The sequence below is a fragment of the Crocodylus porosus genome, unplaced genomic scaffold, assembly GCF_001723895.1.
Source record: "Crocodylus porosus isolate Cpor-Errol unplaced genomic scaffold, CroPor_comp1, whole genome shotgun sequence".
In the NCBI taxonomy this organism is placed as follows: domain Eukaryota; kingdom Metazoa; phylum Chordata; order Crocodylia; family Crocodylidae; genus Crocodylus; species Crocodylus porosus.
This window is the reverse complement of record NW_017728909.1, coordinates 37,781,851-37,853,939: the sequence shown is the minus strand read 5'-3', so window position 1 is coordinate 37,853,939 and position 72,089 is coordinate 37,781,851.

Here is a 72,089-nt window from a genome sequence, read left to right as displayed (position 1 = left end):
TAAGATAAGCATCCAAATGTGTTTTGAAGGCTTTCAAAGTGGGCGCTTGAACCACCTCCAGTGGCAGTCTGTTCCAAACCTTGGGGGCTCGGACAGTAAAAAAGTTCTTTCTTATGTCTAGCCTGAACCGGTCACAGTCGAGTTTGGACCGTTCAATCTTGTCATCCCTTGGGGGCCTCTGGTGAACAGTCATTCCCCCAGATCCTGATGAGCACTCCTGATAAGCTTATAGGTGGCCACCAGACCACCCCTGAGCTTGCACTTTTCCAGGCTGAATAGCCCCATTGCTCTCAGCCTCTCATCATAAGGTCTGTTTTCCTGACCTCTGATCATGCACGGGGCTCTCTTCTGCACCCGCTCAAGCTCCTCCACATCCTTTTTGAATTGCGGAGCCCAAAACTAGACGCAGTACTCCAGCTGCAGCCTCACCAAGGCCAAGTACAGTAGAAGAATGACGTCCCGGGATCTGCTTGAGAAGTATCTATGGATGCACGCCAGTGTTTTGCTCACTTTACTAGCTGCAGCATCACACTGAAGGCTCATGTTCATACTAGCCGCAGCATCACACTGAAGGCTGCATAACACTGAAGTTATAAACATGCAAATGAAATAAAGAATTTGGACTAGAACTTGGGCTTGGAGCTCTTGTTTAATAAGATGTTTGGTGGAAGGCCCTCTGTGCTACTAATTAGACCTGTGGCAAGCAGTCTACACACGCCCTTAGAACTATGAAGGAGGTGTCTGGACTTTGAAAGACTGGTTCCAACAGGACAGGGGTAGAGGGGCTGTAACTTTTACTTTAGTACATAATCTACATAAATGTCTACAGTTAGTCTCAAGGATTCAGGGTGGTTCACCCAATCTTCATCTTCCTTTCTTTTCTGAAGAACTCATCTAATCTTTGATCAGACTACAGAGATGAAGGGTGGAAAATTTTCCAAAATGGAGATTTTTCTGGAAAATTTTCTGGTGCTTTATTTTTCCATGGAAAACGTTCCATTTCTAAACATTCATTGTTTCATAAAATTCATTGATAACAATGAATGGATGCCAGTACAATATTAGGTTAGCTTGGCAGGCAGCAGGGAATATGTGGTGGAAGGGATACTGTAACATCCAACTGCTGTCCAGGACTGCTCTAAGGATCCTAACCATTCCACCAATAGCAGCTTCTTGTGAAGTGAACCGGAAGGCTTTCAGTTCAATCAAGACCAGGAAGAAGAATAGACTAACAAATGAACACACCACTAAGCTTGTTTCTGTTTCTCAGAATCTCTGTGCTTGACTGATTCTCCAGAAGCACAACTAGTGAAGGAGATGCAGTGTGATGGTAAGTTGCCTTTGCCCATAGACTCATTGGTAAAACCCACCTTTAGCAAAAGAGAATGTGGTTCAAGTAGCTGTGAATCAGATTTGCCTCAATTTGATTCTGAAATGGGATGAATAAGTAGTGCAAGTGATTCTACAGACAGTGACAGTGAAACTGGAGGTGCTGCAGTGACCTCAGTGGAAGAGAGGAGTGGACAACCGTGGCATATCATGCAGTCAGTTCTTTGGGTGTGCTAAGAGTAGTGTCCAGAGTTTTCAGTGCCTTCACTTCTTAAATTTAAACAAACAATGTAAGGAAAGTACATGCTATTGTGTAGTGTCTTTACTTTTTCACAAGTATTCCAAAAAAAAAATTTTCTTTCCACATAAAGCTTTGAATTTGTTTGAATACAACATTTAAACCACATTAAGCATGCTGTATTTAACTTTGTTCCTAATCAAATATTCCAGTTCAAATACTTGTAGCTATTGGGACATAAAATTAACATGGGGTACTTTTTCCATTTTTATTTACTAAATATAAGTGAAATAAACATGCTAAACTCAGAACACACTCTATTTAGGGCATTGGAAACATTTTTGGAAAATTTTCCAATTCAAAATTTTCTGGAAAACCCACATCGCTGATTGATGAAATAAATGAACTGAAGTAGTCTTTCTTTGAGCAATCTTCTTCAGATAAACCAATTAGACATCTGTTCCCCAGGGAAGCAGTAGTATAATTTGCAGGGCAGTAGGGGAAGAGCAGCAAAGCAAATGGGGCACTAGCCTCAGGTGCTGATTCAGAGGGCGTGTGAGAAAGACAGCCAGCAAGGAGCCCCCAGCTGCACCTGCCACGGCTGAGGCAGTAGCAGCCCACCTTGCTATCACAGATGTGGCAGTCCCTTCACAGGGAGGTAAGTGGCTGGTTCTTTCCCTCTGCTCCCCTCCCCATACTGCCCAAGTGTCAAGTTATACCGCTGTAGGGAAGGACTTGCTTGGGCTCCCCAGCCTTACACAATGGAGTAAGGGTCTTGGAGTACCCTCTCCTTCCCTCATAAGCCAGTCCGGGTGTAGCTTCTAGAGAGGGTAAGCCTTTGGTTCCTTGGTCTCCAAAAACATGGCCATTTGGTCCCTGATCCCCCCTGGTTTTACCTGAAGTCATATGTAGTAGAGCAGACAGTGCCTCTTAAACAGAATTAACATTTATCAGACAACAGCAGTAAAGCAGGGATAGCCTTCAGGCCCTGATACCCAAGCAGTCTCTAGAGGAAGGAACAGGCTTCGCTGTTCTCTGTCCATCTCTCAGCCTTCTCATTTTGTGCCTTCCCTGTTTCTGGGTGTCTCTATTGTTCAAGACACTCTCTTTCAAGTTCTTCTTTGGCACTAGAAGAGCAGGGGCTAAGGCTGGAGTCTACTTGTTGCTATGCAGGGTCTTCATATACAAATTGACTCACTGATTTCTTTACGGTCCATTTTTCACTAACACTTAGGAGAATCTCCACAGCTCTGGTGCCTAACACAATTAACTCCTTCTTTCCCTATGTACAAACTACTCAGAGAAATGGAGGCATGCAATATTATCACAACATGGACACAAATCGGGAAATATTACAACAAGCCCATGGTCTACCACAGCACCATACATTTGTAGGTCATTTATCCGATCATGCTCCAATCCAAAAGTTGAAGTGAATCTATAGAAATGGGGACATGTTCCAATATTATCAGGTGACCACCCTATGGCAGGCTGCAAGGTCAGAGGCTTCAGCCCAGCTGTGAGCTGTACAGCTAATTACAGGCTGCTCAGGAGAGCTGTGCCAGCTGAGGGAGATAATTAGCAGCCACAAGAAATCAAAAGGCTCCTAGGGAAGGGAAGCCAGTGGGAGTCAGAAGATGAGAATGGCTTGACCAGTGGCTACAATACTGGACCAGGAACTCTCAGGGTCTGAGCAGAGACCCAGCAGCTGCCAAACTGGGAGCAGTAACATCATTGCTGAGAGTTGAGTCAGCTAGCCTGAGAGGAGCAGCAGTAAGCCAGAGGCCTATGACTTACCGCTGCTCATACTTGTGAGTTAACTTTTTACAGGTATGAAGAGGACTCAGACCTATGCATTAACCTTTTCTGGACTGTGTTTATGTTAGTGTTTGAGGACCAACTGATGTGGGAGGATGCCTGGGGGACAGGCATGCCCTGGGAATAAAGGACTGTATTGTCTTGGAAGACTTTGTGAGCTAATTGATAACCCTGAACCAGCTATGTACCCTTGTATTAGCTATAAATTCCCATAGCTTCATGTAGCTATGATTTTTTTTTTCAGTTGAAAAGCCATAGCAGATCTCAAATACTTTGTTGATACTTAATGAAAAAGGTACATAATAAACTGAAGACAGAATGCAGAAATCTGGATGTACATAAACCTCATTGATTCTATTTAACAGTGTAGTCCTATACACAGTTCAGCACAGTATGAAAATTTAAACCCATCAGTCTAAGGATGTAAACACATACTTTAGAACAACCAGCATGTTGTGATGAATCATATAATCTCAGAATGTTCTTTATCACTCTATCATTAAAAACCTCCCACTCTTAGATTGAAAACCAACAGCTCATCTCTGCTTAAATCATAAAAGAAAATCCCAAATCCCTATAAATTTAGAAAATTGCAGTTTTGTTCTTATCCCTTCTCTTGATGTTGTCACTATTAAGCTTCCAGACATGGTTTCAAATTTCTTCAGCTTTTGCTCTGGCAGGAAGATGCTGATACATCCTCTTTTAATCATGTTCTTTTAATGGAAAGGCCTGTCTCTCTAGGCATTCCTTAAGGGATAAAGTGTTACATTTTTGCAACCAGGTCCTGAATTGTGCCTCCCTAGGAAGCTCATGGAAAGTGCCATCTTTCCCAGTGCTGCTGGATGCCTTGGTATTCAGTTCTGCAACATTTATGGATACTATTCATTTAGGGGTAAGTTCTGATACCCATACACAAGAGAATGTTTAGAGGTGAGGGGCCCAGACACTTCAGAACCAATTATAAATTTGGGACAAAAGTTCCAGTTCAAGTATTCTCTCAGGACAGTGACCTCCAAAATTTGGAACTGTCCTAGAAAGTGCAAAAAGGTACTTGATTTGACTCTGCAATAGATTCAGTCAACTGTAAAAAGGCACTCTTAATGAGAAATAAGTATCTTCATGGGAAGCTAAAGTGTAATGGCTATTGCAGACTAACTATTGTGATATAGGTCTTCTGGGCTATAGCCGTTGAAAACAAACCCTTAAAGGTGTACATCCAAGGAGCAGGAGCTACAGACATTTCTTCCCATCAGCAATCCTACAGAAAAAAAGGAGGGAAAAGGCCTCATCTTCTAAGGTATTTTTTTATCCCAAGAGTAGCTGATGGCATAATACATGGCTCTCAACCATTTCAAGGTACTCCTTGAAAAATACCAGCTCTTCGTTTTTACTTTTTTTTTTTTTTATTACAGAAAAATAATAGAACAATTCTTCTGTTGCAAAGAACTCAGAAAAAAACACAACAGGTCAGAAACGCTTTTGACATTATGGATTCCTATTTGAAATCTCTGGGTTTGTCTTGTGAATTATGTGTAGTTATTTGTACGTTTAACACTGCTAATATTGTGCATGACCTCACAGTACCCTTAAAGGAATCCCACGGCACCTTGGCTTCGAATCATTGGTGTAATGTATTAGTAAAGGATACAGGAGACTGTACTCCTGAAGTAGGATATTTCAGCTGAGAGAAACTACTTTCTGTGGGAGTATCCCTGATTGACTGTTCCAGCCTACTACAATTAGTCTCCTATTTTTCATTCTGGCTGGTTGGCTTTCATTTTATTTTTTGTTGACCATCAACATCTGACAGAGTGACTCACTCTTTTTACTCTAAAAGAAGGATGTTTTCTTTCTTTCTTTCTTTCTTTTTTTTTTTTTAAAGCTTGAATATTCTCCAAATTATTTTGAATTCCACACAGATGGTGACTGACTTAAAATCTGCTTGATGCAGAATGTCGGGGGACTATGTGAAACATCTTCAAAAGTACATTTTTAAAGATTTTCCTTCTGGTTTGGAAGAGATTGTTCTTGTTTCATTAGCGGCAACTAATACAAAGGACATAATGGAGATATACAAAGTAATAGCTGGTAGAATAAACCAAGGACACTTAATGTAAACTTTTAGAAAGGCTTGCTCTATAGTTCACTCTGGTCAGGTAGAACAGGGTATAGCAGTTGACTCTCCATATTGATATAACTGTGTACATAGAGGGATATATTAGCCAGAAGTCATGGACTCATCTCTTAATCAATGTTGGAGTTCCCTTTTGCATAAAACAGGCTGCCTAGTACCAGACATAGTGTATATCTATTAGGGCTGTGCAAAGCTTCAGGTGCTGATTCAATTTGGAGGAGATTTGGCCTGATTCGCTGGCCAAATCTCTGAATCTGAATCAAATCGGGAGACCAATAAAAAAATCTGTATCCATTCTCAAAAGACTCAGAGACAGGTTCAGATCTGGTGATTCAGGGAGTCCCTGCTCACCGCTGCAGGGAGCTGGACCTGGGCTCCAGGCCTGTAAGTAGGAGGCTAGGGGAGGGGACCATGCGGGGGGGCCCATACCTGCTCTCCCAGCCCAGTCAACGGTTACCCCACCCAGCCCCAGCATCCCAGCTCTTAAAAACCCTCCACACTCACCAGCTACTGCAGTGGCCATCGGGCCTTCTGGGGGCTCGTGGAAGAACCCCCCATGCAGCACGGGGCAGTGGGGATTGCTCCCCTGCCTGGTGGGATCTGGTGAGTGCAGGGCTTTATGTTTTTTTTTTTTAAAGAACTGGGATGCTGGGGCCAGGCAAGGCAAGCATTGTTGGGGGTGGGAGAGCAGGCGGGGGATGGGGCCTGTTTTGATTTGGAAATTCGGCCAATTCGGTGTTGGCCAAATCTTGAATCAGATTTGGCCACATTGATTCAGGACAGTGGTTCGAATCACCAAATCAAGCTACAGTCCCCTGAATTGGCCGAATCAGAATGAATCCAAAGTGAATACTAGTCACTTCGCAGAGGCATAATGTGTATACCACAGCCATAGTAATCATTGCTGTGTACTGTAAATGTACCCAAGCCAGTGACTTTAAATCTGGTATGGGTGCTAGCAGCAATCTAAACATATTAGTTACAGCTCAGAGGTGGCTACAAAACCATATGTAGAAGCAGGATAAATTTACCTGCAAGAACCTCTGGGCTGCCACAGAAGCTATGTTGGTAGTAAGCATGGATTTAAATGAAGCATGGGTTTATCTGCACTACTGCAGAAACTACTATGATGCTAGTAAGGACATCCCCATGGTCTAATAAACTCCTGTTTTGAACCACAACTCACTGTGAATAAATAGTTTTAAAACAATGGGATAACTACCTTGGGAATCTGTTATTGGGAAAATGCTTCTTTTTCTTTTGAGGGGGAAGGGGGAGTTCTAGCAAAACAAAAATGAATTCATAAAGTACTTCCATGCTGCCAAATCTTCATGCAGTAGGGTGAAAGCCCTCATTTATGATAGTCTATCAGGCTACAGCTTAAAAAGAACCTGGATACCAAGTGTCTGGCCATAAAGAAAATTATAAATGTGTTAATATGTTGTAGGGCTTTTTTAAAAAAGAACAACCATCCCCCCCAAAACAAAAACTCTTATCACATTTTCTTGCATATAGCATGCCCCAGAATATATGATGCATTTTGTTCTTTGAAAGGCAGAATTAAGTTAAAAAAAAAAGAGAGATCTAGAGTTATGGCTGTATAAAGCAGGGACAAAGTTAACCTTCAGCTGACTCACCCTCACATTCCTGCTTAAGTTGAAACCCTAGCTGCTCCTGAAAACTAGTCTCCATGAGTGAATCTATGATTTTGAAAATTGCTAAGGAGTCTCCAAGGTGTGAAATAAGAGGAGGGAGGCCAGAAGCAGTTAACAGTCAGCAAAATTGCCTTTAAAAAAGTTAGCTTGGTTAGTGGAACATCAAGGCTACTAGAAAGGGAAATGATCATTCAACACTTCTGGAGTGAAGAATAATAAGCCTTTAAGTTAATGACTTCATCAGCTGACTGAATGATTATACAACAGTTGCTATGCTGTGGAGCAGGAATCAAAGTAGGGTGCTTCTATTACAGAGAGAAGATCAGCTTCTCCACTTAATACATGCACCCCAGTATTAGAAGGCAGATTTTTGGGGAAAAGGTGCATGTTGTATGTAAAAAAACAAAACAAACAAAACAATCCTTCAGTACAAAATTATGACCATAATATTGTAATTGCCCAATTCCCAAATGTTTATATTTTAGAAGAGGACAATCCCTCATTGCTTTACCTGTATTGTTGTGAATTCAATTATTGGAGTGGATCGGTCATTTCTCAGTAAGTTTTGATTTCTGGCCTCTGACGAATTGCTCAGGGAATTGAAAACTGAAGTTAAGGCATTGGTAATACATTATGATGACAGAACTTCCTCAGGCACCTGCAGTTCACTGAAGAAAGAAAACCTGTAAGAAATACAATTAGTCTTTTTCATATGCAGCTAAAATTATAAGACAAAAATATGTATTATGTTGTCCAATTACTATTACTCATTTTTCTAAAAGCTGTATTCTTTGCTCTTTTTAAATTACAACAAATGGAACTTTACAGTGTCTTACCTTAGAGTAGGCTAGAAGGAAACTTCCAAGAAATGGTTCTATTTTTCATTTACGTTTCCAAGTTTTCTTCTCAGCTTTCCTGATTTTTGTCTGGTCATGGTGCTTTACAATATGATTAAAATGAAAAATTAATCTGTCCTGCACTGTTATAAGGTGGTAAAAGCAATTTTTAACTTTAACTTCAGACAAAGGGGTTGATAGAAATAAGATATGGATGATGGTAGTAAGCAGTGGACTGCAACTACAACCTTGGTTAAACAGCAGTAACTTTGCCACACAGAATGAGAGAACACAGAGCATTAGGAAAAGAGCACTTTTAAATGCATCTGCAGACTTGAAATAGAAACAGTGAACCAAGTTCTGCCATCCTACACACCAAGCAAAACCAGCAGGCAGGTATAATTCACAAGCCAACTGCTAATAGCCTGGGGTTAGGAAGGAAGTTCCTCCAGGGAATGTTTTACATAATTACAGGGATTCTTGCGCTTTCCTTTGAAACATCTGATACAGGCATCTCACAGGAACAAGATACCATATTACATGGATTATTGATCTCATCAGATGTGACAATCCCTAAATTCCTGAGCAGAAACAGAATCTGGCCAGATGAATGGATTAGCAATGCCCGCTATTGTTGGAATCATTTATAATGCATTCATCACACATTGCTACTTAGATCCCAGTCCCCTGATATTGTCACAACAAATTAAAGCCCCTACTCTGCAAGCACTTCATGCATATGAGTCGTCAAAATTAATCACATGCCTGAGTGTTTGCAGAGTGGGGGCCTAAAGGGATTAAAATCTAGAGAAGCAACCTTAGAAAGTGACCTATTTTAAAGAGGAGAGGAGAAGGGACACGAGTAGCAGTTCACTTGAGCTGGCTCAGATGTATCATTCATATGTATTATGTTGTCTCATGTTTTTTCCAACACATCTCTCTCTCTCACCCCATGTAACTAAAGCACACAGCCTCAAATGCTGATATGTGAAACTGGCACACACCCAATGCTGTAAACCTACTGGTGTGACCATGGCATTGAACTCCCGACTGCAGGAACAGCTGGCTGGCCCCAGTGTCTCATGGATTTGTTTTCTGCTTGTTATATTCTAGGACTACAGCAATATTTTAAGATATTTGTCATTTTCAAAGATGGTGAGGTGTGATTATGGGCTAGAAACAATTTTTTAAAAAAAACAACAAAGGTAGGAAGTGATATATTGTAATTTGGTGTTTGTTACCTATTCAGAAGCTTCACAAATTCAGTTAGCACCTGCACTATTTAAAGTATTTTTCCAGCAGTGTTGAAGTTGGACTCTTCCAATTGGCAGCTGTTAGTTTAGCAGTTCAAAATATCCTGGGTGGAAGGACTGTTATTTATAGTGACTTCATCTAAGGGAGAAAGGCTGAACAAATTTCTTTCTCTACAAATGATTTATTTGAACTGGATCATTAATTTTTTTTTCAAACGAGGTTTGTCTGGATGTTGCTAAACATCATCCAGTCAAAAGACCATGTGTTAGGATTACAAGGAGAGAGAATTTGGATTTTTTTCCTGGCAAATACCAAACCATATTTTATTTTGTATTTTATATCCCTTGTTCTTGGGCCTAAAAAATACATTTTAAATCTGACTTTTTGGACTAATTTTATTTAGTCCCATCCTTTTACCTAGGGGTTAGCTGTGTAAATGGAAGTAGAGCACCTGTTATACAGGATTATTTATTAGGGATGTTGTTTACTCTCTTCTCCTTTCTCCTTCTCGCCCCATGCCAGAGTTGCTAGTTTTCTGGGGATAAGCTGGAGGGAGATGGCATTTGCTTTCTGGTCAGAGGCTAAATGCCAGAATAGTGACCACAAGCTGTGTATGGGTTTGGAGCCACTGTGGATTGACAGTGCCCCAGTCAATGCTCCTTTCGTGTAGGATTGTTCAGGGCTGGCACAATTATTTTCTATGTGTGCAGGGGACAAAGACAACCTCTCAGGATGAACCTGTCACCCCAGAGTCTCACTCTGGTATGTAAAAATAAGTTTTGAATACAGTCATGTGCATTTTAGTGAAATTTACTCTACTGGATACAAACACTGGTGATGGAGGAACTTTGGTTAATGGATAAACCACTCAGATGTTCAAATGCTCCTGTAAACCTTCTTCAAATTTTCTGAACTGTATTACTGGGCTCAGTGTCTTGGAAACAGGGTCATGTGAGAGATCTAGTTATATCCTTGCAATCTAGTGGAGCTGAAATTTTGCCCAAACAATTTTTTTTGCATCCTTTTGCAACCTTATCCTCTAGTCTCAGCTGGAAACAGAGGAGAATGAAATATTAAAATACATTAACCAGTATCTTAATATCAGCACAGTTTTTGCTCAGTATCAGTTGCCTATCTCTGTTAAGTATTTTAATGCAGTGCCACTGAGGTGAATTTCACTGCAGTCTGTCTGCCTAATGGATGGTGCTCTGTTCTTTAGATATATTCATGGACTATCTGATGTAATTTACCTTTAAAACAAAATTCTTTGGAGTAGACTGGGCTTCCATCCCCAGGCCTCTCTGGTAGCATGCAGCGTCAGTGAAAAAGCTTCAGTACCCTCCAAGGAACTTTTTTCCAAGTGAAGGAGCAATCAAGAGTCAGCATATATGTTAATACTGCCTCTTCACATTGTGCCCACTGCTGGAGCGATGAGCAGTGGGCAAGCCTTGACTGATGAGCAGTCCAGTGGTATCTGTGAGGAGGAACTCATAAACTAAAAGGAGGAACTACTCTGTCCCTAAAGAAGCCCAAAATCTAGAAAGACATGCCATGACTTAAACTGCCTCGCCTGACTTTCGATTTACAACCTGGGACCTCTTGGAATTAGATGCCTATTTCAAAGGTGCATGCATTATGTAAGTAAATATGGTAATCATAATAAATGAGATCAATAAGAGATGTTTCACTTATCCAAACCATCAGACCTGATCACATATGTTAAGAAACAAATCTACCCTCTATAGTCTTTTGAATAACATTTGGGCTATATCTACATGCCCATGGACATTTGCTTCCCCAGGGACAAGAAGCAGTGGCACACCTAGGGTCATGGAGGCTAGGGTCCCAGGGGCAGTGGCACACAAATGGGTTGGTGGCACCACATACTGCACAGCCACACTCATTTGGATGCAACCTTGGGATGTATTCTCTGTGGGCCCTATTTCCTCCGTCTGATGACGGTACATGAGAAGTCAAGGGGCTATAGTTTTAATGGGGTGAATCTTCCTGGTGTTCATAGCCTGCAGGAGGGCTGATGGACATGGTCTGATAGGCTGTATAGGTCAGGGGTCTATGGGGAAAAAAAATTCACCCAGAGCCTGATTCAGCAGAAGCACCTTGTGTTTGTGCACTTTTCTGAACTGAGGCCCTGACACTACTGATTCAGATGTTATGCAACATGGAGTCCGCTGTGCAATATGAAGTCCCATTTCTGCCCCTCCTATCTCCCTGCAGCAGTGCTCTACTTCTGTTGCCTCTGGGATCTTGGCTGCAACCCTTCCCCATCCACACCCTCCAAGATCGGTAAGGAACAAAAAAAGTGTGAGGGTATGAGGAGGAGGAGTAGGTTAGAGATGAAGAGGGGAAGCTGAAATATAACTTGCTACCTAGTCACATATTCCTTTAGATTTCCACAGGGTTTTTGCCTGCTATGCTTCACAGCATAGATAGCACTGGACTCTGTATGTTTAGAGAGAACTTCAATTAAACAAATAAAAAGATGGAGATGTTGGACCAGTCCACATGTACAACCCAAGCAGCAGAAGGGAAGTGGAGACTGCCTATAACTTCCCAGCGAGGGATACCCTTGTATCTTGGACTTCCCAGTGGCAGGGTGCTACCACAGCCAGATTCTTTGCTTCTGTACCTATAGCTTCCACAACAGGGAATGAGGGAGGCAAGTGTCTGGGGTGTAGTAGAACATGACTGTGTACCTGTAGCTGGTGAATTTTTCTCTTGGGGACTGTTATGGATCAATAGCCATCCCCACCTACTCTATAATGTGCCAGGGACAAATTTGGAAAGCCTTGATTGTCTTCTTCCCATTCTCCAGTGCTGGGATCTTTCCTGGAAGTAAGTAGCTGAAAATCTGCCTTGCTGTTGCTCTCTCTTTAGTTGAGAAGAAAATTGGCTGGTAAAGAGCTCTCAGACTCACAAAATTGGGATGTAGAGCCAAAGCTGTGTTGCTCTCTCATTCTCTGCACATTCCAAATCCATAGCATCTCCGCTGTAAGGAAGCTCCTTTAGTACCCAAGTGCTCGGTGTGAAGCAAAGATGGAATTTAAGACTGTGGACTCATTTGTGCAAACTGCGCTCCTACTGACCCTGAATTTGCCTTTGTGAATGCAGAGGCCATTAATATATTCATCGTCTTGGCTGAGTTCCTTTTTTTGTAGTAGCATTTTAAGAGGAGTATAAGTCAGAGCCATGCATAGGGTGAGAATTTGTGCCAGACTGCAGTGAATTTTTATTGCTGGCTTGTAGGGCGGTGAAAATAGAGATTTATAATAGAAGCCTGACAGACTGATAATGAAAGTGCAGAGAGAGTGGTTACAGATTAGAAATATGTCCTCATTGATATGAATTTCTGTGAATACCAGTGCAGCTTTGTAGTGCATATTTCCTTCAATCTCCAGGAAGAGTCAGGATTTTTTTGTCATGAAAGGAATTCTTACTGCTTAAAAATGGGATGTTTGGACATGTCCTGCACATTTTGTATTATGAAATCAAATTCTGGGTGGTGACTAAACCTTCAGCATTTAACAATGTAAACTGCGTCAAAGCTCTTGTAATGCAAACATGACCCAACATTGTCCAGAATTTCTGCCACAATCCTTTTGTCTTTATCACTGACTTTTTTTTAATGGTTTCCAACTGTATTTAAATGAAGCGATTTCCTTTCTGTTATGAGTGTTCTTTTATAATGTTCTGCTACTTAGCATGCACTGACTGAACTCTGTAGTATGGTTTTTCTACTGACTAGATAATATGCAAATAAAAGAATCCTGCAAGTTCCAGTAAAAATGTTGTGTTATGGGGCCATGCTTCTCTTTTAGAAAATACAGTCTTATTCCAAGCAATGTTTCTCAAGTCAGGAAACTGAAGTGGCTAATATTTTGCTAGATGTTCAGTGAAGCATTGCACCTGCCAAGTTTGCAGTCTCACTTCTTCCTACTGGTTACAGTTATTAACTTGTCTTCTTGGTTGCAACCAGGACCACTTGTAGCCTTCATAATATAGAATTAGAAGTGCTTTTTGCTGAAACACAGATAGCTATTATTTCCGTGTGAAACCATACCAGAAGTGTGTAAATCTCAGCCCTGGGTTAGCTTCCTACAGGATGAACAGGCACCTTAGAAAGGGATCCACAAGAAACAGCATGGTGAGTGGAGAGATGCCTATAACTATAACATAATGAAATATTGAGAACAGGGCTGTATCTTAAATCCCACTCCCTCAAAAACTAACATGAATCCCTCAACTTGAGATTTGCAGCCAGAACCAGTTCCTGGAGTTAAATGCCCATTTAAAAAAAAGAGCCAAGAGTGGAGTATTCTTTTTTTTTCTAGTTAGATTGTGTGTTAAAAGATAAAGTGAGCATAGCTTTCTGGCCTAGTATTTGGGACATTCACATGAGAGGATATGTCCTAGATTCCAGTTCCTGTTCTGAGAACTGATCATGTGTTTATAAATCAAATGGCCGTAGGTTAATATGCACAAATATTCCTGTCAACAAGGCCTGGAACTTAGGACCCACTTTCCATGGTGAGAATCCTAACAACTACTCCAGTCATGCTCAGACTTACCCTTTAGCCCAGGGGTGCGCAAAATCTGGCCTGTGGGATGGATCCAGTCTGCCAGGCCATTCTATCCAGCCCTCCAAAAAACAATTATTACTGGCCTGTGGCTGCTGCTCTAAATGCCAGTGGGGCTTTCGGAGGTCTCACACCACTGGCTTGGACAGGCCCTGTGCTTCCACCTCCATGGGGCTTCTGCTGCTCTATCTTGGAGCCCCATATGGAGGCACCAAGTGCAGCAGTATGTGTTACAGTGCGTAAATTCTGGCAATAATCATTGTCGTTCACTCTTTGCCATGCCTTTAATGGGAAAATAAATAAGTGAAAGATGATTGCAGGTCTTATGCTTGATCTTTACAAGGTGAATTAATACTTCTCACTCAATGCAAGCACAAAATATTCAAATTAGAGAACCAGGTCAGCAAAATCCTTCTTTATAGTCTTTAAGGCTAGGGACAGACATTACGCATAAATTGGTTTAAATGATCAGAAACTGGTTTAAACCTGTGACGGAACAGACATTCAGTGCACATAAACCAGTTTGAAAATTGACTGAAACTGATTTGATATAAACCTGGTTGAATGTAGTGTCAGATTTAACTGATTTGGCTCAAACTGGTTTATGCAATGTTTGTCCCAGACTCCTTGCTGGTTTAAGTCAAATCAAAATCCCGCCTCTTCCCAGCATGCTCTCTGGGCTGGGTGGGGCTCTGCTCTCTGTTTCGGTCTTGCTCCTCCTCTTTGCTCTCTATTTGGAGCAGGGGGCAGAGCTTTCTGCTGTCTGGTGGGAGCTGCGCTGCCATGGCCCCTGAGGCAAATTGCACCTCTGTTTTCTCCCCGCTCCCAGCAAACCCTGAGGACCAGCTTGCTTCTATGGCTTGCCTGCAGCCAGGCAGGGACAGATTTAATTCCACCCCCTTCCTGCCAGCAACTTTGGGGGGAGGGGTTGGCTGTCATCATCATAGTGTGCTGGAGATGTAGTTAGGTGAAGTTGCAAACAGCTTCACCAAAGAATGCAGAGCGTTACATTTATATTGTAAAGCAGAACCTGCAAAAGGTGTGAATGCCTAAACAAAGCCTTTCTGAATGCCTGGCTATAAAGAGACATAGGATTATGTAAGACTTATGCAAGGCTTTCTCTTGCTTCCTCATTTACATTTTTAGAGTAAGTTGTGTATGCTGTGTTTTACTGGGATGTATCTTAGCTTAGGCAAAGATTTTTGGTAGTTTCTTGCTGTATGCTTTGCAAATTGCTGTGTTCAATACATGCCTGCTTCAGAGAAAGGACTTTTTCCCCATCCCCACTGCTCTGTCTGGTAGCAGCACACTCTAGTGCCCCCCCAGCCTCTGTCCTGAGCCACTGAAGGCATGTGCTTGCATTTCCTGGTTTAACAGAACATATCTGTCCAGCCAGTAATCAGTTTAAACTGCATAGCTTCAACTAACCTGCAAAAACTGAATCAATTCAGGCTAGGGCTTTTTGAATGTCTGGCCCTAGACTAAGTCTGGGGTGCAGCTCCCAGCTGAGCTTCCCTTTCTAATTGATTCCTTTTTCTTTATCTCTTTAGATTCCACTAGTAGTGGTTCAGTGATCCATGCTCCCCTCCCATGCTTCAGAAGACTCACTTTTTCCATGCAGTTTTCAGGTAAGTACCTTCATGATGCATAGGAAATCTCTCGCTTGAACCCTGTTGCAAAGTTTCTGTGCCTCTGTACAAGTTGCCCCAACCCACTGGGTTGATCTCTGCTTCCCAGTCCCCTTCTGGGGGTTCATTGTTTGAGGAAACATTCTTTTAAAGGTGTTTCCCTGCTTCTTTTCTGGTCAGTAATTGTAAGTGCTTCTCAGCCATTGAGATCTCTGTCTGGGAGACTGTTTGATGTCATCACCCATAGCCAGCATCCCCGCTCCTCAGTAAGTTCTTCTTCTGTTTTCTTTATAATAGGGTCAATAGGCTCCCTGTTACAGTATGCAACTGGTCAGCTGGTAAATGAGGAGGTAGAGATGGGGGTGTAGTTTGTGGATGGAGGTGTGGGTTCCCCTCTGCAGCAGGTGGGCACTCCTGGCTTGCTTCAGGCAGAGCCCCACAGTGGTACATGGCTCTGGCTGAATCCTGGGAGCTGAATGTGGCAGCACAGAGCCCCCACAGACTGGGCTGCTGGTGTGTGCATTCAACCTAGACCAGCCTGGCTCTATACCAGCATGTGGGGCTCCTGGCATTGCAGGCAGTAGCTGTGCACCCTTGGGCTGGGCTGGGCCAGCTCTATGCTTCCATGTGGGGCTTCCAGCTCTACAGTGGGAAAGCTGCACATGGGAGCCTGGAGCCTGCCTAGCCTGATGGTATGTGACTCCCCGTGGCTCCCAGTCTGCATGCCATCAGGCCAGGCAGGCTCCATGCCAAGCATGTGCAGCTCCCTGATGGAGTGCTGAAAGCCCCACATTGAAGTACAGAGCTAGTCTGGCTTGGCCTGGTCTGATGGCATGCAGCTTTCACCTGCAGTACCAGTAGCCCCACGTGCTGGCATGGAGCGGGCACTGGAGGTGGAGCCAGCATGGTCTGGTTCAGATGTACACAAGCAGGCCAAGCCAAGTGGGCTCCATGAGGCCACATGCAGGTCTCGGGAGCCATATACTACTGTGGTGCTTTGCCTTCCATGGGCCAAGAGCATCCTGAGGGCCTGCTGCTGCTGCTTCTGGCAGCAAAGGATAAGTGCCATGGGAGTGATTGTGGTGGGGGGAGACCCACACCCATGCACAAATCCCCACACACACCCATACCCTCTACACCCCTTCACAACCCCTCCAAAGCCCCCACACATCTACACTCCCCCAAACTTCTTCAACAACCCCCCCAATATACAAGCATAATACTTTATTTTGAGGTCACCTCCAGTCACCTCTATATACACTATACAAACACAGGTAAATCAGGACAAAAGTATTTTTTAAACAAAATTAAAATACATTATGTAGATGTTTGATTTTTAGTATATGATCTGTATTTTTTCTGGTTCCAAGATGGCAGCCCCCACTCCCAAAAAGAGTATTTCTGGGAGCAAGGAGGTGGGAGGAATGACTTCTGGTGGCAAGGGTCAGGGGTGGAACTTTTGGCCCCAAGATGGTGATCTTCCAGCCCCTGTCAAGGGGTGGGGCTACCCTTGTGCCCCGTGACAACTCACCAAAAGTCGTTAAGTGGACCTACAGCTGAAATAATTGCCCACTCCTGCTTCAGCCCAGCGAATCCTGAATTTGTGTCTGTGGTATGGACCAACTTCAACATGAGGAGGTGGAGACTGTTTCTCTTCTGCCATGGCCTGTATCCTTGCTTTCCTGAACCCTTCCAGGCAGATAGAGTTGAACCCAATTCTTCCATAACCTGGCTAAGCAACTATTTTTCCATTCGTTTTTACTACTAATCTGTACCTAGTATGATGAGACCCTTATCAATGAATCTCCAGGAGTTACTGCCATAAAAAAACAACCAGCAATAACATAGGAATCTGATGTTTACTTTCCATTGCTTAGAGCATGTGAATATTGTCTAATTCCTATGTCTTAGTACATACTGAAGTATGCTGAAATGTCAATATGTGTATCAATGAAACATTTATACATGAATACATAGTGCTGGTTATAAGTAAAAAAAATCTGTGTTTTTAAATTTAAACTAGGTGTAAAGAGTCAGAAGCTCATTATAGAGTTAGGTAGATCTGACTCTACAAATTGGACATTTCAAAAAGATGAAGTGATAGAAGCATAATTTGACATTAGGCATCTTTGAGATGAGCCCATTAAGTGATGGAAAATAAAGTTTACATATTGAATAAGAATTTTCTTAATTTCATTTGGAATTGATCCTACTTTGAGGTTATGTATAGTATAGTATGTATGGTACATGAGTCTAAGTGGTATTAAAAGAATGCAGGAAAAAAAGTTTGTATTTTTTAATGTAAGTAAGAAACATATATGCTTTTAGTATGGAATATGGACTAGTGGTTTATAAATCATTTATTTGTTGGAAAAGTTGTATGTGTCCTTTCTTTTTTTTTTAGAAGATACTCTGAGAGCTACTGACTTGCTGTTTGACCCTAAAAATCACATAATCTTCCTAAACAACAGATCAAATAGAGGCAATTTACAAACTCACTGTGATGTTTTAATACTCAATTGACTTCAAGAAAAATTACACAAATAAGATTATTGGATGAAAAGTAATAATTAAATAATATTATCACTCCCAAGTTTTCATTAAGATAAATTTAACTGTATTTTCCTATTAAATAATATCTCCTTTTAAATATTTTTATGTGCTATGAATAAGATTTTATGTATGCCAACAGATGAGTTAGTGCGTGAAATGGGGGAAGGGGGGTTTACTTACAGGCCCTTTCTCTGGCCCCTTGTTTAAAACCTGCCACCTTCTGTTTAAAAATGTAGATTTCTCTTACTGATTCCCTGTTTAGTTCCCTATTTAATTTATGTGTTAATTCCTGTCTCCCATAACATTTATACTAGTTTATAGGAACCATCCTTTTTAAAAACACTTTTTTCTTAACTATAACTTACCTACCAGCTGGCTTTTCATTTGGACTGGGGATTTTTCATGCTGTGCCCAGCATTAATGGAGATATATGAAGTTTAGCAGGAGAATCCCAAGCCATATGGAGTTGATGCTGTTTTGAGATGTATAAAAATGTGCAAAATACACTGAGGACAGCATGTCCTCCTTGTATGTCTGACATAATACCATTTCACAAATGTATTTAAAATGTTTCTAAAAAAAACCCTTTGCATGATACACTTTAAATAGCTATGTTTAAAATCATAATACTCAAAGAGTTTGCAAGAAAAATAAATTGACTTCAGGTGCATGTATCTGGCATTGCTTCATACCTTGACACAGTAAATATCATATGTCAGAGCACATTACTTCCTGTAACTAACAAAGAAACTGGAAATCCTAAATGTGTGGAATACAGCTTCTCAGGTCAAAGAACCTAGGGTAAAAATGGATTTGATTCTTTGACTCTGGCACACATGAGTAAATGCCATTGGATCACTGTGGCTGTAGGAGTAAGTTATTTGCTGCTGGTAGAATTGTACTGTTTTAGGGGCTGATGTTGAAATAGCTTCTTATCTCCTAGGCTACTGATATGAATCCTTCCTGATCCAATAATAACAGCCTTTAGATGTGAAAGCTGTTCTTCATGGTTCAGGGATCTGTTTTCTGATGGTCCACACATACATTTGGAGCTGTTTCAAAAGGTCAGAATCTGGTATGTTCTAATTGTTACATGATGTGACCAAGTTGGGGAGCAATACAAATTTGGCAAAACTGCTTCAGTTTTAACCCTGGATGAAGCACTAAGGTTGGAGAGGTTTTGCTAGATGTATATTGTTCTCAGCTTGTCCATGCATAATAATTGAAACATAACAGCTGCTGCCCTTTTGAAATATTCCCCTTTTGAAACAGCTCTAAATGTACTTGCCCATACCCTTTAAGAGGCTCTGGCATGAGCCAGCAGAAACCTGTTGTTATGTTATGAAGTAGCTAATGTTACACAACGCTGATCAGTTAGAGCTCAGACACTGAATGAATGAAACTTCAGTCAGATTGTTTGGCCCTGAGTGTTACTAAACTGTACACAAGAGCAGCCCCCCATGCCAGTAAGAAGCCCCAGTGCTTCTCTCTGCTCATGGAGTTCCTGGCAGGATCCAGGTCTAACATTTGCTGTCCTCTGATGGATCTTTAGCAGTCTGTACAAAAATGCATCTATTCCATTTTTCTAGTGAACAGAAATCTATATCAAAAGACCACATGCACATCTGATACCTTTGCTTGAAGTCTCAGCAGCGTATGGGGTAGGCAAACCATCTGCTCATGTGTAGAGACCAAGACCCAGCCAGATATTTGCATAGTGCTAAATTTTTTTTTCTCCTAATTTGTGTCCCATGTCTGCTTTTGTTTGTTTTCTGCCGGGCTGCCTGACCCTACTGGCAGTGTGGAAATACATTCCTTCAAATGGCCAACCCATTCCTCTTCTGGCCATCCATTCATCAGTACAGTCCATCTGCTTCAGACATGTGCGAAGTAGTGGGTAGAGCCAGAAATGTTTTGCCAGCTGGTGTTTTGACTCCCTATTGTTTCATAAATGGTGAAGGAGAATAATTAGTATTCCAATACACCCATGCACTCCTAGCAAGTTCACTGCATGGGTGAAAGAGCTAAAAAGACTTGATGGAATAATGCCTGAAGAATCAAACATCTAGTGTCATCAGACAATTGATGGCAGGGTTCAAACAGTGACCAACACAGAATACATCGGGACAGAATCCATGGTGGACGGCCATTGCCACTTGCAACCCAATCTGAGATACCCAACTAAAGTGTGGGAGCAATTCTATTACCCTCCCTGGGGTCATAACAGAGAAGTTTATCACTGTCTTCAGTCCTTGTTTTGACAAGCCTTTCACACATGCTTTTCACATTCTGTAGCACAGGAAAGTAAAGAGAAATTATCAGCAATGACTACCAAGGACAGGGCTGCCATCTCATACTATAGGCTTATCAACAACATTTCAGAATACTTTTCTAGCTTGCTCTCACTGTTTCTAGATATAGTTACTTAGGATCTAGTTTTACTGTAGGATTTCTGTCATGCGTTTGTTCTCAGCCTCAGAAATCATGAGTCCTGCAAAACAGAAGTAGGACAACATTTTCAAAAGTACCAACTGATTTGCCCACCTGAGATGTATCATCTAAAAAGACTTATGGCCAGTTGGACACATTTGAGAGAGAGGATTTAATTAATAGGTTGTAGAGACAGAAGGACCCCTAGTTCATGTAGTCTGACCTCCTGCAAAACCCAAGCAATTTGAGTTTTCTCCAGTTACTCTGTACCAAGCCCCATCACTTGTGTTTGGTTAAAACATATACTCTTTAAAGTCATTTAATCTTACTTTGAAGATACTGGGAGAAGTGGATTCACTATCTTTTGGTGGTTTATTCTAGTAGTTAAGAAGTCCTCACTGCTAAACACTGTGCCTTGTTTCTGATGTGAGTTTTTTAACTTCTGACCATTGGTTCTTGTTATGCCTTTCTCCACTAGATTAAAGACTGTTTTAGTATCAGGTATTTTCTCCCCAGGAAGGCACTTATACAATGCAATCAGATCATTTTGATCTTTTTTGATTGAGCTCTTCTTGTCAATGTGGAAGCTCAGTGCGGGGGTTGCTCTAATTCATGGCACTTCCTGTGAAGCCCCATGAGTTAGAGCAGGAAACTGCATGTCTGTCAGTGCCCAGAGCATCATTTTTATTGCAGTTGCCCATTTGAGACTCAAAACAAGAATTAGGACAGAGGTGGACAAAATACAGCCCATGGGTCAGAACTGGTTTGCCAATTGGTTCTAATCCAGCCTGTAGGCGGTGGCTCCAGCTCTGGCCTCTGATACCTTGGGGGATGCTGGGTAGAAGCACTCTACCCACCCACCTGGCTCTGCACAGTGACAGCAGAGGCTGGACTTGCCACCTGTGTTGCCTGCCAGCAGAGGTGGGGGCCTGAGTGCAGCTCACCAGGGCCTGCTGGGTGGGTAGGCACCCACCCAGATGCCTTCTGCCCAGTGCCCCCCCATGACACTTGGGAGATGCAAGCTGGCCCTGCAGGCCTTTGGCGAGCACTTTCAGTCTCCAGGCTTTGCTGGCAGGCGGTTCCCAGGGCCTGCAGGGCCAGCCTGCATCTCCCAGGCATTGTGTGGGATGCTGAGTGGAAACAGCCCTATCTGCCTAGCACTGTGGAGCAGGCCCTGGGTGAGCTGTGCTCAGGCCCCAATGGCTCTGGCTCCAACCCTCACGTGGTGCTGGGTGGGCAGATCTGGTTCTACCCAGAAGCCACTGGGCCTGACTGCAGTTTGTCCACCCCTGCGCATGTGGGATGGATCCTGGTCATGGGCCATTGCATTGTCCCCTCCTGCCCTGGGAGCCATAGGGTGGGGGTGTGTGCATGCATGCACCAGGAGCCCTGATGGTGGGATGGGGCTGTGCAAAGGCCTACAGCCAGGCTCCATCCTCTATCACTATAGCCACAGATGTGGCTGGCAGGTGCTGGCTCCAGGCTGTGGGTAGGCTGAGGCCTTGGAGCATGTGCACATATATGTATGTGTGTGCAGCCCTGAACAGCTCACCGAAATTTGTTATTTGGCCTTCTCTGCCAAATAATTACCCACTCCTGGATTAGGATTTAACTGTTTGAGGAGCTGTACATACAAGTAATAGCAGGTAATGTCCTGAGGAGGACAGTCCTCCTTGCACTGTTAGAAGCAAAGGAAGAAGTTCAGATGCTTTCTGTGGCTTGGCTGAGCAGTGCCCAGCTCTAGCGCCTCACAGGTCCATGCAGTCATAGCTCTCCTGCTGCTTCAATCAACTTTAATCACTGCATGCCCCAGGGAGGTACATGATCTTTGACTTTGATCAGAGACAAGAGGTGTAGTAAACAAGGCAGGCAGACAAAGTAAACAATGATGTACTATTTACATGAAACCTGGAAACACTGATTGCCTCCAAATATACTGTGTTTGGCTTTTTTCATGTCATAGTGATGCATCAATATTGGGTACAGGGCTGTTACTGCCGCAGTGAGGGGGGGCGTGGGAATCTCAATCCCTGATATATTCATTAAACAATAAGTAAAATTAAACAGTATGTTTTAATTAGCTATACACATAAAACTCAAAACACACCAATAATTTACTAAGCAACTTGTTTGGTGTTAATGTGCAGTTTTTCCATAAATTCTTGTATCAGCTGAAGGCTGATTGCTTGTCTATGTCCTTAGACTAACACAGCAATAACCAGAAACCCTGTATCAGCTGAAATAATTTCAGAGAATTTGGTTAAACCTCTTATACAATGCTCCAGGGAATTTTTATTATAATTTATTTCTGGTTTATGGCTTGTACTGAAACTGTCTTTTGGATTAGAAAAAGGGGAAAACTCTTACTCCAACCATCAAACTGATGAAGGCAGAGGCAGGTAAAAGGTAACTTTGTTATTTCATATCCTATATCCCAAAAGAGCCCCAAAATCCTGTATCTAATTTATTCTGCATGCAGCTGCAATGAACTCTAATGCTGCTTTGGAACGGGCATATCTGAGACTGTAAGTCCTATTTGTTAAAGTAAAAAAGATTCGGGCAGTTCTGCTGCTTAAGCAGAGCAATAAACCAGGCCAGGGTGTATAAGCCAAAAGGCATCTTATACCTTGGGTGTGGTGGGAGGCAGAATGATCTGGCCCAGATTCTGCTTGTAACTCAGATTTCATGGCTGTGGCGTGAGGCATCACAGGCCACGTCCAGACATGCAGGCATGTGCAGTTTGTGGTGCCACAAACCAAATACTTGGAACATTAAACTACCCCGCACTGCAAAATTTGCAGCACAAGGGCAAAATTTGCTACCAGGATTTCCCAGCAGCAAAAAAAAAAATGCCAAGGGGGAAAAACAGTGGCACGGTACACATTACCGGGAACCAATGGAGGCTAGGTCCTCCAGGGAGATGTTCTGGCTGCTGGCGAGAGTGTCTCTACTATTTCATTTGTGCCCCAGCTGCTGCAGTATGCTGGGATGAGTGGGGAAAAGGCAGTTTCCCTGAAGCAGGACAATTTATCCCTCACCAAAGTGCATGAACAGGGCTGTGTGCTGTGGCTCAAAGTAGTGGCACAAATTTTGCCACTACTATCTGTGCCACTGCAAGTGTACAGCCTTGCACATCTGAATGCGGCCACAAAGGACAAGCTTTTGGTCCCTTTTGAACAACTGTTTTCCTGAGAGAGCTGGGACTATGCTCTTACGTTCATCCATAAATTTTATTAGAAATGCTGAAATCCAAAGGCAGTCCCCAAGGCTGCATTTTTGCATGAATTGTCTGCATTGTGTATTTCCGGTGACCCCAAATGAGAACCAGAGTTAATTCATTTTACTAGCTGTATTCAAAGCAATGAGAGAACAAGGTTTTTCAAGCAAACTGGTAACACTAGTCTTGTATAAATCCCCACATTGGGTATATGAGGACAGCTTGCTCCACAATGCAGAATGCAGGCAAAGGAGCTGTGGTTAAGTAACTTGAACAAGAGTACCTCTTGCACCACAGGGTTTAAAGTCAAAGTCTCTTTGCTCTGCTTTAACAATGATTTTGCAAGATGGCTCATCTGTGTGGTGCTACTGACTGCACCTAATCAGCGCTGCAGACTAAAAGGCTGATACCGAGGAGAGGGGCCTTTACAGTATCCATGTTAGACAGCACTCACAGTTGACTACGAGGCTGCACAGCAGGCAGAAAGCCAAGATGCCCACAGTCTAAAGACAGACAGCGACTTTTCAAAGCTCTCGCTTGTTCTTTAAGTCCATCACTAAGCTGGGGAATAAATCGAATTTGAAGGAATTCTAAAGCTATCCTGTTTTCTAACTTGGAGATTATTAATATGACATTGAGCAGGATGGACAATGAGGAACTAAGTTTCAAGCTTCTGTTAGTATTAATGTATTAAAACATAGACAACAGTCACTAAGGACCAAATTTTATTCCACCTGCTAGGCACCAAACTGAACTTGGGGCCTAAGAGGCATTCTACTCCATATTGTTCAAGTCCCTGAAAAAGATAATGCATCTTTGATAACATGCCTTCAACTGAGCTTGGGGAGACTGTCATAAAAAAAACGGTGAAGGACGCAGCCACCTTTTGCATTAACTGTTTTTTCAGGAGTTCAAGCAGGGTGGAATAGAATCACACTTAGGTGGCACAGGATCTGGTCTTTAATGTTTAATAACTCATACTATGATTGGCATCTGAAGTTATTCCTTAACCACAATGTCTTGTACTTTTTCCCATGAAGCCAAGCATCTGAATTAGAAGAGGAAGGAAATCCTGAGGAACTCTGAGCAAGATTGACTAATACACACTGTTAGGGGCAAAATGATGTTTTAACTAACATGCCTTTTAGGGTGTCTTTACATGTGTTCTGCAGTCGGGGGCAGGGGGGGGCTTTATTTAAAGGAACTGCTGTAATAAAAGCGACCACAATGTCTCATGTATTCAGTGTCCTGCACTTCAAAATGGTGCTGGAGGCACTTTAACTAAAGCTCATTTGATAAGCTTTGCTTAAAGCATCCCCACTGCAATGTTGAAGCACAGGGATGCTGAATACTATGCTTGTGCAAAGCAGCTACTATTTGCTTCGGATTCACATTTGGCTGATTCAGTGTATTTTGATCCGGTGACTTGATCACTGTCCCAAATTGATTTGGTCAAATCTGATTTGGAGATTTGGCTGCAGCCAAACTTGGCTGAATCTCTGAATTGACCCTATCCCTCGCCCCCTCTCAATGGCTGCCCCACCCGCTTTCCCAGCTCCCAGTTCTTTAAAGAAAAGCCCATGCTCACGGGCTGCCGGGCAGGGGGGTGATCCCCACTGCCTCACACTGCCCCACGCTGTGTGGGGGGCTCTGCTCTAGGATGGGCGGGGCAGTCATGGGGGGCTGGGAGAGCAGGTGGGGTTAAGAGGACACTCAGGGGGCTGGGGAAGCAGGGAGGAGATAGGGCCTGGCACGGGTCCCCCCATGGTCCCCTCCCCTGCCCCTACTTACCATCATGGGTCCAGCTCCCTGCTGCAGCCAGTGGGGACTACCCAAATTGCCGGCGCTCTCCGAATCTTTTCTGAATCAATTTGGACCTTTTAATTAGTCCCCTGATTCAATTCAGATTTGGAGATTCAGCCACTGAATCAGGCTGAATCTCCTCCAAATCAAATTAGCACCCAAAGCTTTGCAAAGCGCTACTGAATACACACAATGCTGAGGCAGTTGGAATGTGCTAATTAACATACTCCAGCATACTTGATGAATTGTGTCTGGTCTAAGGTGTGCTATTTAGCATGTGTCAGAGCAGGCATTGGACATGTGTGTAGGTGCCGTTAATGCCTAAAAGGAAGGAGGAAAGACGATGAAAAAGTAGATGGGTTGATTTGTGCCTACGAGGCGCCTCGCTGGATTTAGGTGTCTAAGAACATTCTATTCCACCCTGCTCTAGTCCCTGCAAATGTCTGTGTCTTTGGTAGCATGCCATCATTTTAGGCTTACGACTAAGTCATAAAAGCACAAGTGTTTATTATTATTAGCAATTACATCTATCATTACTGAGAATATGAAGATGTTAATAACAATAATAATAGTAATAATCCAGAGGAGTAGTTTGGTAACTAAATCTATTTACAGCTCTGTAGACAGTCCAGTCATTTTGTTGTGTTGTTACATTTTTGTAGGGGAAGGTCTTCCATTTTTGTATTAAATTTTGAGTCTTCTAGTTGCTTGTTGAATCTATTTCCATGAGATAACATGGTAATACCCTTCTAAAATCTTATGCAGTTGTTGACAAACAGAGAAGGCCCAAGCCTACCCCCCTGTGAATTGATGATAACAGTCCTACAGTGATGACTTCACTGTACAGAAAAGCAGGCCTAAAAGGGAAATAACTTTTTGGGGGCATAACTTTATGATATATAACATTTGTGTGGGTTGGTCTAAGAAATATTTAATAGCACAGTGAGACAGATGTCCTGTGTTTAACAGTCTGAGCTAACATATGGTAGGTTTTATATGAACCCTTGCGTAACCTGGTCTCCTGCTTGCTGAGCTAGCAAAGGCAAATTTAAGCTCCTAAGGAGAAAGCTTGCCTAGTGTTGCTCTAGAGCTCTGAAGAAGGCATGAATAGAGTGATTGAACAAAAATAAATTAGAATCCCATATAAACAAGTCATTAGACACATGTTTATACTATATTTTTTCCAATAAGTGTGTGTTTCTCAGATTTGAAGTCTTCATTGCCAGAAACATACTGCATTATTACTATCAAGTGATTGTTTTCTTATCCTCACTGTTAACTGGCAGCAGCATCAAGTTTTTAAAGGCTTCTGGAGTTGGTTATTAGTCTGCATACAGTTTGTTGAAACAAGATTAAAAATAATTAATATACTAAGATAATGAGATAATACAAACTGTGTTAGATAATGTTTAAGGTCTTTTGTCTTTCATTTCTTTTGTCTACTCACCAGTTGTACCACTTCATTTGGACAGATATAGTTAATAAGATGCTACCCCCTTAGTGTGTACACATCATATGAGGATAAACCATCTCTAAACTGTATCAGTCTAAGGCACCTTTATACTAGTATAACTGCAGCCACAGTAGGAGATTTTATTGCTAACGCCATATTGTTTAGAAAAAAAAATCTTTCCCCAAAAGTTAGTGATACACAAATCTGCATATGCGCCAGGGCTTTATTACACTTGTGCCCAATCCACATCTCCCTGTTTGATCTAAGAACAACACTGTTGCTTAGGTTTTTTTACATTGATTCATATTTTCTTTTTTCTTGGTCCCAGTCTCTTCAAGTACCTGTACAACACTCACTGGACTAGAATCTAGGCCCAAGTTTGAAAGCTGACTCTATGCAATCTCAGTACTTGATCCCCAATGAAGATTAAAGTGATTGAATCCCACTGTGTCTATTATGCTGGAGAGGTTTTAGACTGTGGAGACCTGTGGTGTTCTAGCTAACGGCCTGCATAGGAAGAATAAAGAAAATGATTATCAGAGTTAAAGAGTATATACCTTAAAATGTTGAAAGGGTCACAGAAAGTAAAGGTCTATGAATATGTCTACACTTGCTCTATATGAGGTAGGGTAAGTTAACATAAGAGGAGTCCCATGATAATATGGATATACCACTTCCAGTATTCAATCTATCTTTAAACAACACATCATGGGATGTAGATTTACCTTGGGGTGACTTAATCACTTCTGCATATACATTTTAGGTACTCATCATAGCCACACCTGAGTAAATGTTAAACAAGTTAGCAGTACACCAGCTATCCATTTTTTATCAGTTGAAGCTTAAAAACGTCCATAAGGTAGACATCCAGCAGTGAGAGAAGGCCTACATAAATGTATATGCATTGTCATGTACACAAATAGTTTTGAGCTCAATTGAGTCTTTAGTTCCCTTGTAATCTCTACACTGAGATAACTCCTTGAGAACTGTAGAATCCACTACCTTAGTAATAAACAGTCACAATATGCCTTCCTGTCTTTGCTGTGGAAAGGGCAGGAGGTATCTGTCCCAGAGATAGCAAAGGTCTTAAATATGAGGATCAAGACCTTGAATTTAACTTAGTATGAAATGTGTGCAAGTAAATTAGTGAATATAGGATTAGAATATATGGATATCTATTGATTCAGGAATACTCCACAGAGCAGGGCCATTTGCAACCAGTAGAAGGTATTTATAATTTGCTGCTTCTCTAGCAAATTATAAATTCTCTAGGATGAATAATTCTTCCCCGATTATTTGGTCTGCCCAGAAGTTTAGCAAATTTTCAAGCAATATCTGCACATCGTGGAAAATGAGTCCATGGGGAAAAAACCTGGGTCTTTTAACACTAATATAACTTCAGAGTATACCCACCTTGATGTTAACAGTGAACAAAAATTAACATGGTTTAAAAATGCATTATAGTTTATTTACTACACATACTATACTGTCCAACTCTACTGCCACTGCCACTAGTACCAATGTAAGCCCCTCTCTATATTTGCAGATCAAGGTATGATTAGATATAATGCGTATTCCACACAATTGTACCTCCTTCAGTTCTACACGTGCGTGTCTGGAGGCGTAACTATGGGATTGCCCATTAGATCCAATGACAACTTATTGGTAGTGCAGGGGGAGCGGATCCTGGACTCCCCCTGCACTGGCAGAAAGCAAGCTTCCACAGCTGGAAGCCCCCTTTCCTGAGGGGGCATGCAGCCATGGGGCCCATATGCAGCTAGAGCCGAGAGACCCCCGCGATTGATAGGGTTCCTGGTCCCTGCTGCATGTGAGGTTCAGCCAGGACTAGGCAACCTGGCAGCTATGGTACCTGCAGTCCTGGCTGTGTAAGGTGCAGCTGGGGCAAAGAGCCTTATGTGGACTGGGGGTTTCATGGACCCCCAAGCCTTGGGGATCATGGCAGCCACAGTCCCCAAGATTCAGGGTTTTCACACTGAGCAAGGTACACTCGTGTGGCTGAGAGTCCTGTCAGCTGATGGGGCTCCCAGCTGCAGGGGAAGACCCTGTTACACATGCAAATTAAAGCTTGATAACCAGCTATAAATTTAGTACACATTTTTTAGGTCTAACTTTGTAGCTGGTTGGAGCTTTTTATTGAGTAATAGCTACTTTGTACTTGTAGCTGGTCTCTATATAATTGCACAGTTAATTGTGCAATACCTGTAATGTGTAAAGGGGGGAATAATATTTGTAAACTCTGTGTATAGACTAGAAATTCTTGATTCTTATGTGTGTGCCAGGCCAAGGCTAAAAGGTACCAGATTCCTTTAGCCTCTGTGCACCCCATCCCCAATCCTTCATGCACTCAATATCATTTTCAGACAAGTCCATAACCTATTCCAAAGCACCTGTATCTCACAGGTAAATTGTCTTATTACTTGTGGGGGGGTTTGGAAACACAAAGGTAGAAACTGAATAAACCTCAATTGCCTGTTCTGCTTTTCACTTAGCCTTTGAATAGGAGCAGTAGGGACAGGAAAAGCTATTTAACACAGTTTAATAATTTTTAAAAGCAGATTATATGAAATGATTGCTTACAGGAGTAGGACACTGGAGTTAATGTGCCAGAAAGCCCCTTTCAGTGCTATATTCCTAAGTGAGCATGTTTTGAAGTGTCAAACACGCTACCCTGCTTATACATGTACTTGTTTTGTAACAGTTGTCATAAATGTTGCTAGTCTAAAAGGGAGTTCCACTTACTCTAACTCAACCCTGACAAGCTTCTAATTAGGCTGTTGTATAGCTCAGCCAGCAGTTTGTGAGCTGAGAACAAAGGTAGGGGAAAGTAGAGACAGATCTCTTCTGTCATTGCTAGGTCTAATATAATACCATATGGATTAGGTCATTAAGGAACAAATACTGTTCCCCACTGAAGTTGAAGGCAGAATTTCCAGTCATTGCAGTAAGAGCAGGACCAATAACTTAATGAGTTTCTTTGCCACTTGGATTTCTTTTGGTTTTATTGAGAGCTTTGCTAATTTTTCAGTCTGGAAATTTTAAGATTGTACTGGAAATTTAGACCATGATAAATGAACCATTTAAGCTCAGAGGATAATTTTAAGAAGACTTTTATCTAAGTGGCAGCATAGTCCATTGGTTAAGGCACTGGCCTGGGAGTCCCAGGAGGCTTAAGTGACATAAAAAAAATGACATTATTATAGAAAGAATGTACATCCACATAAACAGGTTTTGAAACAATCCATCTTTTAGGAACAAATTTTAAATTCACCAAACTTTTTTTTTGTTTTAAAGAACCAGCAGGTACATATGCACAACTGGTTTTTCTGATCTGGGCCAAAAACTTCACATCTCAGTGGTATGAACACGGCCTGAGAGCAGAAAACAGGATTCAAGTCTGCAATTAACTTTGAACAAGCTAACCTCCTGCTCCCCCATAGTGTGTGTGTGTGCACGCATGTGTGTATCTTTGTATATGATGTTTTCAGTAAAACATTGAAATAAAAGTTTCAAAGTGGCCCATTTTTTTCCATGAACAATTTTGACAATTTTATAAAAAAAAAGTAGTTGCAGGGGGGAAAGGCTATTTTGAACCCCAAAATCGTTAAAAAGAAATTAAAGTAGCTCACATTGTAATATATAATTGATATCTGCAATATGCATTAGATTCTTCAGACAGGAGTGGCATTCTATTTTTTTCTGGATGCCTGCAACCAAATTTGGTCATCTACATGGCTGGCTAAATCTTGCCATATGGACAGACTGGCACACTATTCTTGCACACATGGCTCTACACATGAAGCACTACATATGTGTGCATAAATAGAATGCTGGCCTGTGCCTTATTGGCATTTTTGGGACTTAGATGTTTAAATCTAGTCCAGAAGAATATAGGATGCCACCTAAAGAATTTCAACTTCACGTGTGACAAGTAGGATTTGCACCATGCCGCGGCTTCAGGGTTGTATTAGGAATCCTTTCAGCCTATTCTCTTGCCCAATATATTATTTTTCCTTCACATTAGTCTTCTAGTTTCATAAATTGTTTCTTTTAAAGCATACTTGAATCTTCAGTCAGTTGCAAACAACAGCTAAATCATTGATGTTTTATTTTGGTGGGTAACGGGAGTTTCAGAAACTACTCCAGTGCAGGTAAATATAAAGTTTACTTTGATCTGCTGATTACTGAATATTTAACCCCCCAAATTACAGTAGTTCCAATTTGTAATAGCCACTTGTGAGATTTCAAAGTAAGAGGAATGTAAATTTCTCAAAGGAGCAAGTATGTTGAATAAAAACTTGAAGTAGAAGTATTAATGAGACATTTGACAGGTCAGGAGCTACTCTAAGATCCTAATAGTGAATGTCTAGAGCACAGCACTGCAATTGTGGCTCAAGCTGAGGTGACACAACATTGTCATCACTGCACTGAGCAGAACTCGGCAAGCAGTGAATGATCAGTTCGAAGAATAAGAAGGCGGCTATTCCTTTGGCACGGTAAACAGGAAAGAGAACACTGATGTCACAGAGTTGGCTTTGCCATTAAGAATGAACTCATGAACCAACTCAACAAGTTCCCTATTAGAATTAATGAGTGCCTCATGATCTCTGTCTCAAATTGGCAGGAAGCCAACAGACACTGTTATCAGTGCATATGCCCCAATTCTTGATGCTGCAAATGAGATCAAGAGGAATTCTATGTCAACCTTAACTAAGTCTGCTTGGCGATTCTATGCCAAACTTTACCAAATCTGCATGGTGATCTCAACACCAGAGTTGGAAGAGCCTTGAAACTCTGGAACAGAACCATCAGTGAGAAAGGTTTGGGAAAGATTAACTCCAATGGCATCCTCCTCTTGACCAAATGCATAGAACTTGGACTTACCACCACCAGCATCCTGTTCTGCCAGAAAAACAGGTACAAGACATCATGACAACAACCATGATCAAAACATTGGCACCTGATTGGCCATATCATTGCTTATGCCTGGGATTGTAACAATGTCCATATCACTCAAGCTATGCTAGGAGCTGACAATTGCTGGATCAATCATTGACTCATCCACTCACTTAAGGCACACAAACTGTCTGCCAAGTGATGGCTGCAGCAGAAGCAATGCCAATGGAAGATCAGCGTCAAAAGGTTCAAGAACCTAATCAAGTGAGACCTCTTCCACAAGTGCTTCAATGAAAAACTGCCAAATTTCAACTGACAACAATGGGAGAATGTCAGCAGTGCTTGGTGTGCCTTCAAGTCCATTGTCATCAGTGCCTCCAAAGAGACACTTGGGTTCTCTACCAGGAAACACCAAAACTGGTTTGCTGAGAATACTAGGAGATCCAAGATTTGATCAGCCACAAGCACAAAGCCTTTTGTGCTTAGTAGAATGACACCAACTCCGAGCAAAAGATACTGAATCAACAACAAGCCAAGGCAGAAGTCCAAAGATGGACCTGCAATATGAAAACCAGTGGTGGGAAGATGAGGCAAAGGAGATTCAACATCTCACTGACATTCATGATATGCATAGTTTCTTTAGTGCCACCAAAGCCACCTACAGTCTGAGTACTCTGGGTGCAATGCCTTTGAGACCTAAGGATGGAGGAGACCTGATCAAAAAAAGGGGAGCCATCAATGCCCATTGGATAGAGCATTTTGAAGGCCATCTTAATCAAGACTCTGTTGTTGATGACAGTGTTGTTAATTCCATCCTGCACCACCCAGTCAGAGATGACCTCATCAACCTCATCCATCATCAACTTTTCTTATAATCCTTCCAACCCTTGACAAAGGTGAGGAAAGCCATCAAGCAAATGAAGAATGACAAGGCATCTAGACCAGATGGAATCCCTGCTGAAATCTTTAAGTGGGGGGGGAGAGAAGTTCACATCACAGCTCCATGCCCTCATTTTAAGGATCTGGAATGAAGAGGAAATGCCAGGTGACCTCAGGGACACCATGATCATGGCAATCCTCAAAGAAGGAGACAAGTTCACTATGGAAATTACAGCCTTGCTGTCCACCAAAGGAAAAATCATTGTGTGAATCCTCCTGAACCATCTCTTTCCACTTGCTGAAGAGCTTTTCCTGGAATCTCAGTGTGGATTTAGAGCATTAAGAGGCACAGCTGACATGATCTTCGCTGCTCACCAGCTGCAAGAAAAAAAACTGGGAACAATGTAAATGTCTCTATATGACAACTTTTGACCTCACAAAAGCCTTTGACTGTCAGCAAAGAAGGGCTGTAGAGGATCCTTTTGAGGTACAGACGCCCACTGAAGTTTTTCACCATTCTTTGCCTGCTCCATGATGGTATATGAGCAGTAGTTCTCAGTAACAGATCTATCATAGATCCCTTTGAGGTTAAGATGGGAGTTAAACAAGGCTGTTTCATTGCTCCAATGCTTTTCTTGATATTCCTTACTATGATGCTACATCTGATCACTAACAAGATTCCAGTTGGAGTACAGCTAAACTACAGAATGAGCAGTAAGGTGGTGTTTAATTTCAGCCAACTCTGAACTAAAACAAAGCCTGCCCTGACCTCAATCATCAAGCTCTAGTATGCTGATGATACTGTAGTGCAGGGGTTGCATACCCTTGGGGGTACTTGAGAAGGCCCTAGCGGGTATGCACGGACAGGCAGGGATGGGCACCATCCTATGCTGCCACGCAGGCACCACCCACCCAGCTGGACATGAGGGTCAGGGGAAGCTTGCATGCAGTGGCTGCTGCCGCTCCGCATTTGACTGCGTGCTATCAACTCCCATCCCCCGCTCTACGTCTGGCTGTGTGCCACTGCCTCCCCTGCCTCCCATTCTGTGTCTGGCCACCGGAGGTGCACTGATCCAAAACAGTTTGAAAACCCTTGCTGTAGTGTATGCTCACCCGGAAGCAGATCTTCAGGCAATCATTGACATCTTTACAAGGCATATAGGAGAATGGGACTGATGCTTTACATTCAGAAGACTAAAGTCCTCCCTCAAGAGTCTCCTAACAAACAGTCCTCAGATCCAGTAATTCAGATTTATGGTTAGAGTCTGAAGAACGTTGAATATTTCCCATACCTCAGAAGTCATCTCTCACAGAAAGCTGACATCTGCTAAGAAATCCTCGAATGTTCAAGTGTAACTTTCAGATGCCTGAGAAAATAGGTATTCAAAGATCGCAACATCAGATTTGAAACCAAGCTCACAGTTTATCATGGAGTCATGATCCCTACCTTACTGTAGAGAGCTGAGATGTAGACAACATATAGGAGTCACCTCAAGTCACTGGAGAAGTACCATAACACTGCCTGTGGAAGATCCTTCGAATCCAGTGGGAAGACAGACGTACCAACATTAACATCCTCTCGCAAGCAAACATCATGAGTATCGAGTCAATGTTCATCCATCATCAACTTTTCTGAGCTGGCCACGTCATCCAGATGTCCAGCACCAGACTCCCAAAGCAAGTCTTATTCTTCCAGCTTGGTCAATGCATACAGTCAAAAAAGGGCAAAGAAAGCACTTCAAGGATGTCCTCAAGGTCAGTTTGAAAAAATGCAATATCAGCATGAACTCAAAGAAGACTATTACTGAGGACTGTCCCAAATGGAAGAAGAATCTTCCACAAGAATCTTACAATGACAACAGGAGATGGAAAAGTGGGAAAAGCAGAAACATCATGTGGTGGACTGAATCAAGAATCCAAAGCCTCCTGTTCCACGTGGAAACACATGCCAAAGTTACAGTACAACCTGTTGATCCTGACTTGGTCTTGTTAACTATCTTTGGACCTGCAGATAAGGCAGTCATAGAAGACAATTGTCCTCGACTGTGAAGGGTTGCCAACGATGATGTACTTGGCTTAGGACCAGAAAAGAAGCATCTTCACAGGATGTTCATAAGAATTATACTGTAATTGATGCATCTATTCATATGCAGTTTTCAAAATATAATTAATATCATACTTTATCTGAACAATTAAGAACAGAAGAATGTGAGAAAGAACCATATACATTTTTAACTGTCATCTCTGGAAGCTGTTCTCATTCTTTAGACTGCTAACATAACTACCAACATGCATACAAACTTTCTTGGACTAGGCTGTTGGTAAAGAGCATGAAAAATAGTTATTCCCAAATTGCTGTGGATGTGCTAAGTACAATTTTGAGCCCTTCATTGCTTAACCATATCACACCAGTTTTCATGGAAATGCTTTGAGCCTTGTGTCCTCACTAAGGATTATTTTCCTGCCAAGTTTCAACTTTCTGACCAGAGATCTTCTGGTGCTAGGACTGTTCTTTTTAAAGTATTTTATAACAGGGAAGACACGGTTCTTTGGGTAGATGTGATATCTTTTACAACTGAATAGTTTGAAAAATTGTTTTTTGCAAGTTTTGGGGCACAAACACTTTCTTAGGCATATAGGGAGTCTGTCCCTATATGCCTGAAGAAGGGTGTTTGTGCTCAAAAGCTTGCAAAGAACAATTTTTCATCCATTCATTTGGTCTAATGAAAGAAATCATATCTACCCAAAGAACCTTGTCTGCCTGTGTCCTTAGACCAACGTGGATACAACCAACAATCTTATAACAGGGAATGTATTTTTTTCAATTTGTCTCTTATTGAAAAAATATGTATACTTTAAACATATATAGTCATTTTTTTCCTTGCTCAGACCTTACGGCAGCAAGTCAAATTTGGGCACAACTAGACAATTTAATCCAGAAGTGCTGAGTAAGTGAAATGCTTGTTCAAAATTAGGCCTGGTCCACGCTCAAAAATTACATCCATAACTGATGGAATGATGCTGGGAGAAGCTCACAGTAGACTCAGAAAATATTTCCTTTTCCCTGTATTATGGTATATAATGGTATAGTTATACAAGGTTGGATACAGGGGAGCATGGTAGTGTGGTCACTTCCATCTCTACCTTTTAGCTGTGGTGCATATGTGCCATGAGCTCTCAGCACTTTCTCAGCTCTGGCAGGTGATACCCCTCCATGCTAGTAAGCAGAAAGTGCACTATGCATGTGTCACACAGCTGAAGGAAATGGTGTTGTGCAGCTTCCCTCCTGGATCTTCTTATGTAGTTATACCAGAAAGATCTTTCCAGTGTAGATAACTCCTTAGAGGGTTGAACCACTAGGGTTAGTTGGACCATTAGATTATGCTATTTTTGTTGTTCTGTATTTTAAGAGATCTGGGTAGGTACTATTATTGTAACAGCAGTGTGGCACAGAAAAGTGCTGATCAGAGATAGAAATTTGTTTGTTACTTTACTTCCAGTTATTAATGTGTCAGGTTTACAAAAGTAAATATGACTGTCATCTGACTAAGAACTGAGAATCCCAGTTGCTGTTACAAGGACCAACAAACGGTGCCGTCCCCCCACCGTCACCCGTGATATCAGGATGCAAATTCTAAAGGCGCTCTTTCAAGGTGGCTTAAGTGTCAGGTTATTGGCAACTGATCTGTGGTTAAGAGGGTGTGAAAAGAGAAGTTTTTGGTTTCTGACAGAACTTTGGGTACCTTATGTGCAAGGTGGTACAAATTCTCCTGAGATAAAATAAAATAAGGGCAATTTATTCCCAAGTTTCAGGACAACTGAGCAAACTTTGCTCTGTCCATGCAAGGTTTCAGACAACAGTGAAGAAACTGCATGGGTTGTAACAGGTAAAATTGCTTTCCCATAGCAAGATTCTACATCCAGTGTGGGAGGTCTATTTGTGTTACTAAATACGATTAGTTTTGCTGAATGACCAAAGAAGCCTTCTGAGTTTTCATGATTTTCTATGTATAGTCTTCCCTTTATATTTTTAAGTGTCTGTTGCATTAATAACTCTTTTCAGTATCAGCATAATTATTAGTTCCTCTTAAGCTTTTAAGAATGGTTGCCAGCCTGTTTACACTTTAAGGGTACAGGTTACTTCCCAGTATCTCTCTTCAAATGCAGCTGACCAGGTCTGTGGGACCATAACCATGACTGTAGCTTCGTCTTCCTCTTGTCCCACATTTCCCAAATTAGGATCCTGACTGCTCCAGAATACAGGGGATGTAATTATTTCTAGCATATCTGAAAACTATGCAAAGGAGCAGGAATGCTTCTCTCAGCATCTCCACCCATTACACAACCATGTAAGGGACAGACAGTACAGCAAAACAGGAACCAACCCTTTGCCCTGAATCACTTATGTAAACAATGTATGGGCTGGTGTCAATTTTTACACAACTAAAATGTATGTTGTTTGTTTTGGCTAGGAGCTGGCCATAAAACTGGCTTCTCCAGTCTATGTCATTCCCAACAGACCTATATTCTTAACTCTATGGAGAACTTGAGGCCCAGCATCAAACTGGAGCACAGGGAAGACGGGTGCTATTCAAGTTTTTCTAAGATGCTTGGTTTTTTATTTCTAACATATTTACAGAACTTTACTTTGCAGGGAAAAAACACATCATATGGTTTACAAGTGATGCGGTTTAGCTGGGTTTTAGAATTGTGTCTATTTTTATCCATATTTCTCTCATATTTCATGTTTTGTAGTAACTCTCTTCTGCTTGTTGCATAAGATAGAGCTACAATTTATTAACAGCCAGAATCGGGGTCAGTTCAGTAGTGTAGAATCAGCCTTTCAGGTTCTGAGTTTGGCAGACATAATTTAATGGTTCCAGAGCATGTGTCATAATGGCAGACAGAAAAGAGCTCTGTGCTCCAAAAGACTATCTGGGGAAAGAATATGAATCTTGGTTAGAGGCTGGACTGACAGAACGTTGATAACATCTCCTGGTGCCTTTCTCTTTACCTATTGCAAGCTGTTGTAAATGATAATGGGTGAGATTATATCATGTATTTCTGGTTTTGCCTTAAATAAACAAATGCCCCAACACTTTGATAGATCTTAAATTGTCCAATTACTCCTGAGAAAAGAACTCTTTTAATAGCTAAGTTGTTTCTTCTTTCAAAGCTTTAATTCTTTAAGTTGTTAGGTGTAATTAGCTGTGAGTGGGAGGTTTATCAGGTCCAAAATGGATTTTTTTCCTGATATTTAACAGTCAGAACACCTTCAGGATATAACTTCTTCCAGTGATAAACACAATGTTCTTCCAACTCCCAATGAGCAAGCAACTAATTTGTTGCATTTTCCTTAAAGTCACCTCTTGTCACATGCTTTCCCCTTGTAATACCATAAAGGTCTTTGTCTCCTTTACTGTCCAGATGCTCCAAATTTCACTTGGCATATTATTTGTCCTTAGAACTGTTAATTCTTTCCCTCTGCCTGTCTTGTCAATGCCATTATTTTACACTTGTACTTTTATATACTACTTTTGCTCTCTCTTAGAAGGTCTATTTTAATTCCATCCTTTTCACTTGTCTCTCTTCACTTGGTTTGGCATTTTATTTCTGCTACAGTATTTATTGCTATATAGCACATATAACCCTTGAAATTACACTGTTTATCTGTAACAGATTCCACTTCACTTGTATCCTATCTTCACCATCTTATCCCAAAGATTTGGTCCATAAATTCCCTTCTCTCAGAACTTGTTCTGCTGCTATTTAGTGCTCTTCCCTGTTTTTAATTGTACTTTACTGCTTATTACAAATATTTTATCCCTGATAGAGAAAGCATGAAATAATGTGGCTTTGAGAGAATCCAGTCTTAGTGAGTTTGCAGACCTGCGACCATGTGATAAAAGAGAAAGAAGTGATATTGAACTTCAGCAGCAAGTCTGCAACTCTGGGCTTGACATCTATCAGTCAGTCATGCCAGGATATATAAACTGTTATACTGAGACAGATAATGGAAGGTAAGCTTCCTGCATATCACTTATGCTGTATGAAGATTAATATAAGGGCAAGGAGGTTACTATTTCTATCTTCCAAAACTGCAGTTGTGACATTTTTGTTACACCTTGTTTAGTTCCAGACCTATTGGAATTTTTTGACAAAATGCTTTTTTTGGAAAATGCTGATTCACTGGATCTGAAACTTTTTGCAGAAATGTACTGGTACTGTACTGTCCACACTTTTTCATTGGGGCAGTTTCTCAGTCTGGATTTTTCTATCAGAGTAAAAGACCCATCTAAGACAGAAAAAAAAGTAAAGTTTCTGCTCTTCATGGTTCAGATTTGCAGTGTTTGTTGCCAACTCTTGTGATTTTTGGCATTGTTCTTAAAGTCTATGCTTTGGGAATGCCTTGTGTCTTGTGGTAGACCCACAGCTCCCACAAGGCTGGGCACTAGCTCTCACCTGGCCTTGTTCCAAGCCTCTGGTCCCCAGCGAGGCAGGGTCTCAGGTTGGGGGAGGGAAGGTGTGGGGATGTGGTAGGGGAGCACTAACCAAGCTCAAAAAGCCCATGGGATACTGGCAGAATGGCCAGAAATTTGACCAATTTACAGAAGTTACTTAAAGCTGCTAAACTTTAGCAACTAAAGGTTGCTAAACTGCTGTAAAATACAGCATTTCAAATGTAATACCTCATTTAACAAGGGTTAGTTTAAGGCATTGTACCCATTTTAAAGTGCTGTAAACCTGTCACTTCTGTAAAGTCATGGCAATAAAGCACTTTTAATGGCACCGTCTGTACACGCCCATAGTTTCTCTATCCTTATGTGATTCTCTGCATAACACTTACTAGGCAAGTTTCTTCAGCTGCCTTGAATCCAAGGGAATAAGCTTCATTTGTATGTTATCACAGGGGAATGCAGGACTGCATACCTCTCTGCTTACTAGGCAATCCAAGTTCTTCCCACATAAAAACAATCCAGCCCTCAGTAATATGGAAAACACTACTCAGCTGCTTGCTGCCTTCTGGATTGCCATCAGTTAAGCAGCTCTGTAATACTTCTGGAATTTGTGTTCCTAGTGTCTTGGGTGAGAGGGTGAGGACACCACTTGCTGGTCCCTGTATCAGCAGTCACCAGAAACAGTGGTTTTTGGCCCTTGTTGTCAAATGATAGAAGTCAGTTGTTACCTGGACAATGTTAGGAGGACTGAATCTGAAATAGAGGGAGCAGCTAAAAAAATAGCCCCCCGTAGCACTAGAAAGAGATGGAGAAAGATGAAATCCAGCCTGGACAGGTATAATAAAGCCACCCTCTTCTGCCATGTTTGCACTATTGCAGCACCCCCACTTCCCCAGGCTACGTGGGCTTGGCAAAGGAAACTCAAGAGCCAAGGAAAACTAAAACTGGCAAAAGCAGACACACAGGCAGGTGTACAGAGATGAGACTGAAGATGCCAGTATTGTGAAATAGTCACTCTGGACATAAGCTCCTCTTTACAGATTGGTTGCTTGTTCTTGAGCCCTGAAATCCTGCCCAGCTACTCCTGCCTCAGGCTAAGTCTCATTCACTTTCCCCCATTCTCTGTTTTTAGCATACTCCCTCTTCAGCATCCTCTCTCTCATCCTTTCTCCCTCCATTGAACTGAACTATTCCTATACAAATGGCTACAAAAGGAAAAGTTGTAACCATGGATTTAGCAACTAAACTGTCATGTTTCCCTTGGTTTCCATGTGAACCCTTTCCTCTACATTTTGCCTGTCATGTCTTTTTAAATTTATTAATCACTGCTTAAAAGGTATTTGATAATGTGATTAGGACCAATAAAGAGAGACCTCCTTTAAAAGAAATCCCTGTATAACATCCAAAAACTACCTCTGTGTTATCTTTCTTCTAGGCCACTTCTTTTTTTTTATCCTATTTAAATAGGATTTTACATATGCCATGTTTAAGTGCATTTGTCCTTTCAGAACATGCAGGCTGCTAAATAAGAGCAGATTCATATTTTTTCAGCTTAATTATTGATGTCAATACTCTGAAAAGTCTTAGAGAACTAAGGGCTATGTTCCTCTCTGCCCTTATTCTGCAGCTTTCCATATTAAAATGCATGGTTTAGACATTCCATTATACTGATCTTTAAAGGGTACTTAGGCTTTTTACAGCTGAGCTTTAAGAGTTCAGGTTGGGGTGAGAGTGAAATGAAATACATGGAAGCTCATAACAGCATACAGCATTTAGGGCAGCAGAGAAAAATCTGCACCCACGTGCTTTGGCCAGCTGCTGCAGTACTTAGAAATTATTCTTTCCAAGGCAAGTTCAGACAAAAAGTGAAATGCCTCATCTGTGCCAGCTTTGTAAAGAGTTCAAATGACACAGAAACTTTACTGTGTTACGCTGCGTGGTACTTCAGCTGTAAAAGTCTTTAATATACTGTGTTGCAAGGATTCTGTGCATACAGGCACAATTGTTGTTACTGCTTCACAAGTACCTCTAGCAATGGCTCCATGCCAGAAAAGTTGCAGTATGAATATAGAGAAGAATGTCTTTAAAGTATGATCTGTTCCACACCAGAATAGTTTTCAAAGGGACACTCAAGCTTTGGATTCATTTGATGTTGGATGGGACAGATGCTTAGATAGTACAAAAGGGGAAAATAGCACTATATGGGCAGAACAAAGTTGGATAAAATAATCCAACAGGTCTTCTCTATTTCTAACTTCTATGTTTGCAATTTTTATATGTGAATATGGAAAAAAAAGCTGAATGGATTCCCTGGACAAGATTATTGTTCATATTCTTTAGAAGAAAATATAGGTAGATGTATAGAAAATGTGAAAATATGATAACATATCTTGCACTGAAAATTAAAGAACTTTTTTCCCAAAGACTGAGGATAGTAGTTTACATAATGAAATGAAACACTTTTTGTTTTCAGAGCATCTCCAAAAGGATGATAGCTTTAAATTTGTTGTTCAAAATTTTGCTCAGTTCTCCTTCCCTGGAGAGGTGCCTGGAAATATCAGATATTCAGATTTTAAGCTGACTGTGACTGTTGTTTTCTTTCTTTTGTGTTTTGTAGTTGAACCTTGTAATCACTCATTTTGAAATATGTTTTATGTGACTATACTGTCACTTAAATTCACTTTTATGGTGAATGGTCATGGCAGTAAATTGCTTACTTACACAACTGACCTAAAGTAATCACAATAGGCATGCACATGATTGGATGAGTTGTTCATGAATAACTCATAAACATATATTCAGATATACTACTACTTTTTCTGTGATCTTCAATGAACTACATAACAAAGGAAACTTGAATATTTTGAAATGTACTACTACTGTGCTGAATTTTCCTAGAGATAACTCAATTATCACTAACAGAAGTTGGAAACAAAATATCCTGACTAATCTGAAATCGTGTCCCCTATCTGTTCTGTGTCAAAGCAGGTTATGGAACAAAGAACAAAGCCATCAAGCTACTGCGTTTTGAGTATTCTTGGTTAAAGAAACCAACAAAAAATGCTCTGAAGTTGCCAGCTTCTTTGGTATTTTCATTCACTGCCTTTACCTAGGAATGTACATGTGCTGCTACTTCTCTGAAAGTTTCACACTAGATCAGCTTTACCATGTAGCTCTACTATAGGGCCAGAGAGCAGTTTAGTTAATTTGGCTCATCTTAAAGAAAAATGAATTTGTCTTCTCATATGATAAGACTGAAGTTTTTTATGTTCTAATCTTTTGTACGCTGCTTGCAGCTGGCAATAACGAGCTTCATGTCTAAACACAGAACCAATAGAGCTGGCCAAATCTGACTCAACAAAGCTATTGTGTTTGTATTTTAATTGCTTGTGTATGTATGTGTGTGTGTGTGTGCGCATGCGTGTGCATGCATGCATGTGTGTGTATGTGTGTGAATTGGCAGTTTAAAGGGCTAAATTATTCTCTTCTGAAATCTGTACAGTTCTCCTTTTCATAATATAGCTGGTAGTATTAGCAGCAGCTAATTACATTGAGGAAGGGGGTAGAGCTCATGCTGGTCAGGGAGGTAGCCCATTCCATTATAGCAATTGCTGACAATCTACCTTCTCTCAGTGGTACATATCATTATTCATTAAAGAATGATAGCGCACATGTCTGCCTTTGACAACTGGAAATGGCACTCCAACTTTCCAATGATGATCTAAATGGAAAATTTTTTCCGTATGAAGCAGTAAAAGAAAAAGATGAAATACAACAAACATAAAATCTGTGTGGTTTAGGGTTGCACTCCTATGAGGCAGAAGTAGATGATACATGCCAAAAACAGTTGTGTTAAAAATGTTTTCATGCCAATGGATTTGAGCCAGAGCCCTTAAAAAGAGTATGAAAGAAAAAAGTAAAACTCTATATTGACACTTTAAATAAGAAAGAACAAGTCTTCCTTTATGAAAAATAAATTAATGGGAATATAGGATGGGAAGCAGTAGTGGAATAAACAGTGGGTTCCCAGGAAACAAACCCCAGGCATCTACCTGGGAGATGTACAAGAACAGCAGCAGATGCCCAACCCTTGCCACCTCTGCTGATGTGCAGGGTGCAGACACTAGCTGTTTGTCAGGATCTTGGGGATTTGAACCTGGAGCAGCTGAGCCAGCAGGTAAAGAGAGGCTAAATCCTCAGCAGCACAAGGCAGCTGGTCAGATGCTACCCCAGCCCAACCAGTTATTATATATATTTTTATGTGTGTAATAACTTTGTGACTTGTTCCTTGTTTTATCACAATTGAATGAACATGTGGCCAGATCACTACTTAAGATGTGATTAACCATCTCTCAGGGGCCCTAGATGCCTAAATCTAATTCTATTCCTATCTGCTTGAATCCTTGAAAAACACTTAATGCAAAAGGTGTATGGGTCCTCGTCCACCTCGCTGCTTTTTGTGACTGTTTTAAGAGTACTATAATGTTGTGTTATACAAGTAGGTGAAGTAATAGATTTTCAACAGAGTGGATTTGAAAAAACCTGGAGTAGAATTGTAGTAAGTGCCTTAAGTCCAGTTTGCTAGACTAAACCCCCTTGTGTCTTAAAAAGGGGTGTTTGTGCCTGAAAGCTTGCGAAGAATATTTTCTCCAACTATTTACTTGTTCTAATAAAAGATATTACATTTACCCAAAGAACCTTGTCAGCCTAAGTCCACTTTAATATCTAACAAGTGGAATAGAATTTGCCCCATAGGGTCCTTTTCCTTTTTATCTAGTTCAAATTAGCAGGGATCAGAACTGATTCTCCTGCAATAGCTGTTTGGTAGCTTATAGAAAATTAACTAGTGGTCATTTCTGAGTGGATAAGCATGCACCTTGCATTGAGAGGTGTCTCTTGACAATCCCAACAGAAAGTTCCATGACTGCCAAAGATAATAGGAACCAGAGGCAGCTGGACCCAGAGCAAGCCAGCAGGAAGGCCTGCCCAGGCCCATCCAACCTCTAGGCCCCTCCCACTCCAACTAGAAGCCCCTGCCTACCAGAGCCTTCTGGCCTGGGACCCTGGGGCTGTTCCCCACCTCCCTCCACTGGAGAAGGAAACTCAGATAAGAATGCAGGGTGGGAGGGGGACAGGCAAGGACCCAGTCCTCAGGGCCAGGCTGGGCTGGCTCCTGCTGAATCTTGCAGTCACGGCCATGCAACCAGGAGCCACATGGTGCCAGAGCAGTTGGTGGTGGGCAGAAAAGCAGGGAAATAGCTCTGTCTGTGTGTGCGTGTGTGTGTGTGTAGGAAGGGAGGGACAGAGCGCACGTGTGTGTGTAGTCATAGGGCAAGTCCCACACACATACACATGCACCCACATCCCCCCTCGCACTGCTATAAATGCAGATCCCCACACCTGCACCCCCTCACACATCTCAGCCACCCTCCCCTCACACACAGACCCCCACAAACCCCGTACCCACCCAAACCCCACATATCCACACACATATCCACATGCTCGCCCACCCTTCCACCCTCCACACACACCCTCCCCCTTACCCCACTTACTGACACAGCCACAGCCTCCCACCCCCTATGCCCCCCACCTCTCCACAGTACACAAGAGCAAGACTTCATGTTAAGCTATTATATACAATCACTTCTGTGTACACTACACAAATGCATGTAAATCAGGACAAAACTATTGTTTGAAATCAAATTAATGAATGTTGTAGATGTTCACTTTTTAGAATATAGTTTGGTATTTTTCTGGTTCTGAGATGGCAAAACCCCTTGCTGAAAGGAGTACTTCTAGGGGCAAGTGGAAGGACTTCAGATAGCAAAGTTCAGGGGTTAGGGGGCAGGGCTTTCAATCAAAAGATGGCGACCAGGAGGCAGGGCAACTGTCAAGGGGCAGGGCTACCCATGCGGCCCTCAACAGCTTGCCAAAACTCAGTAAGCAGCCCTCCACCCAAAATAATTGCCTAACCCTAGTTTATGTGCAGAATTTTATTAATTTCAATACCTTACAGTATCAGCAACTATGCTGTGGTCTTGCATGCTCGGTCCTGAGTGTTTATGAAGAATATCAATTGTGCTCAATTATCTGATAAGCTTAAAGTGAATAACAAGCAACAGTAAATGGTATGACAGTACTAACATCTTTTTCTCTTATAATAAAAGTTTAGACATAGGTCTTCTGTGTGAAAACTTATGCTTTTAATTCTTTCTTTCAGGAGTATAGGTTATAGATGTGTTGGTCTAAGGACATAAGCAGACAAGGTTCTTTGGGTAAAGCTGATATCATTTATTAGACTATCTCAAATAGCTGGAAAAAATGTTGCAAGCTTTTGGATACATATACCCTTCCTCAGGCTGAGGAAGCACCTGCAGTTGCTCTGTGCTCATCCTGAATGGCTATTCCATCCAGGAAGAGCACAGACCAATTGCAGACATTTCTTCAGGTTGATGCGGGGTATTTGTACCCAAAAGTTTGCAACAAGAATTTTTTCAACTACTTGAGTTGGTCTAATAAAAGATAGCAGATTTACCCAAAGAAACTTGTCTGCCTATAATTCTTTCTACCACTTTATGCTCCCTTACCACTGATAGTAGGTTTATCATAACATATTAGATGATGTAGTTTCATTTGTAAAATTTCCATTACCACGTCTTGGTTAGTGAATTTGTTTGATGATTGTTCTGTGTTCATTTTCCAGAATTTGCAAAATACATTTTCAAGTGCTTTAGCATTTCCAGGCAAATCTATTTTCCTTTGGAATACTGTACATCCATTTATGAAGACCTATAAGTCTTTCAGACCAGTGATAGAAGTGGAGGACAAAACTCAATTAAAAACATAATTTAGCTTAAGTTGAAAATAAGCAAAAAGTTGAAAAATGGTATCACTGAAACAAAATGTCCTTGAACATCACCTTATGAGATCATCATTCAGACTTCAAACACAGTAGATGGAGAAAAGAGTCATCAAGGGCCCTGGAACGGATTTAGTATTGCCATTTGGTTTAACTTTAAGTCTCCGGGTCAAATTTGAAAGTGTGTCAATGAAACTCTCATTTACTGAAACAAACATACAGGCATCATAGGAGAGGAAGGAGTAGTAAAGAAAGGAATCAAAGTAGGAGGTCACCTTAGCCTCAGTTTCCTTACAACTTCATCTTCTTAAAATGAAAAATGTAGCAGCTTGGACTTCTGTGCGATCATTTAACATCCATGCATGCTTCTAAATAGGACCTAAATGCTTGTTTTCTCTGTTGTTGAAGCCATGTCATTACCATTCCAAAGCTGAACTCAACAACGGGACATTGCACTTTGTTACTTATGTGAGTCCCATATGTTTCAGTTTCTGCCAATTTTCATTGTGGTTTAAAGCAGTTATGAAGGGTATTCAGCCTAACTTTTGCTCAACATCCATCCAGAACAAAGAGCTGGTGCATAAGCTATTGATAGTCTCTTTCTTTCAACATGCCTCTTGTGGACTGGAAATGAGAAGTGGCATAGACCCAGCTAGGACAACATCTTATCCTTGTTGGGGATATTACTACCCATTTTTTAAAAATCCCTCCTGTCTCTGGCCCTTTCATGTCTGTGGAGCTGACCATTTAGATGATGCTGTATGAATGCCATTGACACATGATATAAATGGGGAGATAAATATCTGGGTTCCTCGCCCTTGGGGCTGGGAAGCTAAGGCAGATCTGAAGATTGTATGTGATTAAGACTATCAGAAAAAAAGAATTGAGAACATATTATCAAAGAAGAAGATGAAGTTTTGGCACTGTAGCAGGCTAAACTACAGTTACAGCATATTCTTACTGAAATCCCAATGGAAATATACTGTTGAACTGTGACTATACATTCTTTGCCAGAGTTCATAGGGTGCAAGAATACATTGCAACTTGTAACCATGCACATTTTCGTGGCTCTCTAGACTTCTCTCTCTGAAATGTCAGAAGACTGGCATACAAAGGGAAATCAATCTTGATATGATTTTATCTGCTTGAATGCTAGGATTGTTAATAAAACATGTTGTTCAGTGCAGCTGCATGTGCCTGATGCAGTAGGTCTTAAATAATCCAATCATATTGACAGAAAAAGTTGCATTTCAAGAACAAATACGTTGTCCAGCAGCTGGGAAACATTTAATTTTTAAATAAACATAAAAATAACATGACTATTGTTGTATTCATGAACTGAAAAAGGATGTGTCATACCATCCCAATGGTTTTCTCAGGACAAAAATCTTTCCCATGGTGGAATCTCAAAAAGAATTGAGATTTTTATTGTATCAGGATGTTTTTATGGTATGATCAGGATTAGCAAAAAGGCCCTTTGAATCTACTTTTTATGGATTCCACTTCCCCTAACACCACTTGGTTGTAGCTTCCCCCAAGGATTACAGGTAGGAAACAGTGTAAAAAGCTCTGAGCTGATGTGGAATATGCCTTAGCTGTGGCCCCTCAGAACACATTCCAGTTACTTCTCAGCTATTGTCTTACATGTTCCCACATGGTAGCTTTTTTTGCTGTCTTGTTATATTTACTTTTTTACCTCTGAATGACTGCCAGCTACAAAGGCGGAAAACATAAGGTTTGCTCTGTTTCTATTTTCCCCTCTTGGATGTGAATTATTTTTCATTGAACTATAATTGTTGGTATTTTGTTTTTATCATTGTTTTTACAGTTAGCAGCAAAGGTACACTTCTGCTTGCAGTTTTGCTGATTACTTTTACCACATGCACATGACAGTTTTCATGTATCAAACATTACCAAAAAGGGAGAAGTTAGTGGCCTCTTGATTCATTATATGTTTGAAATACTTTTGCAATATTTTTCAGTTTTCTCCTCCTCTTTCTCTTTATTTTTCTTGTATTTTGTTAATCTCTTGTTCCCTAAACCAATGCCTCATGCAACAACTAAACAGAATGCAATGGAAATAAAATGTAGGTAGCTTCAACGCATGTAAAGACTGCTAATGGAAATAGAACAGAATATTGCAGAATTATAACAGCAGGGTGGACAGGGAACAGTATTTATCACCCAAATAATATGATGGCAGGGCAAAATACGATCTGCATGAATAATAAGGGTGTAAGGTCCCTCAAAATTACAGTTTTTAAAGGGTACAGAAGAACTAGGAAGGCTTTGGGTGCTTAGAGCTACCCAGCTGTTTAGTAGGAATGCATGCAAATCCACCAGCACTAATTTGTAATCTTAAGAGCAAGAATTCCAGCTCTCTCTTTCTCCCTCTGTTTGCTCTTCTTCAGAGTAGGAGGCTGTTGCTTTTGTGTGATACTGAAATAATGGATTGAATAGAAACTACATAAGTAATGAATATTTTTCCAGTTCTCAAAATGTATTCCCAACCAATTCATCGTGATGTCAACGCAATGAATACTAAATTACTTTGTATAGTGTTGGGAGGAACTATTTTGTTTCCTATACCACATCCTTCCTTTGTTCTTCTTTCCCACAGCCCTATCACCTGAGAAATTCAGATCAGAAAGGGACTTTCCTAATAAGGTGGCATTTATATTGCAGTGAATATATATTTCATAACAATATGTTATACCGACATTCAGCAAAGTCTGTCAAAGTATTTCCATAGGCAGATTCATATTGTTATCTTCCTATTGTATCTCATTAGGATAAATTAAGTGGCAACTGACTGGGCATTTTGCAAAGGTCCCCCAAATTTACTTTCTACCTTTCAGGCTACATTTAAAAATTACCTTTTCACAAGTATTCAAATGGTGTTAGGGTTTGGGGTGCGAATGAAGAAAGAAAGGAGTATTAATTGAAAGGCATTTGTAGTGGCTAACCTTAAATTCTTGCACAAAGTTGACTAAAGAATATTACTGAGCTCCCTTTATGACATTTTCATAAATCCAGTTAAATATTAAAGATGGGAAAACACCAGGACACAGACTTTGAAAGACCTCTATGACACCAAATTATGGGGAAGTGCTGTCACTATACAGCAGGGAAGGGGAATGTCCGGCCTGCGGAAAGGATCCGGTCAGCTGGGGACCCCATTTCCCAGCTACCCCTACCCACATGGCTTGTGCCAGTCTCCATGGAGACCCCAGCCATGCTTGCATGGGAAAGCTCAGACTGGGGTCGCCATGGAGACCATCCTTTGCCGCGCCCGCAGCCTGCAGCGCAGTGCAGCTGGGATTGTGGGATGGGGGCAGCTTGCTCCAGAGCCAGGGCAAAGCCATGATCTGTAGCCTGCACCCTCTGGACAGGGACATGCAAGCAGGGGATTGCACCTCTGCCCTGGCTCCAGAGCAAGCTGCCCCTGTCCCACATTCCCAGCTGCTCCGGAGCAGCCTCCTGCACTGTGCTGTGCTGCGCTGCTCTGCTGTTTCGGCTGCCTGCATGGTAGAGACTGGTCTCCATGACAACCCTAGCTTGAGCTTTCCCATGCAGGCATGGCTGGGGTCTCCCTGGAGACCAGCACAAGCCATGAGGGCAGGGGCCACTGGGAAATTGAGTCCCTGGTCGGCCCACAGCCCGGACATTCCCCAACCCTGCTCTAGAGCATAGGCTGGCAATCTGGACCAACCTGGACAGCTTCACAAAGTAGGCAGCTAAAAATCTGATGACATTCAACATGGAGAAATGCAATACCTTGGGGCAAAAAATCCACATCATACTTATAGGCTTAGCAGTGCTACACTCACTAGCACATGACTGAAAGAGACTTGGGGGTCATGATTGATCACAAGATGAACAGGAGCTACCAATGTGATGCCGCAGCTGGCAAAGCAAATAAAACCTTGGCTTGCATCTACTGATGCATCTCAAGCAAGACCCAAGAAGTCATACTCCCACTTTACTCAGCCTTGGTGAGGCTGTAGCTGGAGTATTGCATCCAATTCTGGGCTCCACACTTTAGAGAGGATGTGGAGAAGCTTGAGAGAGTCCAGAGGAGAGCCACACACATGATTAGAGCTCAAGAAAACTGGCCTTATGAGGAGAGGCTGATAGGCATTGGAGTCTTCATCCTGGAAAAGCATAGGCTCAGGGGTATTTGGTGGCAGCCTATAAAAGCAGTATATAAGGGGTGTTCATTAGGAACTGGGAAAACACTTGTTCACCAGGGTATCCCAAGGAAAGACAAGGTCTAATGGTCACAAAGTGCTGGAATTCTAGACTGTTTTAGCCTGGACACAGGAAAAACTCCTTTATTGCCCGAGTCTCCAAAATCTGGAACAGACTCCCCCCAGAAGTGGTGCAACCACATAGTCTGGAAACCTTTAAGAAATGGTTGGATGCTTATCTTGCTGGCATGATCTGACCCTGGAACAGCCTGATTGGCTGAGCAAGGCTAGAGCGGTCTGATTGGCTGCTGGGCCAGCACAGGTAATTCAAACCACAGCCCTTAAAAGCTGCAGTTTAATCAAGCCCCCGGCAGTTGGGGCTTTAGTCTGGAGTAGGTGCACATGTGCCTCAAGCAAGCATGTCTTTTCTTCCAGGTTGGCTGATCTCTTACGACATGCTTTAAACTAGCTTCACTGGAAAATGGGGTCACAAGAGGGCACGAGGACACCTCCCAGGCAAGACAGGTGACGAGCACAAGAAGTACCTAGGTAAGTGACAAGGGTTCAGATAGGCGTAGGAATCGGGGGGGGGGGAGGGCATGCACCGATAGGAGGCCTTAAATGCTTTTACACTAATGCTCAAAGTATGGGGAATAACCAGGAGGAAGTTGTCTTCTGGATAGCTAGTACAAACCCAGACATAGTAGGGCTCACTGAAACCTGGTGGGATTCAACTATGATTGGGTGGTAAACATTAGGGGCTACAAACTTTACAGACAGGACAGAATGGGGAGGAAAGGCGGAAGTGTAGTGCTCAATGTCAAAGAGAAATACATGTCCTCAACTAACAGGATGGGGTCAGAGGAGGGGCAGACTGAAGTGCTCTGGGTCAGAATACAAGGGGGTCACAAGGAAAGAGACTTAACGGTGAGAGTCTACTACAGACCACCCAATCAGGGGGAAGAGCTGGACTGGGAATTCTCAGGTCAGCTTGTGGAGGCAGTTAATTCAAGGGATGTGGTCATCCTGGGTGACATAAACTACCCAGACATTTGCTGGGAGGAGCAGTCAGCCAGGTCTGACTGCTTACGTAGGTTCCTTGCTGAGATACAAGACCTCCGCCTAACTCAGGAGGTGCACAGTCCCACCAGGGGGAATGCCCTGCTGGACCTGGTCCTGGCCACAGGTGACAACCTCGTGAAGGGAGTCCAGGTTCTCGACTACCTGGGTGATAGCGATCATCACCTACTGGAATTCACCATCCAGAGTAGGGTGTCAAGGGCCTGCAGCAAGGCAGTAGCCCTTGACTTCAGGAGGACTGACTTCAACAAGTTGAAGAGATTAGTAGAAGAGGTACTGCAGTCCTGGAGAGTAGGGGAACTAGGTGTTCAAGATGAGTGGTCGTTCCTTAAGGAGATGATTCTCCAAGCCCAAGGGGTGACAGTCCCAACACGAGCTAAAGGGGCAAGAGTGCTCAAAAGCCCCCTTGGCTTGCCAAAGGCATTCAGGAAAACCAGAAAGGAGGCATACATCCAGTGGAAGGAAGGGGTTATCACCAAAGAGGATTATACCTCCATCGCTCAAGTCTGTAAGGAGGCTGTTAGGAAGGCTAAGGTGGAGATGGAACTAGGGCTAGCAACAGGGATCAAAGACAACAAAAAGTCCTTTTTTAAATACATAGGGAATAAAAAGATGGCAATAGGCAATGTGGGGCCTCTGCAGGATATGCTTGGCAATCTGGTGGTTGCACCAGATGAAAAAGCAGACCTTTTTAACAAATTCATTGCCTCCAGCTTTCTGAGCAGGGACTGGGACTTCTCCCCCACTGGGATTCAGGATGGACTTAGGAGAGACTCTGCCAGGCCTAGGGTCAGGTAAGACAGAGTTAGGAAACTTCTGGAGGGGCTGGACATGTTCAAATCAGCAGGTCCAGATGCTCTCCACCCCAGAGTGATGAGGGAATTGGCAGGGGTCATCACGGGGCCCCTGGCACAGCTTTACGAGCACTTGTGGTGCTCTGGCCAGGTGCCAGAAGACTGGAAGAAAGCCAATGTGGTCCCCATTTTCAAAAGGGGGAGGACCCAGGCAGCTATAGGCCTGTTAGTCTTACTTCGGTCCTGGGGAAGCTCTTTGAGAAAATTATCCAGGAGCACATCTGTGAGGGACCGGCAGGGGGGATGATGTTCAAGGGCAACCAACATGGCTTCATTAGGGGCAGGTCCTGTCTGACCAACCTGATTGCCTTCTACAATCAGGTCACAAAATTATTGGATACAAGTGTTATGGTAGATGTAGTCTTTCTGGACTTCAGGCAGGCCTTTGACACTGTCTCTTGCCCCAGTCTCATTAAAAAGCTAGGCAACTGTCTCTCTGATGCCTACACAGTCAGATGGGTCACAACTTGGCTAGGGGGCTGGACCTAGAGAGTGGTGATGGATGGTCATATTCGACCTGGAGGGATGTGGGCAGTGGAGTCCCCCAAGGCTCAATCCTTAGGCCCATACTGTTCAATTTCTTTATTAGCGACTTGAACGAGGAGGTGAAAAGCACCCTGTTCAAATTCACTGATGACACCAAGATTTGTGGCAAGGTGGGCACACTAGAGGGGAGGGATAGGATACAGCTGGACCTGGACAGTTACAGGGATGGGCAAATGTGAATAGGACGGGATTCAATGCTGACAAGTGCACTTGGGCAGAAGGAAGCAACAGCATACCTATAGGCTGGGGAACTCCCTTCTCAAAAGCACACTGGCAGAAGGAGATTTTGGAGTCATTATCGGTTTCTAAAATGAACATGGGCTGCCAATTTGAGGACGTGGTCAGTAAGGCTAACAGATGCATCACGGGCAGGCCCAAGGAGGTGATCCTGCCCCTCTGTGTGGCACTGGTCAGGTCACAGTTGGAATACTGCATCCAGTTCTGGAGACCGCATTCAGGAGGGATGTGGCCAGCATTGAGAGGGTCCAGAGGAGGGCCACTCATGTGATCAGGAGGCAGCAGGGCAGACCCTACGAGGAGAGGCTACAGGACTTGAACTATTCAATCTTCACAAGAGAAGGCTGAGAGGGGATCTAGAGGCCATCTATAAACTTACCAGGGGACCAGAGGGGAATGGGTGAGTCCCTGTTCCCCCAAGCACCTCCTGGAGTAACAAGGAATAACGGCCACAAGTTGATTGAGAGTAGGTTCAGGCTAGACATCAGGAGGCACTACTTCACAGTCAGGGTGGCCAGGATCTGGAAGTGATGCTGGCTCCTACCTTAGGGGTCTTTAAAAGGAAGCTTGATAATTACCTAGCTGGGGTAATATGAGCTTAAACTTACCAGGGGTCCTATGAGCCCAATATTCATTTCTGCCCAGGGCAGGGGGTCAGACTTGATGATCTGCTCAGGTCCCTTCCAACCCTACACCTATGAACCTATAAACCTGAACCCTAGCTGACTTCCTGCCCCTTGGGCAGGGGGCTGGACCTTATTGTCTCATGAGGTCCCTTCTAGCCCTACTGACTATGAAATCTAAGAAATCTATGAAGTCTTGCAACAGCAGGCATGGGACATAAATCTCTTGAGAGTAGACAAAGCAACTGCCTGTGATGTTAGCCACAGTGCTCATTGTGTGCTATTGACTACGGAAATTGTGTGCCAGTCAGGCTAGCCTGAGTTGCAGGATAGCACTTGGGACTTTTGAATAAATGTATTAATAAATGACTGACAGTAAAAGAATACATAGATCAATAATTTGTTTGCAATCGTGGCTTAAACCATCTGCAAAGCCTTCTTCTGATGTGATTATCTTGAATACATACTACACGAGATGCTTACTGTGCATTAACCTAATAATACTGTCCATTAATGTGGCAGTCGAAAACCATGCAAATATCCTACTGTGCAGTGTTACTATAGTTTCATAGTTTCTAGGATTGGAAGGGACCTGAGCAGATCATCTAGTCCGACCCCCTGCCATGGCAGGAAAGAGTACTGGGGTCAAACGACCCCAGCAAGATGTTCATCTAACCTCCTCTTAAAAATCCCCAGGGTAGGAGCCTGCACCACTTCTCTTGGAAGTTGGTTCCAGACCCTAGCCGGCCTGACTGTAAGCATCACAAAAAAAACTTGTGCCAGCACTACTGCACAGTAACTCTAGTAACTGTGCATTTAGTTAGTACTTTATTAAGTCAGTACTAAACTAAATGTGCAGTATCTAAAGGACATTAATGAACGTGTAGATGTGCCCACTGATAATACACTTGTAATATTTCTTAATAACTCCCTCTTTTTTAAAACCATTTGTGAATGGAACTATAATATAAAGTATGACCCATCATGCTCCTACATACCGCTCAGGGGCTCTATTGATTTTAGATTCATTAATAAGTACAGAAAAAGCCGTGTTATTGGCTTCATTAACCCGCATGCTCTATTACCTGGCATGCTGGTTGATGTGGCAAAAGTGAAACCAGACGTCTCACTTCCAGTTTCACTGAGTCCCACTTCATGCCACGGCCCAGGGCAAAGCAGCCTGCGCGGGCCCTCCTTCCTGTCCCCTGGCACACTGATGCTGGGGGAGGGGTGGGAGAGGTGGCATGATGCCTGTCCCCTAGTACACTGACGCACCAGATGTGACGGGAGGGGTGGCAGCCCGACCAGGCAAAGACTCAGGTAACCAGCATATTTAGTTATTCAGCACCCCCCACTTTGCATGGATGCTGGATAAGAGCTTTTTGCTGTAAATGACACCAATTCAACACATACAATCCAAAATAGTTAAACCAAAGTTTAACAAGACACAGTTCAACAACATATTACTCTCTACTCACAGATTCAAACTTAACTATGGATTGTACAAGACTAGCTAAATAACCAAGTGCTTTCTTTATTTTGCAGTTTCTTTTTCATTATAATAAACCATTTACTATATAATCCTATAGCTGGCATATGCACAAATATGCTGCCTCTCTAAAAGCAATAAAGGACCCCCAAACTCTCAAGTTACATTTCCATTAGTTCAGTCTAAGCCCTTAGGTAAAACGAGTGGATGGAAGACAATTTTCCTAATGCACTACAAAAATCTCATTGTTTCCCAGTGTAACAAATAGTGTGTAAGTACTGCATAGATTTTATTGTAGATCTAAATGTGACTACTTTGAAAAATATGTGCTACTTCTACCCTTGGAAATCATATTACAAAGCTTTTTTGTTTTTTTTTCCTTTGCCTCTGTGAAACAAGATGAGTGCTTTCAGAAATGTGCCAAATAAAACAAATCTGGTTTAAGCATTTGTTGATGAAGAACACATTATTAAATGGAATTATTTTTAGTTATATTTGGTTCAATGTTTCAGTATACAAAATATAAGTAGGTAACAATTTTAACACTCAGCTTCCAAAGAGGGAGGAGGAAATGGTTAACGGGTATAATAATGTATATTGTAATTCTCTAGAGCTTTCCATACCATATTGTCTAAACATTTCATTTTTTTAATGAGTTAAAGCTTACAACACTCCTGTGAGATACGAATTTTTTTTCCTATTTTGGGGATGAGGAAACTTAGGGACACAAGGTGAGATATTTAAAGGCAGTAGGTGCTATCTGCACCATTGCGTATTGAAATGCTTGTAAAAATCTGGCTCACAGATATTAGGTAATTTGTTTAAACTCATGCAGGAAATCTGTGGCCTAAACAGGAACCCGGATCTCCTAATTCCCTTTACTCTAACCATAGCTTTCCTCTTAACCCTGTCAGCCTTGCCTTTGTCCAGTGGGGGGTGAAGAATTGCAGAAGGTTTTTTAGTGTGTGTATCTCTAATCCTCCTCAATCTTTTTTGAGGAATATAGAACAAAGCAAACATTGGAAAGAAAACCTGGACTGATGAGCAAGTTCATGACTTATTAATGTAACTGAAATTGGCATCAGAAGAAAGGAAATCTGCTTTATGAGTATTGATTTTCTTGACTCTTGATGCTCTTTACAAACTGAACCTTTTCCCATTCACCTTCTCCAAAATTAAAAAAAAAAGATAATACTAACACCTTATATAGGACATGAATCCCACAGCAGTAATTGGTGGAAGTAGGTGCACTGTATTACCAACAAATACAGTGCAACTCTAATTTTGTAGTACTGCCTAAAGGCCTCTTCATAGGCATCAGTTTTTTGTCTCAAGTATTTATAATCTACAAAGTGTAATGAGGAATCAGAAAGGTGAAGTGACTTGTTCAGTGTCACTCAGCAAGTCGGTGGCAGAGCTGGAATTCATACCTGTAACTCCCAACTTTTAGTTCAGTATCCTATTTACCAAATCAAGCTGTCTTCAGGACTACACTGGCTTTACCTCAGGGTAAAGTCCTGAATAGAATGCACCCTCTTCAGAGCTGCTAGCATTAAAATAAATGTGCTTAGATCCAAAATGCTGTCTTAAAATGGAAAGCAAAAATGGCATTTAATCAATCAAACAGAAAGCTTTGGAAAACCAAGTGTTAACTGAAACATGTTAAATATAGCAGTCTGGTTTGTTTCAAAGTACATGAAGCATATTGTGCTTTCATTTGGGGTGGCAAAAGAGAGAGACTTGGGAAGCATCATGGTATTCCTTACCCAGGACTTAGAGACAGACTAGTCAGAGGATGAATATTGTCCAAAAAAATAAATATTATGAAGACAGCTGGAGATTCCTTCCTTCCATCCCCCCTCTGTGATGGCCAGAACTAGAGGGATTAATAAGCAATAAATATGCGCTTCTTAGAGGCATTTGGTATTTTGCCTAAACACGCAATATTAGTTAATATAAAGCTTGTAAGTTTGTAAACTGCAAATGTAACTTGTCTGTCATAAGTTTAACCAAAATGATAAAATTAACTGTTTTTGGACTGACTGGGACCCATAAGCAAAGCTGTAGTTGTGAGATTAGCTGACCTAATGGTTTCTGCTCAGGGTTCAGCTTTAACGATAAAAACTGGATTCAACTACCTGGCACACCCAACACATTCCAGGAAAGCACATCCCAAGAAAGCATATTCAAATGAAACCTAAAAGGTATTGGGGCTTAGGCAGAGCAATGCCAATTTCAAACCTAAAGGTGCTGCATTATAATTTGCTTATTGGATAAACCCAAGTCTGAGCAGTAACCTTCTATGATAATTTTAACACCTTTCAATCCCATAGGGCAACATTATAAGTGGCTCTAAAGCCAACAGATTAGCATAAGACCAGGTATAAAAAGCACATGCATCAGGTAACTAGCAGAAAGGAGGGAACAGAACGGTCATTTCTGTTCTACGCCCAGACCCTGGACTCCCGGTGCGAGTGAGGGTCAGATCCTGATCAAGCGACCTTCCCCGGTAATCCCTCTGACAGTGTCAATCGGGGACGCCTGGCTTCACTGGAATCACTTGACGCACACCTGGCATTGAGGGACTATTGATAAGTTGCCAACCCATGTCTGTTTATCTGTTGTTTTGAACAGCCCAGTGGCTAATACCGTCGCAGTGCTCAGTTGGCCTGCGACAGAATTGATCTATCTGTTGTTATTATCTGTTATTTACTATTAGCTCTTTAAAACTGCATTATCTGCTTATCGCATTTAACTTTCTGTTAACTGTTGTGTATGTGTAAGCTATAATAAATTTGCCTTCATTTCACTCCCAACTTTGTCTCCTCGATCCGAGACTGAATTAAACAGCCCAGTTGGCCTGTGATAAAATCGATACACTCGCAGTGCCCAGCTGGCCTGTGACACCCCACCCCTCACAAAAAACTCTCTGCAAGAGAAAAAGAGACAGATATTACTAAGGAGCAAAGGTTAGATACATACATCTCCAACTGCCATACTGCAGAAACACACGTTCCATAGATTTCACAAACAACAGAAGCCTGCAAGCAGAGGGGCAAACCAATGGTCCAATGGTGACTGACTTCCCTGGAGACTCTATCACAATGGAGCAAATACGAGCTGATACCATTTGCTGCAAAGTCAACCACTCCAACATTCAAAAGGCTGGAATTTAATTTTTTCCTGCATTGGCAATTCATCTCCCTTTTATATGCATTGTTTTACCTACTTTTAACTTCATCCTGCTCAATCTCTCAATATGTTTTCTTTTTTTGAGTAAGTATGTGGAAATGGGGAAGCTGAAAGATCTTTACCCAAATCTGAGCAAGTAAGATAATCCAATACATGGTTGAAAAATTAGAATTTGCTAAAAGGGTAAAACACATTTTATAAAACTTATTTAGACCTATCATATTTCAAAAGTATAGTGATGTAGAGAAAATTCAGATTTGATTTGTTGGTAATTCTAACATGTACAATTGTCATGCAGAACACTTGTATTTTCTGCCATTAAGTAAGGTCAGTATGTAGAATTGGTCAAAGCATATTTCAAGAAATTCTGAAATTTAAATTTTTCTTTTATCCAAATCAGAATGAAATGTCAATCAACTGTACAATATTTAATGCTTACTAGGGCTGTCAAACAGTTTAAAAATGTGATCACCATTAGTTGCGCAATTAAAAAAATTGCACTTGATTTAATTGCACAGCTAAAAACTCAAAATTATGCACAGAAAAACTCAACATTATGCAGTCATGCATATTCTTTGTAGATGGGAGATGGGTGTGGGGGGGTGTGGGGGGGGATTTGTGAAGGTCAGGGGGCTGTGAGCATGTTTGTGGGGTTTGGAGCTTGGGGAAGTGGGGGGTTGCCTTCAGGGGAGTCTGGAGCCCAGCAGCATTGGCTGTGGACATGGATGGGGCTCTATTAGTGTTGGGCTGGGGTTGGGCTTGCAGTGCAGTATGAGCTGGGGGCTGCAGGAGATGGCTCCGTGGGAATCCAACCTACAGGCAATGGCTGTCTCTGTGGGAATGCAGAGTATGGGGCCACCATTGCTGCCATTCCCTTTGAGGCCTGGACTGGGGATGTGTGGGGACCTGCAGGCCTGGAGGTGGCTTGTGCCAGAGCTCTCAGGCAGTCCAGACCCACATGGAGCCCAAGGGTGCCAGGCAGCCTCATGCTGGTCAGGGAAGTCTTTCCCAAGCCCCTGGCACTGCCAACCTGGCTGCTCAGGACCCTGGATGGGGGTTGTGTATGGGTACCTGCATGGGTGCACCCCTCTCTCTGCTGCAGCTGCCCAGAGCCCATGCTTGGGCTGCACTACAGCTCCTCTGCACTGCCACCACTGCCCCGTGGTACAGCCTGGAGGTGTCGGTGACCACAACAGGGTGGGGCAGCCCAGGTGCAGGCTCCAAAACAATGTGTGTAATTAACACATTAAAAAAATAATGCATTAATTGGTTCTTGCGTTAATTGTGCACATTAACAGTGATTAATTGAAAGCCCTAATTTTTCACTTTTTCATTCTGATTTCATAATACAAACCATAAAAGCTAAAACATGTTTCAGATAAAACATTTTAATAATTCTTTGCAAAAAAATCTAAAAACAGAAGTATATTTCTGCAAAATCTTTGGGCACATCAACACAGACATGGACATTTGTTTCCCCAGGGGCAAGTAGCAGTGGCACACCTTGTGCCCCAGGGAATGCCCAAGTTATGTGCACTCTGGTGCATGGTGGGTTACCCCAGGCCAGGTAGTGGTCAGCAGCTGTGCTGGCCCCAGAAGCCTTACCTGGGGCCCTGAGGGCCTCCCAGGGCTGCAACTGTGGTTCTGGCTAGCCAGGCTCTGGTTTTTGGTGGTGTGTGCTACTGCCATATGCACCACCCTGCTTTTTTTGGCATGGGTTTTTTGACCCCAGGAGAAACTTACCCCCTCCTCCCCATGCTGCAAGTTAGCAGTACAGAGAATGCCTGCATGTGTGGCACCACATACTGCATGGCTGCACTCATATGGACAAAGCCTTTGAGTCAATTCACCATTTTCTAATAGAAACCACTTTTATGCATTTTTGTTTGGGAAGGTCAATTGTAAGCTAAAATATTGGAGCCTTCCACTGACATACTGAGAACCTGAGAATGCACAGTTCAGGTTTTTACAGCTGCCTGGAGGTTTGGATTCCCTGTTCCCATTATAAATATTGAGTTATGAAATTTTCAGCGTAAGGCTCACCAAGGACCTAATGAGCTTTGCTAAGGACTTTGTAAATATGGCAAGTTCATCTGGCAAGCAACCTGGTTAAGGTAGCACATCTAGATTCTCCTTGTTATACTTATTAAGGTTATTTTAGATGCCAACGGTCAGCTCCAGGTGGCTTTGAGTGGACTAAGAATAACCTTTGCTCACTGAGGAAAAATTACAATTTGTGCATCTCTGAATAGCTAAATTTTCAAAGAAAAAGGAGAAATTCTTTCTTTTAAAAAAAAATGAAACCTGACATTCTCCTGTGCAATTCCAATTTCCCCAGGCTTCTGGGCCTGTAAAAAACAGGTTCAAGTATAGTATAAAATGGCTGCTTTGCATTTTTCAACCACAATGATTTTCTGTAGCAAAGGCATTTCAAATACTTCGCACTTTTCAGATTTTTCTTTTTTGTAAGAAAATCAAGCTAGATAAAAGCAAACCCTTTAAACAATTACAGAGATTTATATGATGTTATAATAACAAAGTAAACCTGTTGATGACATTTATTAAACCAACCCAGAAGACAAATAACGCAACAATGCAAGGGTAGGCAAACTTATTCTGTACTTAGAAACGGAAATAAAATGTCTTGTTCTTTTTCTTATGATGCCTGTTAATGAAAGAAAATGATAGTAAAATGCAGTTTCTTATAGCATTAGTGGTATATCTTCTTGAAAGCTGCACTTAACAGGAAAAATAAAGCTAAATTGAGATAATTAGGCCTTCTAAAATATCTACTGTCAGACAATCAACATAATATTTGAGCTTATACTGGGGTGAACAAAATGCAAGATCTGGCCAGTGACCAGACTCCATTTCCCAGTAGCCCTTGCCCGCATGGATGGGGACAGTATCCATGAAAACCCTAGTGGCAGCCACACAGAGATAGCGCAAGGCCAGGGTTTCCGTGGAGACTGGCCCCAGCTGTGCTGGCAGGGTGCACGGTAAGGTAAGCTGCTCTGGAGCTGGGCTGGGATCTTGCAGTGGTGACAGCATGGTCCACAGTTAGGGCAGAGCTGTGGTCTGCAGCCTGCACACCCCAGGTAGGGACATGCAGGCAGCAGATCACATCTCTGCCCTGGTTCCTTGCAGCTGTGGCAATGTGGTCCAGAGCCAGGCCAGAGGCATGATCTGCTGCCTGCACACCCCTGCCCAGAATATGCAGGCTGCAGGTTGTGGCTCTGACCCAGCTCTGGACCATGCTGTCACTGCTGCAAGATCCCAGCCCAGCCCCAGAGCAGGTCCACACCATGCTGTGAACCTGGCAAGAGGGATGACACTAGGGGGGCTTGGGAGGAACTATAGCCACCCCAAAATTCCCTGTAGCCTCCCTCCCAGTGGTGCCACTGCTGCCTGGCCCACACAGGCAGTGGCAGCTAAGCCTGCCCCACTTCCACGCGCAGCACAATCCCACCTTATCCCCCCACCACCAGGAAGAGGCTGGTGCCACTGCTGCCTGCCAGCACTGCAGGGGCCAATCTCCATGGAAACCCTGGCCCCATGCTATCACAGCACAGCTGCTGCTGGGGCCTCCATGGAAACCAGTCTCAGCCACACAGACAGGGGCTGCTGAGAAATGGAGTCCACTGCCGGCCGGATCTGGCCCACAGGCATATATGTATCATCCAAGCTTGTGACTTGGATTCAGAAGATCTGGGCTCAGTTTTTTGCTCGGACAGACTCCCAAGCTGACCCTGTACCAGTCACTTAGGCAAGATACACTAAAGAAATTAGGCACCTAATTTCCATTTTAGTTGCATAAGTTCACTGAGGCCCTTGTGGCAGGGCACTGTGTGTGCCTGCCACTTTAAGGGCCTGGAGCTGGCAGCCTCCAGGTGGCTGATTAGGGCAGCCATTTTGGAACTGGGGCTGCTCAAATAAACATAGCGGTTCAGCTGTGAGAGGTGAGGCAACAACATTGTTTGGTTGGAGGGCTGCTGATATCATCCTGAGATAAGGCAGGAGCTGTAGGGGATGGATAGGAGGCTCCTGATCCTGGGCATGGCCTAAACCTGCACTCTGCCAGGAGTGGGTGGCCTGGTGGAGCTCTCAGTTGTGTGGGAGCCCCCAGGGAATACCAGGCCAGTTACCACCCTGGTGAAAGGTGGGTTGGGGTGCCTTAACCCCTAACACCCACAACTGGGTGGGTTACCCCTTTTTGTTTGGAGGGCCTTGAGGGTGGACCCTGAAGAGAGGGAACAAAACCATAGACTCAGGCCTGTCTGAACTTCCCCTGACTGGCTGATGCTGGGGTCAGGACTGGAAGGGTCAAAGGGCTGGGGGCCCACTGCAAGGAATGCCCAAGAGCTGAGGACCTGGGGTTCTGATTGGCCTGGAGGTGGGCCAGGGCTAGTGAGCCAAAAATCCTGGTGGGGGGACTGCACCCAAAGACAAATCAGTTCAGGGAGTTATGTTGCTCTGTATGAAGGTGGAAGAGACCGCCTGAGGGGAGGAATCTAGGTGGGGTTCAACAGTAGGGTTCTGGGGCCCAGTGAGGGGGCTGATGACAAGGAGAACTGTAGATGCCATCTGCGAGGCTTGAGCTGTGGTGTCGGGGAGGAAAGGAGTAGATAGTGCCCCCTGGCATTGGGGCAGAAAATGGGTAGCCTCCCACTTATTAATATCTATTTATTAATTATAACAACAAGGTGTGGTGGGTGAGAATGTGGGGGTTAGCCCAGCAACAAGTGGGCAGGCCACACTGAGACTGACCCCGAGCAGACCCACTGTTACAGCCCTCAATACCCCCATGCAACTTCAGTCTAAGTGTTTAGGTACCTGTATACCTCAATGCCTCCAATTTTGCAGATAGGCTTGTGTACAGCTGCTAAGTTGCTTTGGCTATTTGCCAAATCCGAGGTGGGATCTCAAACTTGGCTTTCCCCCTCTAATTCAGCTGCACACCTAGTGGATAAGTAGTTAGGAATTTTCTGGGTGGATTAAATAATACATTTTATTTAACAGTAATTAGAGTACTCTGCTGGCATGAAAGAGACCTCACTTGGCCTGGTTTGCAGCAGGGACTTTATCCTAGATCTCCCACATGCCTGGAGATTGCTCCAGTAAGCAGGGTACTGGGTGTTCTGGGGTAGATCTTTTTTTAGTCTCGGATGTCAGAGTTGTTCTATGTTATAAACAAGTAAATGTTCAGTGGAGTGAGGACTGAATTTGTCACTCCCCTCTTCCAGATGAGTGCTTGAATCACTGAGCCATAGAGTCACGTTCTCTTTCTGGCCCAGTGAATATTTATTTATTAGACAAATTGGAACTTTTTCACATCAACAAATTGAGACAGACTTTGTCTGAAATAGCCAATAAGCTGATAGGCAGGACACTCCCCTGGCATGTGGAGGACCTGACTTTATGCCCTTGTTCCAAATCAGACAGACTGGAGATATGAAAATTGGTCTTTCACCAGCCAAATGCCTGTGCTAGTGTGGATGGTTATATCTGGCTGGCTGGCTGGTATTTCATAAGAAAGGGCTGACTTGGAATAGAAATGTGTTAAAGTGATGTTGTAGCCAGGATGGTAGAGGAATTATGTGGAAGACAAGGATTTCTTTGGGTCATATCTTTTATTGGGCGAATGCAGAAATGAGATGGAGTTAGTCAAGATTTCAGGTGCAAGTATGTCTTCCATTTGAAAGTTTGACTAACTCAATCTCAACTCTGCAGTTGGTCCACCCAAAGCGATCCTTGCCTTTGTTATAGGAACTTAGCCTGGAGATGGCTCTTGCTTAAGAAACCTAAGCAGCTACAACTAGGTTCCTCTGGGCAAGAGTTAAACAGCTGAGTTCCTTTTAAGCATGCCATTATCCTCAGGATTTCCTATTGGCTAATTAGGAGACTTCACTCAGCTTGCTAGTTGCTGAGCATGCCAGTTGCAGATATCGCACTTTCCCGTATATTTTATCAGTAGCCTGGACACTTAACTCGGAGCTGAGCATTCCACTGGACAGACTAAAAATTAGTCCTTGTGAATCTAGCCACTAATTACTTTGTGCCTCAATTTCCTTAAATATGAAACAGCTGCCATCTTTCCTTCTCACCTTCCTTATTTATCTTTGTGTGGATTATAACTTCTTCAGGATTCCTTATTAGGTACATCAACAATGTCCATCAAGGGGGCCTGATTTTGCCTGGGGACTCAATACACCACTGTAATTGTTACCACTATACCAGAGAGATCTCAAATCTATTCAGATATCCTGATTCTTCAGGTGTTCATATGTATGTTTAATTTAACTCTGATGAACTTTATCCTTGCAATGGAAATTAAGCATATGTGTAAGTGTTACAGGACAGGGGCCCTGACTGCTATTTTCATTAAAAAATGTAGAACTTGGAGTCAATATCATTTAATGACATTTCCAGATTACATTAAATTGAGTCAGATTATGAATATTAGTGAGAGCAATTCCGTGTTTATATATACCCCAGAGGGCACTGGTACAGGTTAAGTATATGGACAGAAAATGAGATTAACCTAGGAAAAATGTGGTTCAGTACTTTGGGAAAAGTCATCCAACCTACTGCTGCTGAAAAGGGATAAGAAATCTTTGCTGAAAAACTTCCGGGTTATAAAAAGGGAAAGCAAGTTAGGATTTTTCAGAGCAACAAGAAACTGCAAAAAGCCACTGTATTCGCTTCACATGACAGGAAATACTAACTGGCTCTTTGCAACTCTGGTAAGGCCACACCTGAAAGAGGTCCAAATCTCAAAAGTTGTCACTTATTTCAGAAGGTATTGTTACTTACACAATGTCCTGCATCCCAGTGTGGGATGCCACTAGTCGTGCAACATGTGTTTCAGTTATATAGACGCCAAACTGACTGGGAGAGGGTTAACAAGTGGGTACAATCAACCCCAACCTGCTGCACCTATAAAAAGGTGTCAGGCTTTGAGAGAGGGATTAAAATGGGAAAGCCCAACTTGTTCTTGACTGGAAGAAGAGTAGGTTTTTTAGTTTGTGCTCTATGGGTGATGTCTGACTGGGGTCAAGGAAAGGTAGGCTTGAGGAGGGATTTCTGTAATTGGACCTCACTTGTTGGTAATGCCCAGGAGAATGGTGAGGTGATGGTTAAATAAAAGGCCTTTTTTTCCTCCTTTCCCATTTATACCTGACTCAACCTGGTAATGCTTTGTCCTGAACTCAGAAACAGCTTATGTGATATAGTCTTGCAATATCTCTGTACTGGCTGATGCACCCCCCTTTATAAGCCATCTATTCTATTGAAACAGTATAAAAGAGCTCTAGGACGGCCATGCAGTTTTCCTGCAGTTGTGTGACATACTGCTTGTTGCATGCTTGAGGCAGAAGGGACTAGTCCATGCTTGAAATGGCACTGGTCAATGTTGTTACTTCAGGGTGTTATAATTTTTATTACATGGTGTGAGAATAGTCTTATGCTGCTATAGCTGCTACTCTCAATTTAAGGCATAATAAGGAAAACATAAAATTCTCTCCTTGCTTACTGGACCGCTATTTTTTAGCAGTAGGATGTTTTTCTGGGAAGCTTAAAAGAACCCAAACTCAAATCTCATGTTAGTCATTGACCTTTTCCTTCTCTAGATTAACCTATTAAATGGTGCATATGGTGTGTAATCAGAAGAGCATGAAGGACCTTCCTTTTGACTGTTGGCATAGGAAATGTAGCTAGATCTTGCATTTCTGTTCCCAGTTTTGTTGTATCTTGTATTATTACATAATGCTAGCAAATAAAAAAAAAAACCCCAAAAACCATGTTGTAGAAATGTCAGCTAGGATCACTGCTCTCTGTTAGCAGAATTGTTTCCTACTGTAATGTTTTAACCAGAAGGTACAGCAAAGGAATAGCAAAGATGGAGCATTACTACAAAGTTTCCAGGTTTCTAATCTGAGCACCTGGAAGAGAGGTGGAGGAGGACAGTCTCTGAATTCTAAACACAGTGGACTGGATTCTGCTCATTTGAAATTCCACAGCTGTAAAACCTGCTTGAAATCAGTACTAGGTCCCTAACCTTGGTTTTAATCACTCTAAACAAAGCTACTAACCATAAACATTGTTAAAATCATGGGCTTTTACGCCCACCTCTGACAACAGGGTAATTATCACTATCCAGGATAGCACCGTACAAATGCATTAGAATGTGATCAGGCTACTTCACTTCTGGATGCAAACGTTATATAATCCTATTGATAAGTGGTACTGTTGACTGCTATGTAAACTGAAGACATGAAATTGCCATGCTAATTTTGACTACTTTCCAAGTATAGTGAGGCATATATTGTTCTCCAATATATATAAGAAGACTTGTTAAAGAAAACTACAATATTAATACCTTGTCAGTGTCCTTTTAACCAGTGTCTGCGGACCACGCATTTGACACTTTCTAAGGATTTGGTGACCTGGTCGTAGAAGGCTTCCAGGTTGGTCTGACAGGACCTGCCTCTAATGAACCCATGTTTGTTGCCCCTAAGCATAACCTCCCCTGCTGGCCCCTTGTGGACATGCGCCAGGATAATTCTCTCAAAACGCTGACCCAGGATTGAGGTTAGACTAACTGGCCTATAGTTTCCTGGGTCTTCCTTCCTCCCTTTTTTGAAAATAGGAACCACATTGGCCCTTTTCCAGTCCTCTGGCACCACACCAGAGCACCATGAGTGCTTGTAAATCCATGCCAGGGTCCCACAATCACCTCTGCTAATTCCCTCAGCACTCTGGGGTGGAGATCATCTGGACTAGCCGATTTAAATACGTCCAGTCCCATCAGAAGTTCTCTGATTAGGTCCTCACTGACCCTTGGTGCAGGTGTGCCTCCCCTGGGGCCTATGGGAGTCCCGGTGGGGGAGGGTGACCTGGTCCCTGCTCAGGAAAATGGAAGCAAAGAAATTGTTAAATAGGTTAGCTTTGTTGTCTGGTGTGACAACCAGATTTCCTAGCGTGTCTTGCAGAGGCCCCGCATAACCCAGTGCCTTCTTTTTGCCCCCTCTATATTTAAAAAAGGACTTCTTATTGTCCTTGATCCAGGTAGCTAGTCCCAGTTCCATCTCTGTCTTGGCCTTCCTGACCGCCCCCCTGCAGCCCTGGGCAACCGCAGTATAGTCCTCCTTTCCATTGGATGTATGTCTCCCTTTCAGCTAGAAGACATTCCTGTATGCTTTTGGTGAGCCATGGGGGTTTTTGCACCCTCTTGCCGCCTTTGATCTGTGTTGAGATTACTGCCCTTTTGGCTTGGAGGATTATCTCCTTAAGGAACGACCACTCTTCTTGGACACCCGACTCCCCTCCCCTCTGGGACCTCAGTGCCTCCTCAGCTATTCTCCTTACCTCATTGAAGTCCACCCTCCTGAAGTCCAGGGCTGCTGCCTTGCTGCAGGCCTTTGCCACCTTGCGCTGGAAGGTGAATTCCAGCAGGTGGTGATCGCTGTCATCTAGGTTAGCCCCAGCATAGGCCAGATAGCTGGATCCCCAGAGTGTGGCCCAGCCAAGGAACTAAAAGAGCACCAGAGCCTCTTAGAACAAGGCCTGGGAAAGGAAAGGCCCAGGCGTAAGGCTGGGCAAACCCAGCCAGCAGTGGCTGGATTCCCCCTGTTGAGAGCTGGAACAACCCTCGGTGCCCAAAGCAGGGCACAGGGCCAGGAGGGGAGGTCTTGGTGTAAACCAGACAGAATCAGGGGGCCACTGACTGAGCAGAGGACTCTGAGGCCTGGTTGATGGCTCCTTGGAGAGGACTGTGAGTTGCTAGTGGAATTAGGTCCCACAGAGGAGGCATTCGTTAAATAAGCCCCCCCCACACTCCCCGCAGAGGGAAGCCTTGAGTGAAAGGTTCCCTCCCATCTAGACCCCTTGCTAACTGGAATTGAGGTGTAGCTCACCTTATATTGTGTAAAGCTGTTCCTTATATTTTGTAAGACTGTTATCGTGATTGTGGATATGTTGTACAATATGTGATGGGGTTCATTTAGTTTTGTATAATCGGTTCCTCATTGGCGTGCTATCTGCTCACACCTTTCCCCCACTCCTTCCTTTCTTCTGTCCAGTTGTACTCTGCTAATGGTTCCTCTGGATTTCCTGTCAGCTACCTGTTGACCCTAACTTACCTGGTTTACCCATCTGGGTATCCAGACCTCCTCCTTGCACAGGCATCCTGAGGACTCACCAGTTGCATCAGGCCTCTGTAGGGTGCAGGACTGAGAAGGCCATCCCCAGGGTGGGTTGCTCATTGGGACAAGGAGTCCTAGGAAGGGGTTCCTGGCTAACCATTTTGTAAATACTTATCAGTATAACCTTAGGGTTGTTGAATGATATCACTGGAAATACTTACCAGAAGTTTTCCTTTATTTGTTGGGTGATTCCCTACTGAAAAACTTACCTGTATATATTGGATAAGGATAGTATGTATATTATAATTTAATAAACTGTAAATAGTTAAGAGCATTGGTGTGGGACTGACTCTATAGAGGAAAGAGGGACCCATGCTCTAATCCCAGGTGTCCCTCTCACAGCACTATCACCTGCCTCATCTATCCCTTCCAATAGAGGAAGGGCACACCCTTGAGTCTTCCTGGGTTACGTTAGGAAGTTATCAGTGAGTCCACAGATGACTGAGGTGGCCAATCTCAAATCCTCATGTTTAACTACAAATATGGCAAATAGTTCTAGGAGGAAAGAGTAGATCCTGGTGATGTCAGGTCACAGCTCTTTCCCTTTGACTCTCTTATCTACCTGCCTCCATAGTGAGGAAGTTTGCCCAAAATTATTGATGCTTTGTCATGTATCATGGTGCCACTGGAGACAACTGAGTGCTTACATCTTTCAGATTTTAGTGTTAAGATTGTATTTTTTCAAATTGGCACAACCTTTCTTGGTAACCTGTCCCAGAGTTTTACTGCCCTCCTAGTGAGAGATTTTTTTCCTAATATCTAACTTAAATTTCCCTTGCTGCAACTTGAGACCATTTCTCCTTGTTCTGTCATCTGTCACTACTGAGAACAGTTTAGCTTCATCCTCTTTGGAACCACTCTTCAGGTAGTTAAAGACTGCTATAAAATCCCCTTTCAGTCTTTTAGGTGGCTCTGTTTCCTGATCGCTATTCTGTCTGCTTTGAAGCAGGGACTTCAACTTGGTTGATCTAAGTCCCAGAAAAGTGCTCTAATCCCCACGCTATTGAGCATTCTGGAGTGCATCTCCCTGTGTCTTCAGCTGGGGACGTTCCACTGTGGATAAACATTGATTGTAGTAGAGATAGGCTGTCTTTCCCAAATTCCTGGTAAGTACCCAAAATACTAAGCTATGCAGTCCATTTCTACCTGATCAAATGAAGATTTAACTGTTTTATACAAAGTGGAACACCTTGTATAGGAAATTGAAAGAGAATCCCTGGTGAATTAATGGGCTCTTGGGTTTAATAGGGGTCACCTCAGATAGTTCTCTTTTGAGCAAAGTTAAGTATGCTCTTAGAACAATTGCTGAAATGCTTAGTTTGAGAATCTGACTCACTCCTTAGGGCACTGAACAGCAGGAGTGTCAGGACTTAGCAGCTCTGTGTGTGGCCACAGATGGAAACCTATTTGTCTGGAGGATTTATCTATATAAATTTCTGTTTCTATAGGATGAAGTAGCAAGAGATGCTTGTGAGTGGCAGCAAAGGTTTTGTTAGGCTTAGTAATGTTTTAGGCACCTAGGGCATTTGTACACATGCTTGCAGTGCATGCAGTTGTATAAGCAGCAAAATGCACATCAGTGCTGAGAAAATGGTGGTGGCTTGCTTTTGAACTAAAACAAATTAGAGGTGTTTTAGTTCAAAAGTGCACTGTTGCCATTTTCTGTGTGCTGACACCCATTTCACTGCTTATACAACTGTATGTGAAGCAGCACAGTGCACATCAGCTTGTGTGTAGAGAAGACTCAATTAATCAAGTCTGCTTTGACCCGCCAGATCTCCAGTGCCTTGTGGGATGAAAAGGCATGTGCATAAGTGCCTCAAGATCAACAAATGTTCAACCATTATGCTCTTGGTTAGTTGTAGCAAGCTAAAATTTTGTGACTTCCCAACCAGTCCACTGTAGGTTAATAGGCTTTCAAAGCAATGAAAGCAGGAAACAAGGAACATTAAGAAATATTAACAGGGATGATGCACCCCCTGAGTGTGGCAATGCACCCTCTGCAAAAAGGTGCTGCCGACACTGTTGATGGCGCCTGAGGGCGGTCGCTGCTCACCACCCTGCCACCGACACCACCAGTGGTGTCTCCCGGTGGTCCATGATCCCCGCTGGCTGCTGCCGATACTGGAGGTGGTCGCCGACCATCGATCGGTGCTCGTCACTCCCCTCCCCAATGCTGACAGTGCCGGTGGCATCTGCAGGAGTTCCCCCACTTACCGCTGCTGTGCTCCTGCTGCTCCCACCTCCGGGGGCATGTGCTATTCATGAATATTAACTAACCTTCCTAATCCTGTTGATTATACTTAGGCCTTTTTATGGATACAGGAAGGAGCAGTTGGCTCATTTCCTCTGAAACTGCAATAATCCACATCAGTTTGATCAGTTAATTCTATCTCTTGAACACCAAATTCCTGCACACAGGTTAATGATAAGTGAATAAGCAGGAATAGAGCAAATGGGGATACTTTGTATTCAGGAGAGGTGCACTCATCTTTTAGGGATTTTGGATGATTAAACCTGGTCCTAGAATTTCAGAAATCATGAATCTACTCCCATAGAAATCAATGGAAGTTTTGCTGTCTGTCTCTATATGGGTAGAAACATATCTTTTAGAATCAAAGAAAAGTAGTGCTGGAAGGGATCTCCAGAGGTCATCAAATTCAACCCCTTGCCTGAGGCAGATTCATCCCTATCTAAATGATCCCATACGAATCCATTGTCCAACCAAGTAGACAAATTACAAAGTCAACCTGACATAACCACAAGACAGTACCATAACTTGCCACAAGTGAAGCAGGCGGACCATGAAGACCAATGTCCTGCTACTGTGAAGGTGACTTCTCCTGGGACTTCAGATTTCTCCTGGGACGAAGCCTTTTATTCTGGGATCCTACAGATGTACAAGCCCATTGTCCCACTTAAAGTATCTGTGAAATGTCCAAGATAACACTTTTTCCTCAGGACAATGCCTCCTAATTCAAGTTAATTGCCATTCATTCCAGGGACAAGCTGCATGTATAAGGGGCTGTGCTGCTCCTAGGTTATGAGTTGACTCAGATCTGTCAGAACAGACTCAAATGTCACATCTGTTTTTACCTATGGTAGCAAGATCATTTGTGTGTGGGGATGTAACACCTTTATCTATAAAGAGAATCATCAGGGAAGGCAGCTTTTCAGATCATAGCTTCCAGTTAGTAAGGCATCTTGCAGAGCTTTTAAGATCAAATAGTTCAGGGGTGGGCGAAATATGGCCCACAGGCCACATCCAGTTCACCAGGTGATTTAATTCGGCCCACAAGTACCCACCAATTAGTTGTACCCTGCCCAGCCCATGTGCTTCACTCCCACCCTCACATCGGGGCAAGCCCCAGCCCCAGCCAGCATGTACAGCTTCTGGGCAGGGCCACTGCTGCCACAACTGCAGCCATCAGAGGACCTGCTCCGTTTTCCTGGACTCCAGTAACTCTTCCTTGTGTCCCTTCTGCAGTGCTGGTTCTGGGCAACAAGTAAGAAAGCTGCAGCTGGGTGGGAGCATGGAGTGTGGGGCTGGGGCTAGGGCTGGCAGGAGTGTGGAGCCCAGGGCCCATGCCCAGTGGGGCAGCGGGAGCCTGGAGTTTGGGTGG